The sequence below is a fragment of the Carassius carassius genome, chromosome 8 (genome assembly GCF_963082965.1).
Source record: "Carassius carassius chromosome 8, fCarCar2.1, whole genome shotgun sequence".
NCBI lineage: Eukaryota > Metazoa > Chordata > Actinopteri > Cypriniformes > Cyprinidae > Carassius > Carassius carassius.
Genome location: NC_081762.1, coordinates 2871702 through 2943790, shown reverse-complemented (window position 1 = coordinate 2943790; position 72089 = coordinate 2871702). Strand labels below are relative to the sequence as shown.

The 72089-nt window shown below is 35.1% G+C and overlaps 2 protein-coding genes across 2 annotated transcripts; one reads left to right on the top strand and one right to left on the bottom strand.

Annotated features, from left to right (window-relative positions):
* Positions 1-16605: 16605 nt before the first annotated feature.
* Positions 16606-46406, top strand: LOC132144978 (integrin beta-8-like). The gene is made up of 15 exons (XM_059555611.1): positions 16606-16747; positions 17884-17969; positions 19301-19466; positions 19565-19811; positions 22365-22530; positions 25128-25286; positions 25602-25697; positions 27524-27613; positions 27940-28083; positions 36657-37014; positions 37244-37466; positions 39442-39545; positions 39618-39728; positions 43804-43964; positions 44762-46406. The coding sequence occupies exons 1-15, from the start codon at positions 16648-16650 to the stop codon at positions 44882-44884; spliced, it is 2334 nt and encodes a 777-aa protein (XP_059411594.1). The 5' UTR covers positions 16606-16647; the 3' UTR covers positions 44885-46406.
* A 2633-nt stretch (positions 46407-49039) lies between these two features.
* On the bottom strand, positions 49040-51299 carry LOC132144981 (transcription factor Sp8-like). The gene is made up of 2 exons (XM_059555620.1): positions 51159-51299; positions 49040-50334 (listed from the first exon to the last, which is right to left on the bottom strand). Exons 1-2 carry the CDS (start codon positions 51177-51179, stop codon positions 49174-49176), a joined length of 1182 nt encoding a protein of 393 aa, XP_059411603.1. The 5' UTR covers positions 51180-51299; the 3' UTR covers positions 49040-49173.
* Positions 51300-72089: the final 20790 nt, after the last annotated feature.

The window sequence follows — 72089 nt, the reverse complement described above, 5'->3', positions numbered from 1 at the left end:
GAAGAGTAAGAGAGCTGGTTTTAGAGGAAACTTTTTTTTTCAAAGATTACATACATAACATACATATGCATTTATTTATGTAAATAAATGAAAGTGCAAAAACAAATGCATAAATCGATAAATAAATGTGTAAGTGCAAAAATAAGTGTACAAATAAATGCATGAAATCAATAAATCAACTATTAAAAAAATGCATAATTGTGAAAGTATATGCATAAATTAAAAAATGAATAAACTAGTGCAAAGATAACTCAATAATTAAATGTATAAAGAAATGCACATGTGCTAAAATAAATGTATCAATCAATAAATGTAATAACAAATAAATACATGCATACAGTAAATAAATGCACAAGTGCAAAAATAAATTCATAAGTAAATACATAAGAGCACAAATAAATAAATAAATAAATATGTGCATAAATAAATATATACATAAGTGCTCAAATAAATGCATGAATCAATAAATGAATAAACAAATACATAAAATGTATAAATAAATGCACAAGTGAAAAAAATAAAAAGGTGCAAAAACAAATGCATAAATAAATGTATAATTAAATGCATAAGTGCAAAATTAGTGCAAAAATAAATCCATAAACCAATAAATAAATGCACAAATGCAAAAATGAATTTGTGCAAAAAATTAAATGCAGAAATAAATGTATAAATGATTATGTGCAAGGATAAATTCATCAATAATGAACTGCATACATAATTAGATAAATACTGAGTATATACAACTCAGAATGAACAAAAAATAAACTTTATTATAACTCCAATTTATAAACACACAGTAGTTTGTCTTCTGGATCCAGCAGCTGCAGAGGTTTAGGAGATTCAGTCAATGGCATCTGTTCTGATAGCTTCCTTATTGATTTCTGTGAATGTCGGTTGCCTTTTGGAGAAAATGATGTCCTAATTTGCTCACTGGAGTCTGGAGAGATGGAGGTTGTGACTTCAGCTGTCGGCTGTGGGTCGGCCGTCTGTGAGGCCCTTAGTGAATGTTTGATTCACTACGGCCCTTTACAAGACTGAGACTGTTCCCCGCATCCAAGATGAGATTTAGACCTGATTAGGTCTCTGGTGCCTATAAAAAGATTTTAGGTCATGGATGAGAGATGACAGTACGGGCTCTCACAAACATTTCAGATTAAACAATGAGACGCAACAAAGGTTTCCACTATAGTGGAACAATTTCAGTCAATTGTAATGTTAAATAATGCAATTTGAAAAAAAATTATAATAATAAAATGGTAGCAGCAGTTAAAATATTGGGTATCACTGCTGTGACTAAAAACTGATACATTAAAGAATTTGAGCTCAAATTAGATTCTCAGTCAGTTTGAGTTGTAATGAAACATATAAAATAAGATCAAATAAAATTCATAATAATAAATAAATTCCTATTATAAATAAAATGGCTAGTATTTATTTATTTTTATTTATTTAATAATTGACATGTTAAAAAATATAGACTAAATGTTGAAATTTCAGGATGTGTCTCTCCTGAGACTGTAAAAACTTAAATGAATTGAATGAAACTGAGCTCAAAAGTAGGAAGAGACAATTACTGTTCAAATATCCATTGAAAAATTCATTATGCACATCCATTCCTGTAAAAAAATGCATTTCATAGAAAACAAAGGAAAAGAAAAAAGGAAATAAACTCTGCAGAGTTACGAGTTACATGCCACCCATTTAAAAAGGGTTTCAAAAACAGTGAAGCTTTCCTTCTTGGACTGTATGAAAGCATTTTTAAGGTTAAGGTTAAAAACATCCAGCGATGAATAAAACTGATGTATGCACCGTAAATGCACGTCAGTGATCCTCTGAGCCGTTATGGGACTGCTGATGTATCATCTCTAAATGTTAGCACATTTGTTCCTCTCGCAGTCAGTATAATGCTGGCTTCACACTTTTCACACAGTCTGGATGCACAGAGCAAGCAAAGCGCGACTGTCCCGCTGTGACGAAGGTGAGGAAGGTGCAGAGGCTCGTCTCAGCAGGAGCTCCTCGTTTGCACGGCTCCTAATGAACTCTAATTGCAGGACTGAGATGAGGCCGATAGGCTCTACGGGACGTCTTCAGCCCACTGAGACTCACTGACAGATCTACAGCCGCCTGCCACGCTTCAAATGAGCCCTTTATAGCTGTAATTAATTAGCAGACAGGTAGTTAAATACATGGATTGAAGGTGATGAACGGCTAATGACTGCAGCGCTTCCTCACGCTGACCTCAGATCAGAATCAAATATTAACACGCTGCACACTACTAGTATTTCTGTAAAAAATGATAAACATTTCAAACAGCAGCTAGCATGATTGCTGCTCATTTTCAAAATTAATATTTTTTCCAGGGTTATTAACTAAAACTAAAACCACAAAAAAGTTAATAACTTGAAATATAATAAACACAGACTGAAATAAAATACCAAGAAAAACCATAAACTTACTTTATTTCAGGTATTGTTTATGCTAAATTTCAATTTTTTTTGATTAGCCGAAGCTATAAAAATAAACGAAACAAAAAATATTTAAAATATAAATGTATTATTGAAATATTTAAAATATGCTAGTAATAAAAAAACAAATATAATGACAAAACAAGATTACTTAAACTAAAACTAAATTTTACAAGAATAATAAAATAAATAAACTTTCTTTCCTCACACTTTTTCCCTAATCTTTGTTCTTTCCACTTTTTCAAATTTTGCGACACTTTATCCATTTTCTCCCAACTTTCATGATTCTAACTTTTCCCCAATCTATTTTAACTTTTCCTTCCCATATTTACATTATAAAATTAGAAAATATTTTCCCACTTTATTTCTTTAGTAATTTTATCAAATTAAAATGAAAACAAAGTATTTAAATAAATATAATTAGAAATAGTAACAAACTATATAATATATAAGTCATAACAAAAAAACACAATGCGAAAATTTTGAAATAACAGATTTTAAAAGACTTTTAATCAAATGTTTTGTAAAAATAATGATTTGGGCCTAGAACTGACTCATATATATTTCCCCAGGAAAATCTCTCCTTTCATCTTATTTTTATGCAGTATTATTTGATTACGAGTCCTGAGGTGAACAGATTTCACAGGTCGTCAACTGAAATAAACCCTGGAGACTCTAAGACAGTCAAATATGTGTGTGTGTTTTTGGAAGATTTAGAGTCAAAGAGCTAAACGCACTCAACTCCCAGAATAAAACTAAAATCTCCCACAAGAACAACAATAGAAGACTTTCCTGACTTTCTTTCTTTCCATGTTTTTCCTCCAGTCTATTTTCTCCCACTTTTATTCCCTAATCTACTTCTCCTCCTGTCTTCCGTCTTCCTCTCCACTAATCTATTGGACTTTCTTTCTTTCTGATGTTTTTTTTAATCTATTTTCTCCAAATTTCTTTCTTTCTGTCTTTTCTCCCATTGTATCCCTCTTTCTTTCACACTTTCCCCCAATTTTATTTCTCCCACTTTTTTCTTCCATCCCACTCTCTTCCTCCCATTTTCTTCATTTCTTTCCCCAATTCATTTTCTCCCAAATTGCATTTTTTCTATCTATTTTTCCTACTTTCCTTCCACTTTACCTCCTTTTCCCCAATTTCTTTCATTTCCCCAATTTATTCTATTTTCTTTCAGCCCAATTTCCCCAATTTTTATCTGTTTTCTACCACTTTTTCCCCATTTTCTCCTACTTTTTCAAATCACTTTTCTCCCAACTTGCATTTTTCTCACTTTCCCAAATAAATTTTTCCTACTTTCTTCCCACTTTTTTCCAATTTTTCTCCACTTTCTTTCTCCCCATGCACTTTTTTCCAATATATTTTCTCATTTTTCCCAAATCTATTGCCTCACCATTCTTTCTTCCCACTTCTTTTCCAAACGGTTTTCTCACAACTTTCTTTTTTCTTACTTTTTCACCCAATCCATTTGTTTTTTCATTTTCAAAACAACAACTTATTCAACAACTTCACTCAATCCTTTCATTCAACATGCCATTGTTTTGGATGCATGTTGGTAAAACTGCACCATTAGGCTGCTCGAATAATTATTAATGATTTATATTTCAATATGTATTTATTATGCAATTATTATTATTTAATTAATTCTAATCATCAACATCAACATTTCTCATGCATAAGAAATTTTGAAGCTGAAATGCCATGCTATTTCTGTTTTTTTCCAGTTTTAATGTGGACTTTATCACAAAAACGAGGTGATTCTACTTGTCTACTCTACACTAGTTTTCTGACTCAGGTGGTCTGTTTGTAATGCAAACACACGTCGCAGTCATAAACTTCAGTCTCTGACAGCAACACGCCACACAGAAATGACTGTCCTATCGATACTGCTCTCCTCAGATCGGTCTGAGCTATGAAAGCCTGCCACAACACGCTTTAACTCACTTTTATCACCAGCCGTCGCTATGTGTTTATCAATAGGACATTAGACACGATTAAGCTCTGCGGAGAGACTCGAGGCGCACTCACAGCTCTTTTCTGCTTACTTTAGCACTGCAACAGAACTGCTTGCTTTAGAAAGCACAATGTGCGATTATAAATAGCACTGACATTTTAATTATCTATTAAATAAGGTCACGTTGCCCGAATGAGGTAAAAGCAGGTGCTTTATTGAATTTAGGATGATAGCTTGAAGTCTAAAGAAGCCTGGAGGAAAAAATATAATTGCTTGAGACGTACACCCTAGAGTTTGTTCTGCATTTGTTATCTCCTGTGAAACTCATAAGATCTCAGGAGAAACATCTAAGAAGCAGGACGTTTCTGTCCTGATTTACTCTCAGTGGTTTCTAGGAGAAACTGTTGAGATATTGAGGAGATCGTGTTTGTCCTTGCACACTGGATTTGTTCTCAGCAGCATGACAGATTACAGTAGTGAATTTACACAGGCATTCACCCAGAGGCTGGACTTTCCCTGAAGGCAATCTGATGTGTTACTCAACTAAGCTTAAGCCCTCAGAGATTCAGCATCCATTAGTGATATTTCTGTGTTTGTGATGGGTTAATGATTTCAGCCAGAGCTGGATGTTTAATGAATGAAGCTGTCGTTAATAATTCAACGGCCGGGAATTGGCATCCAAACTCTTCCAGAGGGAGACGTGATGTGTTTCACTTTCCCTGACCTCAGGCAAACACGCTTACTGTGTGTGTGTGTGTGTGTGTGTGTGTGTGTGTGTGTGTGTGTGTGTGTGTGTGTGTGTACTTGTTTATGTCACACTGTGGGGACCAACAGTGACACTTTCTTTCGACATTTTTGACATTTTTGACATTGTGGGGTGCGGTCCCCACGAGGGAAAAATAATAACAAATGGTAAATTATGTTTATCTGAAAGTGTAACAATGCAAACAGAATTTCTTTAAGGGGTAGCTTTAGGGTTATGATTGGGTTAAGGGATAGAAAATCTATCTATCTATCTGTCCGTCCATCCGTTTATTTGTCTGTCTGTCTGTCAGGTATATAATAGCATTAGCTTAGTGTAAATCAGTGGAAGTCAATGGAAAGTGACCACTCTGACAGAAAAACAACCGTGTGTGTGTGTGTGTGTGTGTGTGTGTGTGTGTGTGTGTGGTCGGTTTGTCTCATCTCAGACTATCTCAGGTGACATCTGCTGTGTCAGTGTCCATTCGCCCCAGTAAACAAGGCCCTCATTAACTATTTATTCCCCCACACAAGAGAAGAGTGACCCACACGTCTCCGGAGACCGCAGGAAGTGTCCACTAAGGCGGTTTGGGTCAAATCGTGATCAACGGATCTGTGTAGCGTCTGAGGTTGTGGTTTATATTTCACTGAATGTAAGCGAGACGTTTGTGGCCTTTTAGCTCCACAGAAACACTGATGACAGAACTGGAACAAAATAGAGGTTAGTTAAAGAAAAGACATACTGAAGTGTGTCTGATTGTATTTAATAAATAGGCTGAAAGCTGTTACATCTATTTTGGTAATAAACCATATTATTTTCTTTACACACACACTCACTGGCCACTTTATTTGGTACACCTTGCTCTGTCGACTGCACATCCATGATGTGAATCTCTCGTTCTAACACATCCCAAAGATGCTCTATTGGGTTGAGATCTGGTGACTGACCTCTGACATCAACAAGGCATTTAACAAGGCCAATGTGTGTTTAACAAGGTGTGTGTGTGTGTGTGTGTTTATACTCATATAGCACAGTTTTGTGATGTTGCTCTTATGCAGAACAAGAAAACACAGTAAAACTGCTGTAGTGGTCAAGACTTGGTTTCTGTCTATACAAAAATGGCTTTTCAAATTAACCTACCTTGACAAATATTCACTAGAGTTAAAAGAGCCTCATTTGAACAGACAGATCGATAGATGGATGGATGGATGGATAGATAGAGAGAGAGAGACAAAAACAATGTTTTCACCACATGATGGCGCTCATAACACTCTTAACTACAGTTTTTCAACTGCTTACACACACAAAAACTTTACTTGTAAGACAGTTTCTGCAAGCTGACACCAAATCTGCAAAACCATACACTAATGTCTTGGCCTTTGACTCAGTTTTCAATCTCATAAAACACTTTCTGCAAAACACACAAAAATCTAACAGGATTTAATAATATGGCAAAGGTGTTTGCTTTTGAGATGTGTTTGTGATTTTTTTTTGAATGCAATGCTTCATTTTGCAAGAAATGGGAGGCTTTTTGCATTTTGTGCGTGCAATTCTTGGATTTGTGTGTAAAGTGTAAAAAAAAAAAAGAGGCAATGTGTTGAAAATGTGTGTAAGCAGTTGAAAAAAAACTGTAAATCAGTTATTTTTAGCTAAAAAATAAATATATAAATTAATAGAACTATACAGAGATCGGTCTAATGTTGGGAAAATTAGCTGGAAATTTTATCAGTTATTTAATGCAGAGTGGAATCTTACAGACCTTTGACTGTAATGTCATTTGCATTAAAGTATGAAATGTCCAGTCGTCTCCTTCCTGGGTGAAGCTGTGAATCCCCTTGCATGCATGTGTCATAGTGAAAGACCTCTAGTGGTCAGAGCTCTACACGCACCACTGTTCGCTCCTCAAACATGCACAGGTGTCCGGGAAATCAGGAATCATTCAAGGTGCTGTCAGGGATCGACTCCGAGGGAGGAAAGTCCCTCAGACTCCTGTGTGTGCCTGCTGGCACAATAATCACAGAAATCCCCAAAATAAATCACATGGAGATTAGAGAGCTTACACAGTAATGAAAAACCAAAACATTTGTTTCTTCCTCAGAACTTCAAGAAGATCAAAGAGGATCTGAAGAAAGACATTTCCAGAACCCCGCTAACAGGGAATGTTCACTGTAATGTTTTTTAAAAGTCTTATGATTGTACTAAACATTCGTACGGGACATTATTATAACTTTATTAATAGTGCATGTACTTTCTTAGAACAACATTCTCAGAATGTCCACATGATGGTATCTGTACTTGATGAACATTCTTCATAATGTTGCGAGAAATTGTTTCATAAGCGTTTAAATAATGTGTTAGTGCATATAGAGTTAGTAGAACATTTTAGGAACCTTTAAATAACATTCTAATCACAAGAAAACTGTACATTTTTTATGTTCTTGGAACACTATGAATAAATGTTAAAATAATGTAATGTTTTTGGAGAAAATTATGATATTAGAATGTGGTAAGAAACATTTTAGGAGCCTTTAAACATTGTTTGAATCGAGAGAAAAGTAGACATTTTAACGCTCTTAGGATATTAAAAATAAAATCAATACAAATCAAGTAAAAAAAAAAAATATATATATATATATATATATATGTTTGGTGAAAACAAAGTGAGAAGTATGTTTAAGAAACATTTTTGTACTGGACATTTGAACATTCTTAGAATATTACAAATAAATGTTTAAATAATGGTGAAAATAAATTTAGTAGAACCTTGTAAAAAAAAAATTATGTTTTAGGAACCTTTTAAATAATGCTCTAATCATAAAAACAAACATAAAAATAAACATTTAAAAAATGTATTTTGGTGGGAAAAAAAGTCAGTAGAATGTTGTAAAAAAAAAAAAAGTTCTAACATTCTAACATATCTGGACATCGGAATATTTTGTAAAGCTGAAGGTTTGTTTAGTAAGAAGCGATAGATAAGGTCTGCGGCAGCAGGAAGTTCTCAAGCTTATTTCAGTCGGTTTGAACTCTGGAATAGTAATGCCTTTACCTTGGGTGTGTTCCTCACACAAATCAATATTTAGATCTGTCTTGTGACCACAGGCTCTGTAATCCTACGCCAGCAGAACATCATCCGCCTCACTGTGGTGACTGTGAATTCCCAGTTTATGATTTAAAGCCACTGGTTTCCTGAGAAAAAGGTACCTTACATTCCAGCCGTCCCAGCTATAGGTCCACACATCTAGTTTTATGTCTTGAGGTCAACAGGGGAATATTTAGAAAATTCTCTACCTATAATACAATGTTACAGTGCATAATATACTGTATATGATTTCAGATAGCGTTTGCTTTTACTGTAAACAAAACTCATCACACAACTCATCCACTATATTTAAAAGTACAGTGTATCATTTCTGTATCATTACTGGGCACAGCAACTGGAATAACAAAATTACCTTAAATTCTGAAGAAAATGGAAGAGGTCCTCATCCGGTTAGAGTTTACTGCCATCAAGAAATTATATATTCTGCGATACTCTTTTGATCTTTTCTTCAAGTCTATGGGATGAGAGAGAATTCCCCAAATTTGGGGGATGGCAAGATTTTTTATGTTTTTTATGTTATTTTTTATGTTGCAATGCTTAATTTTTACTCATCATTTACGCATCATTACTCCTGTCTTCAGTGATCCTTCAGGAATCATTCTAATATGAAGATTTGCTTCTCAAGAAACATTTCTGATTATTATCAATGTTGAACACAGATGTGATGCTAAATATTTTTTAAGGAAACAAAGAATTAAATTAACCCCAACAGCCCAGTAACCGATGTGTTGATCTCATTATTTAACATCTACCCTACACATCTGTGCTCTAAAAATTATTTTGCAAAAACAAGCAATCCACAAATGAAAACAGTCATCATAAGTCATCGTACAATCGGATATAAACCATTGAAAGTCACACAGACTGGCCTTACATGGCTCTTATTGATAGACAGAAAATATCATGTGTATTGAACTCAAAGTCTCTCTTAGCGTGTGTTTTGTGCTCTCAGCCATTCTGGTAAGGAAAAAAACAAACCTAAATGTCATTGATTCTTCATTATAGCTCAGCATTATTTGCCTCAGACATCTGTTTAATTAGTTGAGGGGAATTTCTTTCAGTGAAAGCCTACGCGTCTGACTCAGTTCATCTTCTTGTTCACTTGCTGTTGTTCAGTCTGAGGTCCTGAGGACTCAACCTGCTCCTGAGCACCGTCACACCTCTCTGTGGTTACCAGATTATATGCCTTACAAGGTCACATCAGCAGAAAACCCATTATTTTTCACGTCACAGTGTGATGAAATCGCAGTGATTCCAGAAAGTGCAGCATGGTTGACCGCTCAGCCCACGCTGATGATGTGACGGTATGCAGTCGTGGAGACTTAAAGCATAAACCTCAATGGGAGCTGAAGGAATGGTTTTGTGTTATTCTCACAGTCGTGGTCGAGTCCGGCGTGTGGTTAAACCACTGTAAAACATGCTAAATCTCTGCCACAAAACACTTCTGCAGTGGATGCAGTGCAGGGACTTTTCTGTGACATTAGATTACAGCATGACATAGACACTGAAAATATGAAAAACAACCTACAGATGCGCTTTACTTTTTTTAAATATCTTAAAACATGTGACTCTGGAGCACAAAAGCAGTCTTAAGTGTCCGGGGTATATTTGTAGCAAAAAAAATGGACCCTTATGACTGGTTTTGTGGTCCAGGGACTCATGTCATCTTAACATAGTTCATGTGTTGTGATGGCTTCAGTAATTAAAAAAATAAAAAACAAATCTACTATTTTTTTCATATTATATTTGTCATGTCTGGGCCTTATTTCACCCCAAAATCAAATAATTTATATTAATATTGCATTATATTTAAGAATTTTTAAAGCCGGTTTATTTATTTTTCTAGTTATTTTGGCATTGTCACATTATTTTCTCACCAAAAATTCTTGCCATAGTGTAAAAAAAAATAAAAAATAAAAAATAGAATAACCATATTGCACAACATTGATGTATTGTTTGTATAGTATTTCACCGCAAAATCACATCAGAATTGATATTAATGTAATATTTGTTTTATTTATTTCTTTTGCATTGTGACATGATTTTCTCAATAATTCTTTAGAATAACACATTATTTGTGTGATATCCTTCTCATTACTGTATTTAAAAAAAACTATACTAATATATTGTTGGTATAGGATTTAAATTATTTTCTGTGCAGTGCAGTATAATATAATTGAAAAAGTCTGCATTGAGATTAAAAAAACAAGTAAAATCTTCAGATGCACACGGTAAGGAAAAAAGATATGTAGATAAATCCAAAATGTTTTGTCAGGACAGTACATTTGCATATTTTAACCCTAAAATAATTGCATAATTCAATTATATAAACACTAGGTTTTTACAGACATTGCATTTATAAGACATGCATGGGACATGGAACATGCATGTGCTTAATTGGCATGAAAATAATGTTATAGTTACAAAGGCTTTCTTTTCTCAATGCAGAATATAATTTCATTTGATTTTGTTGCTTTGAGACTATATTCATACTTGTTTAAACCATGTGACGATGCTTTAATCAATCACTAATGAAGAATCGCTGCGTGGGTGTTTCCATTTTCAGAACTATAAATACATTGGTGTTTAGATGGTTTCACAGCTTGATAAACACAGAAGCATCTTAGGGGAATTCAGTACATCTTCCCCTTTCTAAAGGTAAAGTGGAAAGGTTGTGATAACATTTAAAATGATGATGCAAACTTGATCTTAAGGCCACATGAAGGAAAGCAAAATGCCACAAAGGTTCCTCTAGATTTACTGATGCATGGCTAATTCATTTTCTTTGTGATGGGCTGCTAATCTACATGTGCATATTAATGCAACCAAGTGTATTTATATAAATATTAAGTTATTGGTAATTAATCAAATTTGCAATATTTTGAATTTGCTAATAAATGTTTGGTGCAATGTTTAATATGAAAATAAACACAATTTGTTTATATTTATAAAAAATATAAAAGACATTTATTACATTTATTACTCAGTTTATGAAAATACACATAATTTTGTTATATTAGATGTGTATTTTATCAGATTTCATAAATTTCATTATTCATTATTTCCATACGTTTATTTTCAGGGTTATTATAGTCAACTTAAAATAAAATAAAATAAAATAAAATATTCAGCAAGTTGCCAAGCCAACATTTCTCATTTTAATTTCATTTGATGTATTTAAAAAAAACTAAATTGAAACTGCAATTTAAAAAAAAAATTGTTACTTTAAATAAAATAAATGTTAACTGAAATAAAATATAAAAAGCAACATTTAGCTTAACTTGATATACTAAAACAATTAAAATGAAATAATTTATAAAAAATATATACACATATTTAAAGTGGAAAAAAATTTAAATAAGAACTGAAACTAATTTTTTATAAAAACTATAATAGTATCTCAGTTATACTACATAACACTTCAACAGACATTTATCCATCAGTTTAGCCATTTAAAATGGCAATTTTTACTAAATAAATTCATATCTTAATATTTACTTTACATTAACTTGATAGGAATGGAATTTTTTGAACTAAACATCCTAACAAATGTTTAGCAACATACTAAAAACCAGTAGAAAGTAACTTTTTGCTTAAAAAAGCTCTTAAGTGATGTGCAAAATTGTGAGAAGCCTCTAGAGATGGCTGGTGCTTTGTAGCAAGTGTTTATGCCGTTAACCTGCAGCAGTTTTCCTTTGACCCGTGAACCCTGATTGATGAGTCCAGGAGCCGCTTAATGAATCAGAGCCGTGACCTCTGACGCATCCACCATGTGAGGTATGGCAGCCCGAGTTAGAATGACCTTTGGCCTTTACGTAGAACATTCTTAAGTTTGTCTGTTCCAAAACTTAGTGTGTGAGTGTGACATGTTGATAATGCTCCAATAAGCATACACAAATATTAAGTAAAGTAGTCTATATTTTTTTATTAGATTGAACCATATTAGTGTAGTTTCCCAAGTAAATTAAGAAGTACATTTAAAATTGAGCATTTTAAATTCTGAATTTAAATTCTAAATGCTTAAATTCAATTGAGGTCAAATTGAGAGTTCTAAAAACTTAAATTGTAAATGCTTTTGCATTTTTAAATTGAGTCAGTTGAAGATAAAATTGAGAGTTCTAAATTTTAAATTTAAATTCTAAATCCTTTTGTGTTCTAAAAATCAAAAGCATTCGAAAATGCTTTAGAATTCCTAAACCTTGATGGTTGCTATGATGCCTTCAAATGGTAGGCAGCTCACTAGCTTTTGGAATGGAGCTTGTGCGCACTGATTTACTGAAATCATCATGCCAAAAAGTGTTTTCCAGCATGCAAAGCAAGTCAAATATTGAAGTTGTCACTGGCCTTTTAAGGCTTTATTCAAAACATGTCACGGCAGAGAAAATAACTGTGATGCTATCCAGAGAGAAGCGTTTGTTTGGGAGTTTGACAAAAAGCCCCGTTGGGTCAGCGGACAGCCCGAGCGGAGAGACCCACAGTCCAAGCAGGGGAACGTGATATATTGTGGCAGGAAGATTAAACCAGACCAGTGTGGCCTCAAGCCCAAGCGACCAGCAAGAAAAACAACGGTCAGAGAAGAACATACAATGGGGGAGGATGAGGAACATGCAGAAACCTTACAGTCACACTGAATACACGGCCTGCCAGTCTTCATTATTAATACAGACCACATTTTAGAGTAATAAAAGACACAAACACTAAAAAAGAACAAGTATTGAAAGTATGATTGTCAGGCATTGAAGTAGCTTTGTCAAAAAAGAGTCACCCAATAATGTATTTCCAGTTAGTTATTTACCTTTATGTTGTTTTTAACCCATATGAGAGTTATTCTTTAAGGAAATTTACAATTTTATTCAGCAAGTAAAAACATTTCCACTAAAATATTTAGCAGCACAACTGTTTTCAACATTGACAATAATCAGCAAATCAGCATATTAGAATGATTTTTGAAGAATCATGTGACACTGAAGACTGGAGCAATGGTGCTGAAAATACAGCTTTAAACATTAATGACATTTTAACAGATATTTACATAGAGAACGGTTACTTTAAATAATAATAATATTTCACAATACTACTGTTTTTACTGTACTTATGATCAAATAAATGCAACTTTGGTAAGCAGAAGAGAGTTCTTTCAAAAACATAAAAAAACACCTCGACCTTTTAATTCTATTATATAAATATAAAATTATAATATAGAAATCAGACTTTATTCAAAATACATAAGCTGCATTTTTTTGAGTAATAAAAATACATAAGTACAGTTAAAACAGGACTTTTTATATTTAAAAAAATCTTACAGACCCCAAAAATTTTATTCTACTATAGAAATATACAATTATATTAAAGAAATTATATTTTATTCAACAAATGTTTTTTTTTTGTAAGTAAATAATGACCAGATTCTTATTTTTCAGTGATATAACAATTATGAAAAACATACATGACTGTAACCGTATATATCTGCCATGCGCTGGAGAAAAGTGTAGCACAAAGCCTAATTATACTTGATGAAGTGTCACTTATTCACAAACAGATTGTTGTCTCATCATCAGTTTCATGGCCTACATTACAGCATAATGACAGTGATATCAGATCAGATTTACCATGCTCTCTCTTTCTCTCTTGCTCCTCTGTTCCTCACAGTTCGTCTTTGTGACAGCCGCGGCGTCCCTCCGCCGGGACACGTCCTAATCCTTCTACTGAGCTGTTATCTGGAGAATAGGAGACACCATTGTCCTTCTCCTCCACCCTTGGTGAAACACATATTTTGGCCTGGAGAGATGGGCTGTTATTTGTTGTTCTGGTTTTTCACAGTCGGTTATGTAGAAGTGAAATAAACAGTTGTGCCTGGGCTTAATAAATGTCTCACAATGACGTCTAATAATTTTGTTAAATGAAAACATACCTTTGACTGCATTCGTACTGACACATTTAATTGGAAAGGTATTGCATCTAATGCAATGCTACATGCTTCTGGAGAGACTTCAGTAATAGCCTTTTTCTTAAAGCTACAGTACACTAATGAAAACTTCTGTCATCATTTACCTGTATGCCATTCCGAAATAAACTACAATAGGGACAAAATGCACCACAAAAGTGATCCATACAACTTGTGCACATGCACTTGAACTTCATCAAAGAACTGCACAGCTGTTTTCAACACTGATAATAATCAAAAATGTTTCTTGAGCAGCAAATCAGTATATTAGAATGATTTCTGAAGATCATGTTTTCTTTATTTTTAAGCTCAGCAGCTCGAGTCCCCATTCACTTACACTGTATGACAAAGAGCATCATAAACTTTAGACTAAACATCTCATATTTGGTCAAACGGGTTTGGAATATCATGAGGGTGAGGAAATGACAGAAAGTTGATTTCTGAGTGAGCCATTCCTTTCCTTGAGGGAATTCTGTCATCTCAAAAACTGAACTCACAATTAAATTACATATTTCAAATCAGCAACACAATCTGAAATATACTGCCCCATAAATGTTGTTCCTGCTCACATAACATATTTTTAAAGGCAGAAACAGTCAAGCAATGACATTACTAATCAGTGATTGGCTGTTTTATTCAGAAGGCGGGACTATTCCGTTGCAGTTTCTCCCATTCATAAGTGAAAAGAGTGAGCCATTTTGCATACCTATAGTCTTTGGTCATTTATTTCACTACTTTCAAAACTGTTTTATGGGGTTTTGTTTTCTTTTGTCAGCTGAACAGTCTGTTTATTGTAAAACTACAGTACGAACACACTGTACTTCATTCACTCACTGTAGAGCCCTGCATGGGACTCTTTTTTAATACTGCTCCCGCAAACATTATAATATTGTATTATATAATTTCCATACATCAGGGAGTTGCTATCAATAAGCGAGGTGTTGAAATCCTGTTTGAATCTGCACTCACTGTTCGATTTTGCACTTACACACACTCTGTGTAAAGGGAACGCATTTTACGAAGAAATAAATTTGTCAATGAGCTCAGGATCTGTTGAGCACCACATAAAACTACGTAAAACCCTTGTCAGACCAACAAAATGACCCCAAAAGTTGTCCCAACTAGTCAAACAGAGTTGTCTGAGCAAAGAACTTCATATTGTTGACATGTTAAGGCTTTATGAGTTCCCAGCATGCATTGCATCATTAATAAATAATGCTGTTACAGTTACAGCATTATTGTTTTACTGTTTGCTGACTTCATAAATGTGTTGTTGTTGTTGTTTTAGCAATATTCTTAGTTATTTGTTGTACCGTGATGTAAAGAGCTCACGTTTTTAGCATTTGTTTCATTGCCACCATTCTTGAGGTTTGTGTGTCTAGCTTTGAAGCCAAGAGTACGTTCATTTCCTGGATATCTTAGACTTGTGAGTTATTTTACAAAACAAAAACAATGCTGTCTACATATTAAGACATTTATTAAGGTTTGAAATTTCTAAACAAACAAAAGAAATATATAATTTGGTGATTTTTTTAAACAGTCTTGATTTCTCTTATTAATCACCTCAAAGACTTTTGTTTAAATGTTGTTTCATTTGCTGTGACAAGAATCTTTCTATTAGCAAAATAAGACAATTTTCTAAATAATCAAAAACAAGTCTTAAGTCTTTTTTTTTTTTTTTTTTTTTGGAAATTGACAATGGCGTTACCTTCCTTGACTGCTGTGAATTAACTGCAAGCTTTTATCTCACAACTCTGACTTTTCTCGTAATTGCGAGAACATTTATGTCGTAATTATCGTAACTGCAAGGGGGGGGTCTTAATTGTGAGGTATGGACTCAGAAACACTAGGGAAAAAGCCAGAAAAGCCATGCACTCGTCATTGTTTAAATTCCACGCTGACGTAGACACGTTCAATACAACCCCTGTCAAGAGTTTTCCTCAACAATCTCTCATTCTCAAAAAGGGAAAAAGGGGGGAAGAGTGGAATTCCTGCTCCTCCTCTGTACAGTACCAGAACACTGCCTGAGTGACTCAGTTCACACAGAGGTGGGCGTTCATCAGCTCCACTTTCAAAATCACGGCAATGAACAGCAGTGAATGCAGTCTTTCACGTCGCCGAGCACCTTTCAGGGATGACGCGCGGACGGTGACCTTTCCGAGAGGATACGAGGAGAGCGCGCATGCCAAACGCGGCGCGTCACCTGCGCGTCCGATGCGTAAAAGCGCGCACACTGCGGTTCCGCCGCGCTTCTTCTGAATCTGGAAATTGGGATCAGGAGGTTATTGGGTGAAGCGAATCGCCCTCCTTTGTTCGCGCGGATGAGGGTCTGACGCGTTCCCGCGGGACTTTCAGTCGTGGTTCAAACGCTGGAGACACACACGCACACACACACACACACACACACACACACACACAGGCTATCTCTATGCTGCTATGACTCCCTGCATGCGTTTGTATTGTGATCTGGTTGCTCTTCGCATGCTGCTGCTGTTCTTCATCTCGGTGCTGCTCGTGTGTGTGAGGTCCGATTCGGGTGAGTTTGGCCGTCGATTGTAACCCGTCCACTGTGCGTTTCATCATGCTGTAGCCGGACGCATCTTGAGATCGCGAGCTCGTGGGAATGAATCGAAATGTCAGTCAGGGGTTTACACACGGGGCAAGTTGTCACGCGGCTCTCAGTTTCTTAAAAGCATTTAATAGCCTATAATACATTTTAAATACATATAGCTAGTATATGTGGCCCTGGACCAGGGACCAAGTCTTAAGTGTGTTAAGCTGAATGAATCATCATTCCATTGATGTATGTTTTTTTTATGATCAGACAATATTTGAATTAGATAAAGCTATTTGAAAATCCGCAATGTGAGTATGCAAAAAATCTAAATATTGAGAAGATAACCTTTAAAGTTGTCCAAATTAAGATTTTAGGAATTCATGTTACTAAACAAAAAATAAGTGTTGTTATATTTACGGTAGGAATAGAACATAATATCATAGAACACTTAATATCATAATAATTTTTTTGTATAACATTTTTTTTTGTATCATTTTGACCCATATTTTGTATTTTTGGCTATTGCTACAAATAAACCCCGGAAACTTAAGACTGCTTTTGTGCTCCAGGGTCACATATTGTTGATGCCATTATTTTTGTGTGATATAGTATTCAGTAGAATTCAAACAGGATTCGTATTATCTGTGTCAGTAACCCACAGGTTCCTATTGTGACAACTTACCCCATACTGTATAGAGGCACAAGAGGAGCTGGTTCATTAGCTGGTTTCCCAACTAAGACCAGACTGACCTGCTAAAGAAGGAGTCAAACCCCCTCTAAAGCCAGATTCCTAAACCAACTGGAACCAGACCAGCTAAAACCAGCCAAAAAAAAACCAGTACTTTATTTAAGTTTATTTATAAGTTTGTCTTAACCAAACCAATGGCATTAAATAGGCTATATGCATACATGTTCTGTTACATGTTAATATTCTAATTGAGGTTAATATTCAGTGCGGTGATTTGTTTTATTCGTTATTTGTGATGTTTCTGAGACTGTGTCTTTCCAAACAGAGCGCTGTTCTGTCCTGATAGGGTCTGTGTTGGACACAAAGGAGCGCTTAGGATCTGAACGCTCGCTCATTCATGTGTAAATGTCTCTGTCTCTGTGTTCAGCGGATAACCGATGCTTGTCATCCCTCATCTTCACATGTGAAGACTGTCTGAGACGCGGCCCTGAATGTGCATGGTGCTCTCAGGAGGTAATGTGTGTATGTGTGTGTGTGTGTCTGTGTGTGTGTGAGAGAGTGAGCTCAGCTGCTATTGTTGTATCTCGGCACACTGCTCGAGGTCTGAGTGTGTGAAGTGCTCTTGATTGGTGATAAAGCACCAGGGCCCTAATCCCCAGAATGCACCGGTGATCGTGGGAACCCATAAAACATCCTTTGTGCCCTATTTACCCCTAATACTAGTACTCTGAAAACACATATTAGTCACTGATGTGTACATGTAAGTGACAGGGTTGTACCTTTTTAGTGTAGTGAAGACAAGTTGCTAAATGTAAACATAAATATTGGACAGAAAATAATTTTTTTTTTGAAAAGTTGCATTGGCAACAAACGGAATTAAGTTTAAGTACTAAAATGATTCAAATAAAAATAGATTAGAGCTAATTAGAAGTGTAGCAAAAAAAAAAACTGGAAGCATATAACAAAATTACTAAAACTTAGAATATAGATATAAAAACTAATTCAAAATATTACAATAAATATTTCTTAATTATAAAAGTACATAACAAAATAATTAAACTTTTAAATATAGAAATATTTCAAAAATATTAATAAATAAAATAACAGTATTTAAAAAATACTAAAATGACACTGGTTTAACCAAAAATAAATATTTTAGTGATTATATTAAATATTTTCACTTTATAAATTAAAAGAATTAAAAGTCCTTCCAAAGATTAGTAAATTAAATACTGTAATGCTCGTTCATTAAAGTACAGTTGTGGATTAGTCAAGAAGTACTAGCATTATATAATTATGTATTAAATAAAATAAATGAAAGCGAAAAATATATATTTAACATAATCAATAAAACTTAAAATTAAAATGAAAACTGAAAAGATCAATTTTAAAGTTAAAAGCCAATTATAAATATTAACAAATACTATAATAATGATAATAATATTTTTTTTCACATTATTAATCAAAAGTTAGTCCTTCCAGAAAATAATAAATCAAATACCTAAACACTTGTCCATTAAAGTCCGGTCGTGGTTTGGTCAAGCATTAGTCAGTCAGTTTACAGAGTTTTAACTTTCTCCATCACTGACGTGTTTATTTTCTTGTGACGAACAATTGATTTAAATGTTCTCTTTGTATAAAAAGTCATGCAAATTCCCAGGATTGTGGTTAAGATCATTAAGTGTCTGCGGTGCTCGGGCACCAGTCAGACTAATCCCTGACCGACATCTCTGAGCTAAAGAGCTTTCAATAATGCCAACCTACACAACAGTCGCCTTGTTTCTTGAAGAAACAGGCATTAGCCGTGACCCTTGACCTGTCTGACGGCTTGTTTACACTGACAGAGGTTTCTGGACGGGGCTCATGTGAGTCAGCGATGCGGATCTGTGTCTGACCTGCGAGTCCGGGGCTGTGAAGAGGCTTTTATCCAGAACCCGAAAGTGAAAGTAAACGCCACTGTCGGCAGCTCACAGGTGTCACCGAGAGAGATCGACATCCACCTACGACCAGGTAACGTCTGACCATTACAGGCCAGGAGCACACTAGCAACCTATACCACCTTAGAGATAGTTCATGTAGCATTGTGATGATGTCACTTCCTGTGTCAGGCGGCGAGGCGTCGTTCTTGGTGGAGGTGCAGCAGCTGGAGCGCTATCCTGTGGATCTGTACTATCTAGTGGACGTCTCGGCCTCCATGCAGGATTATCTGGACCGGCTGAAGACGGCGGGTCTGGTTCTGTCTCATCTGATGAAGGAACACTCCAGCGATTTTAGAGTGGGCTTCGGCTCGTTCGTGGATAAACCGCTGTCTCCTTACATTGACGTCCATCCCTCCAAACTCCTGAACCCCTGCAGGTGAACACACCCGACCCAAAACTGCAGCACAACAAGCCAAAGAATAAATGATGACTTAATAGTAATAATTCAGATAAAACTATTCTCAAAATGAATTAAAATATTTTTTATATTTGTATATTTATATTTTGTAAATGTAATATTAGTATTTAACATGATTAAATAAGTTATTAAATAATAATGCATTGATAAAATTTATATTTTATGTAATTACATTTTTAATAATGAATAATAACAATTATATTTAAATAATTTAAAATACTAAAAATAGTCATTTCACCTCATAATAGTGTGTTTTAAATATGCAATTAAGTCAAATATTTATTTAAAGATTATCTAACCTTATGAGAAAATAAAAAAATAATAACAGTTGAACAATAATAATAATAATAATAGTAATAATAATAGCAGTTATTATTATTATTATTATTATTTAACTAATAAATATTAAGTTATCAAATAATAATGAATTAATCTATTTTTTATTTTTAAATAATAAAAAGAATAATAATTACTGTTATTAATAATAAAAAATAATCATTGTACTTAAATTAATAATTAGTCATTTAAAAATTATGATAATAATAATCATATTAATTATTATTATTTTTATTAATAATGATATATAATTAAATAAGTTATTTAATTATAATAGATTGATAAATTATTAATTTTATTACATTAATAGTTTACTTTTTTATTAACTTTAATATCGAATTATAATAATTCTATTTAAATAATTAAAGCGGAGTGATTTCAAATATGCAGAAAAAAAAAATTCTTAAAGGAACACTCCACTATTTTTGAAAATAGGCTAATTTTCCAACTCCCCTAGAGTTTAACTACTTGACTATTCTCTAGTTACATTGTGATGTGATGTTACAAAATCAAAGTTGCACAAACTAGCTATTTTCACTCAAAGATCCTTGATTATTACACCCGAATGAGAGTATAGCTTCATCTAGGCCATATCAGCCTAGAAAATGTGTCATTTTCCGTCGGCCTTAGTACATGATGTAACTACAGAAGAGTCCAGAATTAAATAGGAAAAATATCTAAACTCTTTGGTCATTTTTGAGGGAGATGCTAACGGTCTAATCAGATTCAATGATCTATGCTAAGCTAAGCTAAATGTGCTAGCGCCAGAACCGTAAAACTCAACTGTTTAACTCCAGGGTAGGGTTCCTTTAACAAATCATCCAAACAGTTACAGTATTTTACAGCTCTATTCTCTTCAGTTTTGACTCGTATGCATCTACTTTTTCTTTTGGAAAGGGATTTTGGGAGGAACATGCGAGCTGATACTTGAGTTCTTTTGTAAACAGTGTCACTGTGTACTTCATGTTTCTGAACTGAGATTGGCGCAGAATCACACAGCTCAGTTTTTTGGAGGAGAACAAGGTTGTTTTGTCCACATTGTCCAGATTGTATCTCTTGTGAAACCTCTTGTTGCCTTTTTATGAAGGACAACGGTTTTTGTTATTATTAGTTATTATTATTTCTTTGTTCCCTGGAAGCTCTTGACCTTAAAAACCATTCATTAAAGTGACACTGCAAACGAAAGATCCAAAATGTTTAAACAGTATATTTAATATTTATTTTCTTAATAAACTGGGCAAGATATGCATGCTTATGAGTATTTACATTATCGCAAATATTTCCCCTAAAACTCTTCAGAAAAATAAATAAAAGGACTAATTAAATTAAATTAATTTCAGTTTTAGTCATTTTAGTACTATAATAATTATACGAATGATGATGATGATGAAGTACTAAATGACTAAAACAACAATTGTATACATTTTTATTATTACATAATTATATTTACATAATGATTGTGATTTAATAATGATAACAATATTAAATTATAATTGCATAATTACATAATTATACAAAAACACATAATACAAAAAAAAATAATAATAATAATAGTGATAATATTCCTCAAGTATTTATTTATATTGTTATTTACTTATTTTTATTATTTCTATTTAAGTAATTTTAGTACTTTTAAATTTTGTTTGTGTTTTTGTCATTTTTTTATTCATTTTTGTCTTTAGTATTTTTTTATACAGCTTTTATTTATTTTATTTCATATATTTTAGTAGTTATTATTGTTATAAATTATTTGTTGCTTTAGTTTTTAGTTGTGCTTTTTTCATTTTGTATTTTCTTTCATATAATTTAATTTATTTTGATTTCAGTTTTACTTCTACTCATTTTAGTTATTATTATTATTATTAACAAAATTATAATTTGATGTTTAAATGGGGATTTCTTTGTGCTTTTTTGTTTAAATTTCTCTATTTAACATTTAGCTTTTTGCTTTATTTTTATTGCGGTTTTAGCTCGAGTCATTCTAGTACTTCAGCATACTTCATTTCAAGCGTTTTCCATCTAATTGTCATGTTTTATTTCAATGATCAAGGTTTTAGTTCACAGTAACCAGAACTGACTGAAGCTCTAGAGCAGACTGATGTGTTCAGAGACACAGATGAGACTCTGAAGTTGTCTATCTTCTGGGAAGCTGTGAGTTGTCTGTGTGTGTCTCAGTGGTTATGAGGTGAACTGCAGGCCGGCTCACGGCTTCATCCACGTCCTCCCCATCACACACAACATGACGGAGTTCACAAGGGTCATCCAGGAGCAGAGGATCTCTGGGAACATGGACACGCCGGAGGGAGGCTTCGACGCCATGCTGCAGGCCGCTGTCTGCCAGGTAAACACACTTGAGCCACACACCGCACACTGAGGAGGTTTGGGTGATTGCCAGGGTGTTGCTGTGTAGTTTCTGTGTGTTTTGTAGCATGTTGAGAATCGTGATCTCTGTTTGAGACAAAAAAAAAAATAAACTAAAACAAAACCGTGCTTCTCCATTTATCCAGAATAGTTGAGCTCTAGTTCTTCAAATCAAAGGAGTTCACTATTACATGTGATTATTTAAAATGTTTCATTGTTTATGTATTTATTTATTATTATTTATCTTTTTAATAATAATTACACTTTTTTGTTAGAGGTGATTGCTGGAACATTCCTTACTGGCTTGAGTCAAAAACGCTAGTATTCATTTTAGTAATATTATAGATTTATTTATTTTTAAATGAGCATTTATTCGTTGCATATACTTATCATTTCTTTTGTTGTGTATTTATTTATTTTTAGTATTTCTAGTAATTTATTATGTTTGTTTATTTGTTTTTTATTATGTATTTATTTATTATTATGTTTTTATTTTATTAATTCATCTATTTATTTATTTGTGTTTGTTTTGTAATGATATTTTCTTTCTTTTTTGTCATTAATGGTGATTGCTGGATCATATTCCAGTTTTATTTATTTTTATATTATTATTTATTTACTTATTTATTTTAGTATTATGACTTTATTTACTTTTTGGTATTTACTTATTCATTTTATTATAATTTTTTCTTTTAGTATTATAACCTTTAATTTTATTTTTCTATATATATATTTTTTTGTATTTTCTTGTAATTTTATGATGGATTTATTTATTTTTATTATATATTTTTATATTTGCTAGTGGTGATTGCAAGGTTGTCTTCATTTAATTCATTTTTGGTTCATTTATATATTTAATAGTGCTGTCAAGCAATTAATCACTATTAATCGCATGCAAAATAAACGTTTGTTTACATAAAATATGCGTGTGTTATGTGTATATTTATTATGTATATATAAATAAACACACAAAGTATATATTTTGACATAACATATCTTTCTGAAATATTCATGCATGTGTGTGTATCTACTGTATTTATACATAATAAATATGCACAGAACACATGCATATATTATGTTAAAAAAAATTATTAATCGTGATTAATCATTTGACAGCACTAAAATTATTGTTAATGGAGATTGCTAGTTGTGCTTATTATTTATTTATTTATTTTTTATTTTTTTTATTCTATATTCTTTTTATTGTTAATAGTGGTTGGTTGGATTTTTTTTTTACTGGCTTAAATCTCCCTCAAATATTTCATGAATGATATAATAATAATAATATGATTATGGTAGTATTATGGCTAATATTAATTAATTAATAGCTTCATAATTGTGTTTTTTATTGTATTTATTTATGCATGCATGCATGCATGTTTTTTTTTTTCAACCAAGCAAAATTATAAACCAGCAAAGTCAGATCTGAAGAATGATTAATGTCTGAGGCCCAAAAACACAGGGTGATTTACATGACACTCCCAAACCTGGGAGGATGTCCATCTCGTCTCGTCTCAGCTCAGAGCAGCTCTGAAGCATCAACAAAGCCTCTTTATGGGATCCGGCCGCTGGGATGTTTCCCGGGAATGATAAGCGAATGCTTTCTGAGCCGTGGGCTTGAAAGGTTTTGTGACCTTGACTGAGTTTCAGTCTTCGTAATGTGCCCTGGCGAGTCGGAGAGAGAAACGAAGCGTTCGCTCTCAGGTGAACTAGCGTTTGTCGTCATGCATGACTTACACAGATGCCTCGCTGCTGTAGCTTTAACAGATACTTCCTGTTGGCATCTTGTCAGGGTTTTCAGTGAAACATTACTCATTACTCCTGGCAGCTGAAAACACTCGACTCGTACGGTTTGTGTTTAATTAGTAACACAGGCTCAGGTCAGAAGAGTCCACTTACAGTCTCTTATGAGGGAAATTATGACATTTTATTTTTTGGATTAATTATTATTGTAACAACTGTTAGTGTTGTAAGTATTAATTAATTCATTCATTTATTTATTTATGTTTTATTATCTGTCAAGCAAAGGTCAGTTAAGCACTTTCTCCTTGTATTAGTAACTCTTATAGTTTGTTTATTTATTTATTTGATAGTATTTGTTTACATTCTTTTTATTTATTTTATTTTTATTTAATTCTACTAACAAATATATATATTCTATCTTGTTTAGTTACTTCATGTATTTATTTTTTTTATTTTTTGCATGTTATATTTTTGTGTTTTTTAATTATTATTTTTTTTATTCTTTCTTTGTTTCATTCCCAGTTTGTGTTTGTTTTTTCTTTTTATGTTCCTTTAAATTTTTTGCTTTTATTACAATTATTTCTTGATTTCTTTATTGTTTTTATTTTTGCATGCTTTATCATCTCTGTCGAGGAAAATGGTAATCCAGCGCTCTTTTTCTCAAAGCATGATTTAGGGGATGATCAATCAATCTGAACGCTGGAGCGGTGCAGTCTGTCTTGTATTAGTAACACATGTCAGATGAATGCTGTAGGACTCCTCTCTGACTGCTGAGTAAACTTTATGCTAAACACACTCTCCTGCAGGTTAGTAACGCTTGATTCATCTTTGCAGAAAGACGTCGGATGGCGTGCCGAAGCGAAGCACCTGCTGCTGGTTATGACAGACCAGCCGTCTCATCTGGCTCTGGACAGTAAACTGGCTGGGATCGTGGTTCCTCACGACGGCCGCTGCCATCTAGAGGATAACATCTACTCCCAATCCACCACTATGGTACCATTAACCAAACCATTCATTTTTAGTCTTTTTGTTTCTTAAACTTATTGAGACCGAAGTCTTGAAGTTAATTCAGCAGCTGCATTGTTTTCATTGTAATTTACCACAGTATGCACATGATTCTACAAGGTACTTCAGAGAATAGCATGATATTACTACAGCAGCATGTCCGGAAAACATGTTTTGTTTGTTGTTGTTGATATATACTATGATAATGAATAATCATTAAAAACATGCTAGTACCATGCAAAAGATCATATCTTATTATTTTGCACATGTTTGTACAAACGTGTTGTTGTTGTTGTTATTTAGGAGCACCCAACAATCGCTCAGCTGGCCGAGAAGCTTCTGGAGAACAGCGTTTACTCCATCTTTGCAGTGGACCAGGTGCAATATCGGTGGTATGAGGTAATGAGTTTGGGTGTATCTGACAGAAATCTGTCTGTTTTGCAACTGTGATTTCAAGAACGCTGGCAGTGATTTATGGGAACACACACAGCGACTTGTTCAATCAGTGATTATAGCACTGGTTTAACAAATATGTGCATGAAAGATGCTCGAGTTAACTAAATGCTCTGGATTAAATGCAACTTCTGTGGTTACAAGTAAAAATGCAAATAAATGTGCACATACCAAAATATTCAAAAAATGCTAAACTCCACCCAAAAGAATTACCAGAAGTTCATAAATAAATGGTTCCACCTCGCAATGATTATGAATGATGACTTGACAGCTCAGATTGACTTGATTTTACTCATATATTCATGTTTAAAAAAAATAAAAAATACAGTAGCTTCACATTTCTGCTGTTAAAGCCACGTGCATCTGCTTATTTTATTTCAACTTATTTTTTAGTATAATAATATCGTTTAACGCCTGAATTTATGTAAAAAATAAAATTAAATAAAAAAATACATTACCCATGATGCTGTGCAGAAAATTCTACCAATCAGAGGTCGGCGACAAAATTATGTAATTGTGTCAGTCTCGATAAGTTCTAAAAATTCTTATTAAAAAATATCTATTTTGCTATAAATATAAAATATATTGCTCAAAACCAAATGAATTTTTGTTTTTCTCTCATTTAAATAGAGATATTTTATACAATAAAAGTTCATGGTGACCAGTAGCTGACAAAAAAAAATGATTAATTAATTAAATAAATACTTTTAATCAGCAAGGATGCATTAACTTGATCAAAAGCGACAGTAAAGACATTCATAATGTTACAGAAGATTTCTATTTCAAATAAATGCTGCTCTTTTAAACCTTCTATTCATCTGTGAATCCTGAAAAATAAAATGTATCACAGTTTCCACAAAAATATGAGGCAAACACAACTGTTTTCAACATTGATAATAATCAGAAATGTTTCTTGAGCAGCAAATCAGTATATTAGAATGATAGTTGTCGAGACCAAAAAAGTAATATACAAATATAAGTAATATACAAATATATATATATATATTTTTTTTTTTTTTTTTGACAATGTAACTTCATGGTGACCAGTGGCTGTAACATAAAAGTATTATTTAAAAAAAAAATTTTTTTTGATTTTATTTGATTTTATTAGATTTTATTTATTTATTTATTAATTTAATTTAATTTAATTTAATTTAATTTAATTTAATTTAATTTAATTTAATTTAATTTAATTTAATTTAATTTAATTTAATTTAATTCTATTTTATTTTATTTTATTTTATTTTATTTTATTTTATTTTTATGATGCTGTACGAGAAAATTCCACCAATCAGAGCTCGGCAAGGAACGCTGCTAACGATGTAACTGAGTCTCAAAATGCTAAAAAGTATTTACTTACAACGTTAAATGAATAGTTTTATTTTTCAAAATCATGTCTAATTCAGTTATGCCGTTTGCAATGCTTAATGGGATTGTAGTTCTTTCCCTCATTAAAGCCGTCTTGTCCTTTTATTCTATTTTCAAATGCTTTTTTGCTTCATGACGTTCAAAGTTCATAATGCTATGATTCCCCTCAGAGCTGGTTGGTTCAGTTCATGACTCATAACGCTTTAACAAAGTATTTTTTTAAATGCATCTGTTGAAAAATTAATAGAAAAATACTTCCAGAATCAACGGCACTGAATAAGTGGGTGCGCACAGATGCACTCAATTACTGTAAGCACATTTGTTTTGACCAACAGAGGCATGACTCAGTATTCGTTTTCTGTCGAGTTGTATTTTAAACATGCTTCATCTTTTCCTCTGAACAGGATCTGCTGGACCTGATTCCTGGAAGTTACGTGGGCCCACTCTTTCCCAAAGCATCTAATCTAAAAGACTTAGTAGTGCATGCCTACAAGGTAAACAGCTCGACTTTCTCTTTTGCTCCGCTCTCTCTCTCTCTCTCTCTCTATCTCTGTCCACTCAAGGACAATTTGATTAGAAGTGCAAGAGGTCCCAAACATTTCAGAGCACTCGCTTTCGGTTTAACGGGAAAAGCATCAGCTGTAATGCCAGAATCTATTCCAACATGTGTTTAACAAGAGGAATAATCTTGTAGCAAGCACAACAATGCACTCTCCTTCCCAAAATCCTGTGATCCCAGCGAACAGAAGCCTGCATTATAAAGGGCCTCTTCCGGAGACAATGGGCTCTTTCTGAGCTGTTCTCCGCTCTTCTCTTGCAGAGACTGCTGTCGGATGTGGAGGTGCAGATCGGGCTGGAGGACGGCCAGGCTCAGCGCTTCCAGGTGAACGTCTCGGCTCTCTGTCCCGACGGATCCACTATCTCTGGAAACACAAAGTGCTCCGGCGTTCGCCCCACACAAACAGTACGTCTGTTTTCAGCACGGTGCACAGAGGTGCTGGCTTTGATATGAAAAGTGCTCAAATTATAAGACTTAGCTCGGCCAAAAATAATGTTTGCTCACCTGCATGTTGCTCAAAACCGTATGATTTTAATTTTCTCTCATTTTAAAAGGAAATGTTTTCATGCAATGAAAGTTCATGGTGGCTTTCAAGACCAAAAAAGTAACGGAAATATTTTATTTATTATTTTATTATTATACAATGTACATGGTGACCAGTGGCTGTAACATAAAAGTAAATATTTTATTTTATTTTTTTATTGCATTTAGTTTCATTTAATTTTAAACAATATAAGTTTATGGTGACCAGTGGCTGTAACATAAAATAGTGAATATTTAATTTAATTTAATTTAATTTAATTTAATTTAATTTAATTTAATTTAATTTAATTTAATTTAATTTAATTTAATTTAATTTAATTTAATTTAATTTAATTTAATTTAATTTAATTTAATTTAATTTATTATTATTATTTTTTTTTTTTTATAAAACTCCAGGGTGAAGAACAGCTATCAAAGCTAAAAAAGAAAAAAAGTACAAGCACTACTATATTTATTTAATTTAATGTTATTTTCTTTTAATAAACAAATACTTTTATACAGCAAGGGTGCATTAAATCGATCAAAAGCGACAGTAAAGACATTTATAATGTTACAAAAATATTTCTATTTAAAATATATGCTGTTATTTTGGTCTTTCTATTCATCTGTGAATCTGACAAATAAAATGTATCACAGTTTTAAAAAAAATAGTGACCTGCACAACTTTTTTCAACACAGATAATAATCAGAAATGTTTCTTGAGCAGTGAATCATCATATCAGAATGATTTCTGAAGATCATGTGACACTGAAGACTGGAGGAATGAGGCTGAAAATACAGCTGCGCATCACAGAAATAAATTACATTTTGCTATATGTTCACATAAAAAACTGCTATTTTAAATCATAATAATTTTCCTATTTTTATGTACTTTTTTGGAGCTTGACAGCCTATTTACATTTGTTGCATGGAGAAAAACAGCCTTCTTTATGCATCTCCATTTGTGTTTCAAAGGAAAACATCATGTTGTTTTTAGAGGATGATGATATAATTGATAGTATTAATAGTATTTTTGTTTGAACTGTCATTTTAAGGTTATTCATGCGTGGAGATTTTTAGTTTAAAGTAAAGGTTTACAGTATCTTCGGTTTATTTTGTCCCATGAGAAAATAGTACAAGCTAAGTAATTACTGTGTGCTGCACTGTTTATAATGCCACACATTTATAAACTGTTTTATATGATCATGTGACCTGTGTTGAAATCTCCAGCACATTAGGAACATAGCAGAGAGGCCACAAACCCAAATGTAATGCTGTTGCACCACAGATAGATTTTGAAATTTTCTGAAGAAAACACTCTTACATCTCGGTGGTGGGTTTTGCACGGAAAAACACAAATCACATTTTCTTTAAGAAACATTGAAAAATCTTGGTTTACATACAGTACTATTTAAAAGTTTGGGCTTTTATTAAAGAAATTAACACTTTTAATAAGCAAGCATTCATTCAAAACTTTTTTTAAATCCTTCTTTTGTGTTTACAGAAGAAAATAATACAGATCGGTGTTATTGTTAACTGAAACTTATGCTAAAACTATTAAAATGAATTTTGTCAAACGAATTAAAGGTGTAATAAAATACAAATAATGAAATAAAATCACGAATCATTAGAGTCAGTTTGGGGATCGCGAATCATTTGAATCAGTTCGGGAGTTCGGAGCGGGTTCGCGAATCATTTGAGTCACTTTGGGGATCGCAAATCATTTGAATCAGTTCGGGAGTTCGGAGCTGGTTCGCGAATCATTTGAGTCATTTTGGAAGTTTGGCGCAGGTTCATTAATAGGCATTTTTAACTCATTTTTAATTCATTAATGTTTTAATGATGTTCCTTTTAACAGTATCAAGTATATTCAAAAACTAAACAAATCGTGCCTAAAAAGTGCACGCATCTAGGCTAATGTAAAGTTACATGATGAAGTCATACTAGTGCGCGTGTGCATTTTGAGTGCGTTCTTTCACTGCATTATTCGGTGTATTCAAATGTGAATGATCACAAAATTCAAGATATGGGGGTTAGAAAATGTATATATTTATATCATTTTATGTAGTTAATCAATATCACACAAAGAGTCAGCATGATTAAAATGTGAAATTAAAGGGATAGTTCACCCAAAAATTAAATGTCATGTCGTTCCGAACCCGTAAGACCTCCATTCATCTTCAGAACACAGTTTAAGATATTTTAGATTTAGTCCGAGACCTCTCAGTCCCTCCATTGAAGCTGTGTGTACGGTCTACTGTCCATGTCCAGAAAGGTAAGAAAAACATCTTTAAAGTAGTCCATGTGACATCAGAGGGTCAGTTAGAATATTTTGAAGCATCGAAAATACATTTTGGTCCAAAAATAGCAAAAACTATGACTTTATTCAGCATTGTCTTCTCTTCTGTGTCTGTTGTGTGAGAGAGTTCAAAACAAAGCAGTTTGTCATATCCAGTTCGCGAACGAATCATTCGATATAACCGGATCTTTTTGAACCAGTTCACCAAATCGAACTGAATCGTTTTAAACAGTTTGCATCTCTAATACGCATTAATCCACAAATGACTTAAGCTGTTAACTTTTTTAATGTGGCTAAAACTCCCTCTGAGTTCAAACAAACCAATATCCCGGAGTAATTCATTTACTCAAACAGTACACTGACTGAACTGCTGTGAAGAGAGAACTGAAGATGAACACCGAGCCGAGCCAGATAATGAACAATAGACTGACTCGATCTCAAGTCAAGATCCGGTTGCATCGGTTGTCGGATCACCAGTAGTGATGGGAAGTTCGGTTATTTTCCATGAATCGGTTCTTTCGGACAGTTCGATTCATTAAACCGGTTGAAGAAAACGGTACACCGGTTCTTTTGCGCTCGACGTAATGCCGTCATTGGCGATGATTGCTCATAACACTAGCACAGAATCAGTTCAGAATCAATCACCAAAAGAATCAGTTCAGTTCAGATGCTCTGTGTGTCGTTCTGCTTCACGCTGAATCACACATGCGCAGTTTCATCAGCTCCTCGGTTCTCGAATCGGACGCGTCTGACAGAAGCGATTCTTGACTCGTGAAGGAGTCAGTCTATTGTTCGTTATCTGGCTCGGCTCGGTGTTCATCTTCAGTTTTCTCTTCACAGCAGTTCAGTCAGTGTACTGTTTGAGTAAATGAATTACTCCGGGATATTGGTTTGTTTGAACTCAGAGGAAATGCATCACAAAGTGCTTGAGAAAGCTGTAAACTAATTCCACATTGCACAAGCTGCAAACAACCTTACGCCTGTTTCACACATATTCCGTCTGCAGTGTGTATTTTTTTACGCACCCATGTTAACGGATTACAGTTGCGTTCAAGGAGCGTTGCGTCTGCAGCAGTGCAGCGATAGCTTTCTAGCACTGGCGAGTGTCTTATCATTACGGTTGGATACACACATAATATGTGGACTTTAATCTTGAAGAAAAGAAATACAGGGTAGAACAGGCTTCTTTAATATCTCATAAGCGCACATAAGGTTACACATTTCACTCTTGACATAACTTGATTAATAGTCAAACAAGAAATCATGTAATAATATAATTAATATCAGTATGAAGGATATGGCAACTCGGCATCCACTCCTTCAGTAATAAATGAGGTCAGGTGTAGTTGTGATGCATGCTAATAATGCAGGCTGTTGGTCAACTTAAGCAGGTGCATATACTTAACATCTCTGGTACTGTCTGACATTTCTAGTAATACACACATTATTTTGTACAAAATACTTCCCATATACATTCATCTACTTAGTTAATCCCACAATATCTGTACTTGCACTAGTCTTTCTTCACATAAAAAGTAATGACTTTTCCATTGAATCATTCTGTGTGTCCTTCTACCTGGAAAAGTGTCCTCCATCCATATATACTTTCATCAACATACCTTTGTAAATACCTCTCTTGCTACTACAGCTACTTCTCACTTACCCTCTAAAACAAAACATTTATCCAACAGCCTTAAGACTAAATTTGCATATTCATTAACCAGATTTAACAAATCATTAAAGAAAACCGCATACACAATAACCAATTCATTTTTATTTATTTTTTATGATGCTGCGTGGCTACAATTTTGCTGGCGGCAATCTTACCAACAGCACTTGACTTCTGCGTGATGAAACTGCAAAGTACATTCCAGAATTTCCATATACTGGTCCAATCCAATCAGGGTCATGAAAACTAAATTTAAGATCTTCCGGGGTTGTTCCTGATGCATCCCAGATCAATCAATACTTTCCCTTTGCATATATCCCTATATCTTTATAGGTGCACATGTGAATTATCACTATTTATTTATTTTTAAACACTAATTTTGGATACTCTGTTTCCTAACCACTGACCTGGCCTATTTCTAAGCTCGGGGCGCCCCCGTCTGTAATGGTGGGTGAGCGAGTTATGACTAGAACCTCCGTCTAGCGTCTTACATTCTTCTCGGGATTTCCCATACCCCTACTTTGGCTTACCCGGCCGTAAATGCACTGCCCTTTACGGCCTCTCGTGCTTTTCGGCTCTCTGTGCTTGACCCAGCACTGCCTATTTACGGCCCTACGTGTCCCTTGTCCCTCGGTGCTTGACCCAGCACTGCCCTTTACGGGTTCACATGCCTGTTAAGAATGAGTTTTTGTCCCTCCCTGGACTGTGCACACCTAGAAAAAATTCACGTCTCTCTCTAAGACCTATAGGTGTGCACTTGTACCCCCTGTAACTGTACACATCTTTAAATATATCTTATCCTAAGACCTACCGATGTGCACTTGTACCCCTTTTACTCACAAGGTTACTTCATTTACAGGTGTACCGTGACACCAATTTACCTACTCCACCCCGGAGCTGGCGTCTACCCCCTCACGTCTAAGTGAGTCTATCGTTCCTCCTTCTCTCGACCCCCTCCACTTACAGACAGTCCCTAACCAATAATATTAAATATAAAATCTTTCCTACCTTGGTTTGATGATTGATCAGGGATGTCACCAAAGAACGATTGCCCGCATCCTCCACCAATAACTGTAGGGGAATTTACAGTTAAAACCCAAGCACCAGATATGTCGCAATGAAGAACAGGAGTCAGCGATGAGTTCAATTAATAATAATAATTTTACTTGAAGAAAATAGTTTGCAATTTCATCAGCAGAAGTCAGCTTCAGTACTCTCGACGGAGTTCGTAGGCCGCCTCATACAACTCAAAATCAACCACAGTTATACCCTGACAGAGGATACTCATTGCGTCAATACATAAGTCAACAAAATTCTGATTGGTTCCAAAACCTAGATAAACTCTCCAAAGACGTATATCTGATACGCCGGACACTGGCAGTTGATCGTTTGTGCTGGGACTGTCTGAGCTTCTCCCTGTACAGACAGATACTAACACACATACACAGAGAACTTATCTAAAACTCAAGGCTTTCTAGCACTGGCGAGTGTCTTATCATTACGGTTGGATACACACATAATATGTGGACATTAATCTTGAGGAAAAGAAATACAGGGTAGAACAGGATTCTTTAATATCTCATAAGCGCACATAAGGTTACACATTTCACTCTTGCCATAACTTGATTAATAGTCAAACAAGAAATCATGTAATAATATAATTAATATCAGTATGAAGGATATGGCAACTCGGCATCCACTCGTCTACAAGGTACAGAAACCAAATAATTAAATGTAAAATAGCACTGGATAGTCTTCGATGTAAAAATGAAATATACAATCAAACCTACATTTATTTAGACACCTTCAACATTTCTCACAGTATTACAGTTTTGCTATATATATCAAAAATTATATCTGGTGTCTGAATAATTTTTGGTTTGACTGTTAAAACTATAAAGTAATTCAGTCAAGAGCGGTAAGTGATTTTCTTTTTCATTTTCTTGGATTAACATTACAGCAGCCAGTAGCTAAATTAGGCGCGGTCACTTTAAGAGACGATGAACGCATCCAATATAATACACATCTCATTCTTTTCCTCAACTGTTTACTTTCACTTAGGAAATAACTGACAGTTTTTTCGAGCATAATTTCCAAAAAAACGTCAAAAAAAAAAGGTGGATATTTTGACATATTTTGTATGTATTTGTCGGCACAAGAGCAAAAAGAAGCAAATTCGATGTTCAAGTGTTTTGAGACGCCTTTCTTCGCATGAGCCCTGAACACCAGAACAACGCGAGAACTAAATTGGGCTCTTTCACATCTTTTTGTTTGTTCAAACTGTGATTTGTATTTGTTCGTTCAGGTGCATGAGGGACTTCGAGGAGAACTTCGCAGAAGAGAGCTCGGTTCAGTGTCGCTGTCCGTGATACGCGGCTCTCTCTCTCGTGCGCACCGAACACAGCGCTCGAGTAACCAGCTCTGTTCAGCTTTTCTGCGTCTTGTGTTTGGATGCTTTAATGTTTAAATCGACAAGCGGTAAGGCTTAAAAACACATGAAAAAGTTAAGCTTTCGTGACGATGCGCAGCAGTGGCCCGTCAACTGTCCTGAGCATCTTTTTAGGCTGGCCTCAGACAGTCGGTTATATAAAATATCAAGGTGAAAGTCATCATAGCTTGCTTAGTATAGACCCAGCTCCCAACCCAACTTTGAGAATAGATTAACGGATGTAATTCACATAAAAAAGTCACCCATGAATACTGAAAAAAAGCACACCCAAAGTGCATATGATAACCAAGTATTATGATAACTGATTATACATTTTGAGCACTGGGACAGACAGTTATATATATATATATATATATATTTTTTTTTGGCTTCTGGAGAGTTTAAACAGGTATTGCTCAACAAAATTCATCATGTGAGTGATGTGCTTGAGGTATTCCACACTATGAAATAAGTAGCAAAGAGGCACTCCATTGCCTCCATCACATCCATTTCTGCGCTCACAATGTTGACACCCTCCATATTGATGCTGGCTCTTTTTGCATGGAGGGGGTTGTCATAATGTTCACCTTGGAGATTGAAAATATTGTAAATGTTTCTTTTTTGAGACCCCAGGAGCCCAGAACAATAAAACCCACTGAAGAGGTGGGAGTTCAAAGGAGGAATCTTTATATTACCAAACTGCAGGGAGAGGAAGAGTAGATATAAGTCATGATCTGCAAGATTAAGCACAATCTGATGTGATCCGACCACCTCAGAGAAAACCAGTGTTGAGCTGCTGCAAGAGCTTTTGAAGCACAGCAGCTGTGGTCAAAGAGTTCTCGTGTGTTCTGATTGGTGGATGATGATGATGAGTGGATAAAGACTAGAGCAATCAAATAGTGAGAGAGTGATCTGCTCAGCTGGTTATGTTCGTGGATGTTTCGACGTGGAAAGCAGTTCGGAATGGAAATATTGATATTTTATTTTTCAACAACATAATTTTTGTACCTTAATTACAGTAAATGTTATGAAATTAGAGTCAATAGTAGCGCTGGCTGTGTCATTTGATTTGGATGGGAACTTCAGATTGTGAATCATTTGAGTCAGTTCGGGAGTTCAGAGCGTGATTCATTTGAGTCCGTTTGGGAGTTCAAAGCAGGTTTGCAAATCATTTGAGTCATTTTGGGAGTTCGGAGTATGGAGCGTGAATCATTTGAACCAGTTTGGGAGTTCCGAGTGGGATCGCGAATCATCTGAGCCATTTCGGATCATTTGAGTCAGTTTTGGGATCGCAAATCATTTGAATCAGTTCGGGAATTCGGAGTGGCTTCGCGGATCATTTGAATCAGTTCGAGAGTTCGGAGCCGGTGCGCGAATCATTTGAGTCAGTTTGGGAGTTCAAAGTGGGTTCGCGAATCATTTGAGTCAGTTTGGGGATCGCGAATCATTTGAATCAGTTCGGAAATTCGTAGCGGTTTCGCGATCAGACGCGATCAGACGATGGATCAGACGCGTCCTCGCACGGGTCTAGAGACGCGATGCCCCGCGTTTGGTGTGTATGCCCCATAATACTAATCTTGTTGATCGTTATAATAGCATACGTTTTCTGTAAAGATACAAATCAAAACAACTCACATGTTGAGCAATACACAAGCGAAATCGGCATCTCTTTCTAGTTGAAGTTTGTCGCGAAGCTACTTCCGCATTTGTCCACAACACTGTCGTCATGTGGTTTCTATGTCCGATACAGTAGGTGGCGGTATGCACCTGATAAGTCATGGTTGCAATCTGCCATAAAACTAAGAAGAAGAATAACTAACGTCAGTGACAGGTGACTGCACTGCCCCGTGTCACTGTTTAAAATGGGAATTTTCTCATGATTTACAAGTAGTTGAAAACATTAGAGATATTGTTAGTAATCAGCTAACACTAGCCTAGTGGTTTTTGAATATTTTACTGCAAATATCTTACAAATTGCCCCATTATTTGTAAGAGTGTAGGTCAGAATGAGATCTGAACTGTGGTCAGTGGGGTTTGCTCTGTGTTTGTCTCGTCTCAAGGTTTTCTTCAAGGTGACTGTAGGAATGATCGGGTGTCCGGAGGACGGCGGCGATCAGGACGTTGTGATGTCCGTCAGGCCCGTGGGGTTTAACGAGTCGGTGAGCGTCCGGATCCGTCAGAGCTGTGTCTGCGGCTGTGCTCAGACGGGCCTCTGTCGTGATGACCCCTCGTCCTCGGACTGTCCCGCGGACACCAGCTCCTGTAGAGCGCACCGGGGGGCAGCCGTCTGCAGCGGACGAGGGCTCTGTAAGTGTGGGACGTGTGTGTGTGACTCCAGCAGACTGGGATACATCTACGGCAAGTTCTGTGAGATGGACGACTTCTCCTGTCCGTATGTGAAGGGCCGGGTGTGTGGAGGTGAGCGGTTTAAAGGGTTAGTTCACCCAAAAATGAATATTCGGTCATTACATTACAAACTTGTAAGAACTCTGTTCATCTTCAGAACACAAATCTTTTTGATGAAATCCGAGAGCTTTCTGACTCTACGTAGACAGCCTTACATTATCAAGGCTCAGAAACGTATCCATTATCCATACATTGCATACGTATATACGTCATATAAATAGTTTCCTTTTCGACGTTTCAGGACACGGCCGGTGTGTTTCGGGTGAATGTGTGTGTCTCTCTGACTGGACGGGCGAGTCCTGCGACTGTCCCGTCTCCACCGAGAGCTGCGTGTCGGACGACGGCTTGATTTGCAGCAGCTGGGGAAAGTGTGTGTGCGGCAAGTGTGTGTGTGACGACGCTCGGCGATCTGGAGCCTTCTGTGAGAAATGCCCCATCTGCTACAGCTCCTGTCAATCACACTGGTAACCGCTCGCACGGATTGGCTAATACAGCTGTCAATCACACAATTAAACACGCACTGAAGCTGCAAGAGAGTTTGCATACCTTTCTAAAGGGGCTTCACACTAGACTTTGCCCTCTATTCACTTTCACTCATGCGCATGTGAATGCAGGAATGCAAGAGAAAATGTTTTGTCTTCAGCTGCATACCAGAGTTAAACTCGGATCTGCGAATTTAGAAAGAAAAACACGTTTGACCAATAGAGGATGTAATCGTCCTAAAAATGGAGTAGATCAGAGATATTGGTTACACAATTAATGGTTACACTTTATTTAAAATTGTCCTTGTTACAGAGTAATTATTCATATATATAGGTAATAATTAACTACATTTGTAGGGTTACTTGCGATGCATATTTCATTGTTATTACACTGTATTCAATTAATAATAAAGAAATAAATAATTATAATTAATTATATCAATCATAATTACATTTGTTAAAGTTTTATTTTATTTTAAATTAATTTAATAATAATTTTTATATTTATTAAAAACAGACAGGGAATATGACATCATATCCTGTTGCCCATATTTTTGTATAAAATAATTTTTCATGCTGAATTTTGTTGGACTGGCACTTTAGGTTTTGTTCTTAATGGAAAACAAGTGTACTGCATACTGCACAGTACATGCTGTATGCTATTTTTAATGTGAAATAGTGTGCAGTGTTCAGCAGCAATGTTGCTCAAAAAACTAATCATTTTGCATGTGTAATTCCAGTTTCAAAATGATTTTGCATTTGGTGTACTTGAAGAATGCTAGTGTACTACAGTATGCACAGCATTTAATGTATACTACTTTTAAGAGTTGCAAGTAAAATAGTTTGCAGTATTCAACAATGAAGTAGTATGCTACACAACCTTATCACCTCGCATGTGTTATTTCAATTCTGAAATATTTTTGCATACTTAAAGTTTAGCATGATCACCCATTTAGAAAATCTTCTGAATAGAATACCAGCGTACTGCATACTGCACAGTAATACTGTATTAAAATCCAAGTATTCTTTATAATGCATGTTAAATGTCTCCACTGTTTGTACTGAAATGAAATAATGAGCCATTGATAATGTTCCCAGCTCGTTCATCCGACTGGAAATTGAAGGTCATATCGATCACACTGCATTGTGGGATGCTGTATTCAATGCATTGTGCTCTGGCTTTATGCCAAACATTGGCAAATGTCATAGAAATAGAATAAGCCGTTCTGAACATTGCCTAAATTCACAACATAATCTAAAGTGTCGGTCACGTGAAAATTGTTAGGGATGCATGATCGCTCACTTAGCACATGCATCATATGGATTAAGACTACATCATGAATAAAAAATGTAAATTATAATACACTATATTATTATAATATATTATAATAAAAAAATAATACACAATATTATAATAAAATTATAATACACTATAAACTATATATATATATATATATATATATATATATATATATATATATATATATATGCATAAACAAATAATTATGCATGTATGTCTGTATAGTTCTTATTAATTTTTAGCGCATCTTATTACATCTGGCTAGACTAAATTAAAATAAGAAATTTTGCTTCGGCAACTAGCTGAAATAAACATTTATTTATTTATTTATTTATTTATTTATTTCATTTTAGTCATCGTTTATTTTAATTCAAGGTAAAAATAAATGTTTTATTGGTTTAACTTTTTAGTTTTAGCAAATTACCCTGATTTATATAATTAATTATAATTCTTAATTTATTATTTATTAATTTAAGGTTATTCAAAAAATGCAAACAATATGTTAGAAATGTTAGAAAACTTTAAATATGAAATAATAATTTTATAAATGTATATGATCTACTCCACTTTTCTGCAACAACTTGCAGCTTGGCTAAGTGTTCAATCTGTGTTATTTGCATCCTAAAAGTGTTCTGTCCTAATAATGGTAATCCTCAGGAGCTGTGTGAGGTGTCACCTGTCTAAGGGCCTGGGATCAGACGCTCTGCAGCTCTGTAATCACAGCTGCGTTCCAGCGGTGCAGTATGTGGACGACGTCTCAGGTACTACAGCACAAACACAGAGAGAAACACAGGAGACTGCAGTGCGTCTGAATGAACTGTGCTGTTGTTCAGATCTGCTGCGGGGGAAACACTGCCTGTATCCCAGCAGTGAGAAGTGTCAGCACCGATTCCTCGTGGACTTGGCTTCGGATCGGCCTCAGCTGCACATCAGTCGACATCCTGGTGAGGAAATGAATCCTTCTCTGCATCTGCTCCTCCTCCGCTTTTCCCTTCTCTGTTCCACAGCGCTGACAAATTAGAAATCATGTTTCACTCGCAGTGAATGAAGCCTATTTTTATTTTCAGCACATTTTCCCAGCAAATTCTCATTGCTGTAATGTGTCGAGTCCTGATGTTTAAGTTAGGAGTTGATTTTCTCATTTGATCCTTATTCCCGTAATACATTTTTTTTTTTTTTGGTATTTACATTTTATTTAAATTCAATCAAATGCAGTTCAACAATGACTGCTATCCCATGACGTATACATACTTTACAGTTTTATGTTAATATATAAATATTTTACAGTCAGTCAACATTACATAATGTTAAAAGTGAATTTTTGCATTACAGTAGTGCAATTTATTTATTTTAATTTTTTTGGGGAATTTTTGAATTTTTTGCCTAATTGTAGTTAATTGATTATTTCATTGTTTTTAAGGTTTATTTTTATTTTATTTTATTTACATTTATTTTATTTTCATTTATATTTTATTTATTTTATTTTGTAGTAAATCAAAGTGAATTGTAGGCTATTTTGTAAATTAATGTAAATTATGAAAAATTTTTGTTTATTTGGTATTTTATATTGTATTTCTTTATATTTTTATGTTTTACTTATTTATTTTGTATTTTGATTTATTTATATTTAATTTATTAATGTATTGATTTATTTTATTTTATGATGAATAAAAGCTATTTACTTATTTTTCATTATTTATTTGTTTATGGTTTGTTTATTTAATTAGTATATTATCATTTATTAATTATTAAATTAGTTATTAGTTTTTTTGTGAATTTTCAAAAGTCAAAAGTAAATTTATTTTTATTTATTATTTTATATAACTATTTATTAATTTACCTTTATTTATTTAATCATTCATTTATTTAATTTGTGGTGAATTGTAAGCGGTTTTCCTTTGTTTATTTATTTATTTTTTTAAATTTGTATTAATTTTGTATTTTATGTATTAATTTTTATTTACATTTTTGTAGTGGCAACATTCAGGAGATTTACTCTTCTTCATGCTGATTTCTTGCCAAAAGGCGTCCTCATTGATGTCTAGAAAGAACTTCTGATATATTAAGCAGATGCATTTTTAATGCATTTAAAAAATGCATTTCTTTCAAAATCTTCACTGTGCTGGTCCAGTTGTGTCAGGCAGATACAGAGGTTCAGGGAAAGGGTTTCTTTAGGACAAAAGCATCCAATAATTAATTCTTAAGCTAAACAGCGGCCAGATGTTTCTGTTGTGTGCTGTTACGACATCAGCAGCAGCTGAACTACACACATCCAGTCCTCCTGTTCTCAGTGGCTCTGATCCAATCAGAGGACACAGAGCAGACATTTAGCAGGTTTCCATGGTGATCTGGAAGCAGCACACACACACACACACACACAGTGCTGTTTCAGTGCAGCACTGAGGGGGCGTGGGGTGTGTCCCAAACGCCATTCAGAAGAGTGGCTTTATAAGAGAGAATGTGCAGGAGACCAAAACAACACTATTGAGATCTCCACAGTATCTCTGTTGCTTTGATGCGACAGTAATGTGATGAAACGGAGAGTCTACTGCTTTATTAAGCCTCGTTCAAACCGGAGATGATCATTATAACTTCAGGTGCTGCTTGTGTGGCGGTCAAAAATAACCCATATTTACTTAAATGTACAATATTTTAGCTTAACTATGTTAGCCACTTTTTGAGCATAGTAAATTACATTTCTGACTTAAATCTTGAATGCACTGATTTAAGTTTGGTCTCTTTTTAAAGAAGGCACTTGGCTACTATTTTCAAGGTTTATATGAACTATATATTCTCCAAATCATGTTTTACTCTGAAACGGCATGAAAGTCAAACCCAATTTGAGGTTGAGGTTCAGTTTTCAGTAAGATTTTGTTTGGGTGCAGTACCAAATGCTTCCACTAGATTAAATTGGCTTCCTATTCATTTCCGATACGCTCATTTTTGTCACTAAAACTACAAGTATGACTGTTGTTGTTTTTTTTCAGGACCATTTAACCTTTTAGAAGCGTCCATGTATATACGTCCACGTCCAACTATAAACAATAACAATACAGAGGAATATCGTTATCGTTGGAATCTTTTCAGAGTGTTTCTTTTTCTTTTCGGCTGAAAGAGAATTAAAAACACTGAGAGCCAATAAGAATCCATCCTGCTTTAATGAGCTTTAATAGTATGGATTGTTTTGATGTGACAATTATATTTTTGTTAATATTTTAAATTAGATCATATTTTTACATTTCTCTTTTCATTTAAATTTTATTAATGTTTTAGGCATTTTGTCTGTATAGATATAAATATTTAGTTAGTATTTCGTTTTTGTCTTTTCTTATCATTTTCAATATTATTTTTTTATATTTCTATTTATCTGTAATTTAACTTTTTCAGTTTTAGTTTTATTTAATAATTTATTACTGTAAGTGAAACCTTTCTAATCTAAGATTTTATTCTATTTTATTTAGCTTTAATTGTTTTATTCATTTTAGTACTTCAGTATTGCCAGCAAAATATTTATAATTTTCAGTGAAGTTATATAAGTTCAAGATCTAACATTGCTATTCTAGTCTAGTCTATTCGGCTTTATAAATTGCTATTCTATTCTTTTCCATTCTATTCTATTTCCTTTTAATTTAGTTTTATAAATCTTTATACTTTAGCATGGCCAGCAATATTTATAATTTTTTGTGAAGTTCTGTAAGTTCAATATCTAACATTGCAATTCTATTCTATTCTATTTTAGTGTAGTCTAGTCTAGTCTATTCAGCTTTATTAATTGCTATTCTTATCCTATCCTTTTCTATTCAGCTTTAATTGAGTTTTGTTAATTTTAGTGCTTTAGTATTGCCAGCAAAATATTTATAATTTTCAGTGAAGTTGTATTTGAAGTTTGAGTTCATCTAACATTGCTATTCTGTTCTATTCTATTCTAGTCTAGTCTATTCAGCTTTATAAATTACTATTCTATTCTATTTCATTTTTATTTAGTTTTATAATTTTTTATACTTTGGTATTGCCAGCAATATTTATAATTTTTAATGAAGTTGTATAAGTTTAAGTTGATCTTACATTGCTATTCTATTCTATTCTATTCTATTCTATTCTATTCTGCTTTAACTTAGTTTTATTAATTTTAGTACTTCAGTACTCCCAACAAAATATGTATCATTTTCAGTGAGGTTTATCTAACATTCTATTCTATTCTGTTCTATTCTGTCCTATTCTATTATATTCAGCTTTAATTTAGTTTTGTTAATTTTAGTAGTTTAGTATTGCCAGTAAAATATTTATAATTTTCATTTAAGTTTTATAAGTTAAAGTTTATAACATTGCTATTCTACTCTATTCTAATCTATTCTATTCTGTCCTATCCTATTCTTTTCTATTCAACTTTAATATAGTTTTGTTATATTTTATTATATATTATTATATATTATTATATTATATTTTATTGCTTTAGTATTGCCAGCAAAATATTTATAATTTTCAGTGAAGTTGTATTTGAAGTTCGAGTTTATCTAACAATGCTATTCTATTCTATTCCATTCAGCTTTAATTTAGTTTTATTAACTTTAGTAGTTTAATTTTGCCAGCTAAATATTTATAGTTTTCAGTGAAGTTTTATGTTCGAGTTTATTTAACATTTCTATTCTATTCTATTCAGCATTAATTTAGTTTTATTAATTTTAGTACTTTAGTATTGCCAGCTAAATATTTCTAATTTTCATTCAAGTTTTACATTCAAGTTTATCTAACATTTCTAGTTCTGTTATATTCTATTATATTTCTATTCGGCAACTGAAGCATTTCTCATCAGATCTGCTCCACATTTATTTATCTTACTCTAACTGTATGTCTGCTGTTGACTAAACACTAAAATTTTACGAGAAATGATTCTTTGTTTGAAGGGCAACTTCTGAGCAGGATGTCCTCCTGTGGGATCAGAGATGAGCACAGTGCAGTCATGTGTGGACTTTGGCTGTTGTTGGTGTTGTTTATAATCTGGTCTCTTTTGTGTAACAGTGTGTGTTTGGAGTCGGCGGTACTTAAAGACGTTCCTCAGCACCTTCCTTCTGACCGTCACGCTGGGAATCGGCATGCTGGCCGTCGTCCGACAGCTGTTGAGAGCTGGAAACTGCTCGTGGCAGTCCAACCCTGAGCAACAGTTTGACCACAGCCGCAAGGTAATGTGAGTTCATGTGTGTGTGTTCAGTAAGAGACATCCACAGCAGAGTTCAATTTTAAAGAAACGTTCACCCGCCCCAAAAAAACGAATAATACTTATATTCATTTTTTTTAGTCATTGACCAAATCAATGTTATTTTAGTATATGTACAGTATAAAATATATTTTTTTCCAGTTGTATTCAAAATAATTTGAGTATTTTTATTTATTTTATTCCCTCTATTTCAAATTTTCAATTAATGTATTTTTTATTTCCATTTTATTCCATTTAGCGTTATATTTATTTCAGTTTTAGTTTTATTAAAATTGTTCATTTAGTGCTGCCCACAAAGCGTCCCTAATTTGTAAGTTGATGTTTTTTTTATGTAATATCTTTTTTCTGTTATATTTATTTCACTTGAATTTACATATTTAAATTTTACTTCTATTAAGTTTAGTTATATTGTACTGCCAGCTAAACATTTATATATATATATATATATATATAATATTATATCACAAAACTCCTTAAACTTTTGGTGTTAGTTTTAGTTTCTGTGGAGCACAAAAGCCTGCTCACCAAGACTGCATTTATTTGATTAAAAACACAGTAAAAATCTGTAAAATTTTGAGATATTATTACAATTTAAAATAACTGTTTTCTATGTGAATATATTTTAAAATGTAATTTATTTGTGTGATTTAAAATTTAATTTTCAGCATCATTAAATAGCATTTATATGTAATTAACACATTATTTTTCTCAATTTAATGCTTGCTTGATAAAAGATGCATTTCTCTTCCTGTCTGAATGCAGAACTCATACGTCCCCACAACCAACGAGAAGACGATCACGTACAGGCGGGACAGTCTGCCGAATCTCCCCGTGGAGATGCACTCACACATGCCCAAGAAGCCCCTGAGCGACGCCTGGCAGTGATGACGAGGGTCAAAGGTCATCTAGAACCAAAGCACTACCTGAATGAAAACAATCTTTCTCTTTAAGCACTTACTTCACGAGAGCAATATCCAGCGTGGGTTTTCTGACTGTGTTTTTCATTCAGTTTCTCATTTGTGATGTTGAATGGCATTAAATCTCTTGTCCTGAAGCCACACAGAAAAAGAGATGGTACGGTAAACCCTTAATGACGCGTTCACCTCAATAGGCCAGTTTTCTGCTGAGTTACTGTTCGCTTGTGTCTGTGAGCGGATGTGAAGGTGTGTTTGTGATATTTGTACTTGTTTTATTTTATTCGTCTATATGGTACAGACTCTGGCTGTGTTCAGATTAGCGTACTTGCATACCGCGCGTACTATTTCTGCAGGATGCATGCAGGAAATACACAGACCAATGCAACAGGCTTGACACTTCCAGAGTAATGATGCTTTGTTTGGACTTAATAACTATATTATCAATTAATCATGTAATCAATTAAATTAAATAATTTTTAGATTTATATCATTTTCATTTCAGTTTACAATTGAGTAATTTTACGTGCTTTTATTATGTTTGTATATGAATAGATGAACGCTAAATAGAAATATTAAATATAAATGTGATGTTTTAAATTTCTTTTTACATTTTTTATTTTTTTTATTTTAGTAGGCTACTTTAAATTCTGGAATGATAATTTGAGCAGATTATTATTATATTATTTTTTTTAATAGCAATGTTCACAGTATGCACCTTATTTTGCGACACGGAAATAAACTATTTTATGTGTGCAGTCCAGTAAAAGTAAAACTTTTAGCCTACAAAATAGTGTTTATGATTATGATAATACATTAAAATAATATGATAAGCAATAATACAGCTAAAATAACTGGACGCGACTAATACCGGAAGTCTCGCATATTCAAATTAAAAATGGCGCGCCGAGCAGATCCTGTATAGTATGCAGTACTCACTTCTGAACATAGTGTTTAGGAAACCCTGTAGTGCTGACTGGGATTAGTACGCCACCTAGTGTTCAACACACGCTTAACCATTTCTAACAACTTAAGCAGGGTTTTTTGTTCTGATTTATTTTATTTATTTATTCTGTAGTGAACATGGCATTGGGGTTTATTGAATGTGTTAATATTTAAGCAGAGATCTCAAAACTGTAGCCTAAGTTATTTTCCAGCACTTTTCTCAGCTCAATTTGTTTCCTTATACAACTGGAGTTTTGAGGAAGTTTCTTCCTACACTAGTTTACTGTATGTTCAAATCTGTGCTTAGCTGCTGGTCGGTATTTATATCTGTTGTCGTGTACTACTGAGGGCCCTTGTGTCCCGGACAGCGGCCCTGTAACGCAGTGATGGTACGAACCCTTGAGGTATCCATAGCATTCCTGTGGCTCTAATAAATCCTGTTTTAACACACTGTTTACATTGGGAGAACATATTTATTTTTAGTATTTGTTTTGCTCCCTCTTTTGTTAGAATTTTTGTTTTTGTATAGTGTGAACAGATCTGTGGTGCATTTCCCAAAAGCATATAAGTTAGCAACTTTGTTGGTTGCAATACAATTTCCCATTGCCAACCAATTAAGTTGCTAACAGGTAAGCAACTATGCTTTTGAGAAACGCACCCCTGGTTGCCTACAGAGCAATATTGTTAGCATGTGTACCCGCACATTTCTGACTGATATGTGAATGTACTCTTGTAAAGCAAACGTCACACCAGCCATTCTGATTATGCTTTGTAGCCTGTGTAATGAAATACCTAAATGAATAAATAGAAATCATAACACTGTTCTTCAGGTGCATGGTGTCATCATTCAGGTTCATTATCGTGAGTTTTTAAAAATAAAATAAAAAGTAGGATTGCATATCAAATTATTTAAAAGGTATGCTATTCAATTGATTTATCTTGACATATTGTACCTAGTCTAAAAATACTGACCTTTTTTAATTGTTTTTAAAATCAGCATGAAAGGTGAAAGATTAGCAAAACAGAGCTTGGATTTGAATGTGAAAATTTGATCATTAAATGTTTGTATAACTACTAATATTTACATTTAATTTTCAGCATACACGTATAAATATCGTTCCCACATTTAATTCGACATACTCTCGAGTTTTGCTACTCTTTTATACCACCTTTAAACGTAAGAGCGTGCGCGCCATATTTTTTTTTTTTCTTATATGTGCGCGGCACAACAGGTGTTTCTTGTAATTTTATTTTAATTTACTGTCGTAATCATGAACATATTGGTTTGTATGATAATTTTACAACACTTTGTTTGATATTTAGCCTATTTAGCATATGAATCGGAAGTCTCGCACATTCACAGAATATGCGTCCGCGTTGAAAAAAGCGGTGAACACGATAAATACTGTCTCCTAATATTATTCCTAACAGGTTTCATTTGTATTCTAGTAAAGCAGAGGATTAATAATAGACTAATTAAACTAGAGCTGCAATTCCGCCAGAGACCACGAAGAGGCGCCAAATACTAATAAAAGCGCTGCTGTATGAAATGAAATGTCAGAGATGAGAGATTTGAAACTGAAACTTTAATCTTATTTTAGGAATTTATTTTAAGTTAGTAATGACTACTGTAGTGTGAGTATGTTCTGAAGTAAAGTCACTTCCAAATGCACAGCCTCTTTTAGATCAAGATTATTTTTAAAGAAATAAAACTTTGGTAGAAGTGGATCATAATTGTAAATAAATAATTTTATTATATTATATATAATGATATTTATTTATTTTAAAACATTTATTTACTTAATTATGTTAAAAAGAAAACAGCTCAGTCGCTTACATGAATGTCTAAGTTCATTTCTAATTATTTCTGTTTGTTTTCAATTATTAAATAATTTAAAACAATCAACATCCTTGCTTTGCTTCTTCACAGCATGTGACGTACGTTTTTAATTATCTCATACAGGCTTTCATAACCTTGCGTATTGTATAATATGTGCACGTCAACAGCGTTAAAACACACAATTTTTGTTGTAAACCATCATTATTTTTACACATACTTCCCCCAAAAACAGTCCAAATAGCCAAGTCATGTTTGACTTTATTACCTTAAAGTAAACGGTCAGTAAATACAAACACACATGCTCAATTAAATAATAATAAAAAAAAGATAAACCAATACCTGATCGACTCGACTCGATCCTGAAATTATAAATATAGCGACTATAGACTTCAAAGCACAAATAAAACTCGATGATAAATAGAGTTTCATGACAATCCTATGTACAATTTCACTTTGCATTGAGAAGAGTTCAGATTCACGGTCATAGACATCAACTGCACGACTAATGTACAAAAACACACTTTTCATCTCCAAAATAGACTCTCCGTTTCCAAATCAAGGAGCACAAATTAAACCAGTTCAGTTGACAAGTACAGAATAATAAGACATGTGTGCAGCTGTTGAATAATAAAACCCTTGATTTTCTTAATTAGTTAATAAAGTGCCTCGATAGACATGTGTGAATGGAGAATCTGTAGATGCAGCGCGAGTATCGAAGTTCTGCAGTTTGTGTCATCTCATCACTGCATCCAGAAAGGACTATTTCAAATATCCAAGAACACCTGAGAGAGACCTTCTGCTGATTTCAAATCAGTCTAGAATTCAGTCTAAATATTCAAATCAGTAGTCAAATATAATCAAAACTGGCGTCTGATAAACTGAGGCTCCTTCGCGTGATTTGACTGCGCACCGAGATCAGTGTTCACACGTGCACACTCTTAAAAACAAAGCTTCTTTAATGAACATCCATGGTTCTTTGAAGACAAGAAACACTTTTTTGTAGGGTATAGTTCAGTTCTTGAGTTGCCACACTCTTGAAAATAAAAGTTCTTTACTGGCATCAGTGGTTCCAAAACGAACCTTTACCATCCGTTACGCAAAATGTTGTTTGTTATGGGAAAAAATAGGCTACTTTTAGATTTTCCAAACGTTCTTTACGTTAAGAAAAAAATGCTTTTTAGAACTTTTCACTGAAATGTTTTTTGAAGAACCAAAAATGCTGGTTATCGCATCGCAGCGAAAAACACCATTTGGAACGTTTCATTTTATTAAGTGTGTTTATGCACTCTAAAAAAATGGTGGGTCGTATTTTTTTTTATTTAATTATTATTATTTTTATAGTGGAGGCATGTTTTATAAGTTTTCAGATCAGTGTTATGGGTTCTTTAAAATACCAGTTTTCGAAGGAATTTGAGAATAAAAATCTATTTAGGGGAACCTTTATCTTTAACAACACGTGTTATCTATATCTCTTCTCAGAGGCGGTTCTGGACGGGTGACTGGCAGGCCGGGCTGCCCGGTACACTCTGTTCGCTGTCGGTGTCGCTGCCCTTCTTGACCCCGCTGGAGCCGGGCTCTCCGGCGCTGTGCGTCTTCACGTGTTTACTGAGATGGTCGCTGCGCATGAAGCGCTTGTTGCACACCGGACAGGCGAATCTCTTTTCCCCGGTGTGTGTGCGTAAATGCCGCTGGAGCTCGTCGGACCTGGTGAAGCGCTTCCCGCAGAACAGCCAGTTACAGACGAACGGCCTCTCGCCGGTGTGCCAACGCAAATGCGCTTTGAGGTGCGATGTCTTTCCGTATACTTTTCCGCAGCCCGGGATGTGGCAGCTGTGGAGGCCCTTTCTGCGCAAACTGGCCCCCGAGGGCCCCAGGCGCTCCGCCTCATGGCAGTTCGGACAGTCGCAGGTTGCTCTGCCGGAGTACCGCCGGCTTGATGAGCGCGGAGACCCAGCTAGCACTGCGCCGTTAGGACCTGGGCTGGTTTCTGGGTACGTGGCGGATAAAACCGGTTTGAATCCGTCCATCAGGTGCTGGCCTCCTGTGAGGAGATGCGGAGACGGACTGGCGCTGAACGCGGTGTGAGTGAGGGAGGAATACTCGGAGTTGTATCCACCCAAGGGTGAATGCAAAGAGCTCTGGAGCGCGGCGCCGTTCGCGCTTTGAACGTCAATCCAACCGGTGCCCATATCCCACCAGGAGGAGCCGCCACCGGCACTCACGTCCCCGGCGGAGATGCCAGCGTGCGCGGATTTGAACCACGTCTCATACGGGTGCGCGACGCTCATCCTCGGGTAAATCCCCTGCAGAGTGTCCACTTTGGAGATGAACACCGACTGCGCGCTCGCGTCCGGAGAACTGTTGGCCACTGAAGTTTGAAACACGGGATAGTCGTTTCCAAACGGGCTGGTGGAGGCGTTGTTGCCCGTTAAGGAGAACGAGCTGTTGGCGCTGAACGAGTCGTTGCGCTGCGCGCCGAACGGAGAGAGAGAACAGCTGCTGGGCGCTGCGCGTCTCCACGGATGAAAACCTCCTTTTCCAAACGAGCCGCTGTCCGAGGAGGGACTCGAGCTCCCGATTTTGTTACAGGTCGCTGCTAACATGGCCAATGGAGTGGATCCAACCCTCGGTTCCTCCTGTGACCATAAAAACATTCACATTTTCACTCAAGGCGCTTTTATTTATAGCGATATTTAAAAGAAGTTTAAAAAATGTCATAATTAATCCCAAACACATTGTTTATAAAGCTGATAGGAGATCAAGGACTTTTCCCTTTGCCGCATGCATATCTAAATATGGTCAATTTTACACGTGAAATAAAGAGTTGCAATACTTTAAACGCAGGCCGTTTGGCAAATTTTCCTTAACCTTTTCCTAGACAATTGATTTGTTCACGGAAACAATGCAATCGAAGTAATATAATCATAAAGAACTGATATATTACCTTTTGCATTAAATTGATTTGCTTTGCGACAATTTAAGCGTTCTTCTACAAAGCAAAGAGTTGAACTTGTTTAAACTCAATCCGTTGTACTAATATTCTTGCAAACTGTTCAGAATCTGTATTGCCATTAGCAGTCCTTTTAATAAAAATAAAGTTTCCACATAGAACCAAAACTAGTTTCGCCGTTTTATTGAAGAAGCTAATGAATGCCATTTCATTTAATTAAACCTCATGTTTTTGGTGTTTTTAAAGAACCCAGGAACCAAAACACCGATCTGATCTCAATAACCTAATGAAACATCAGTAATTATTATTTTATAATTACAGGATTCTTTGTAGAATCATATATTTTCAAAGAACACTTATTTTTAAGATTGTAGCCTACTATTTGCTCCTCGAGCGCATTTCAGCATTACGCATGATTACGCACAAACACGCTTGAAGCCTAAAGAAAATATAAAGTAAATAAAGTTTAAGCAATATTAGATTGTTCTAAAGAGCTGTATCTATACTCACCCCAAGAAGTGAAGTTGCCATCACCTGTGAAAGGTCTTTGCATTTATAAGTCCCTCGCCAGTTTTGGAGCCTTTCACCGCCCACCGCTGCACAAATGCGCTTGGGTCGGGCTTTGAAGAGCCGGCGGAGCCCGCGCGACCAATCAGATCTGCGTTCTCTTGTGACGTCTTCGGCGGAGCTCTCGGTGACGTGTTGCTGCGTGGGTAAAATATGTTTACAAGTGGGAGGAGCGGGAGGGCCAGTGAACCTTTCCAGGACCCTTTTCTTAATTGTTGGGGAAACCCATGTAAGGTTAACTAATATTTTAACCACTTTTAATTTAAACATCTGAATATGATATCTGAATAAAATATTGAACAGTGCATGATTCATTTTTTTTATTCTTCAGGGTCTGTGTTTTTATGCGTCAGGACTCTGTTTAATTTTGGGTCGGTGGGCGTGGCGGGAAACTCGAGGGGGTGGAGGTGGGTGTTGCACGTGGTGGAGCAGCAGCTTCACAAACAAGACGAGATGAACTTCATCCACGAGCTCTTTCCTCTTTCATCTCATTCACAGCAGAGAGTCATGTGTGCGTAATCCACAGGCAGGTTCTGATCTGATTTACTCCTGTTTGTGTGGATCATTAGACCCGGTTAAATCATCTACACTTCTGTCACTGTTGTGCAGATTTCCAGATAAATATAATTGCAAGCGTTGCGAAGTAGTGGGATGCAAAAAGTCTGAGATTTCCATCAATGCTTTCATTATGTAGCCTATTATTTTTTCATTCTAATGCATTCACTACAGATTATAATTTTAGGTTAAGAAGATATGAATTTGAGATTCACTGCATGATTTGAGAAGGTCACAAAGAGCAATTTGGCCTTTAATGCAAGCAAGAAAATCTCACACATGTAGCCTAGGCTATACTTATTTGGTGGTTCAGAAATAGCCTAAAGCCTATATTTTTTCTGCATGTTTAAATATTTATTTTTAACTTTTGCAAAGCGTTCAGTTCGTTTTTTCTAGGCTACCTAAAACTTTCTATTTATTTCCAGGTGACATGTCTATTTTTAGAGTTTGATTCAGATAATCGGTGTAAACAGATTTTGTGTTTTTTGGACAGGATATTAAATGCATGCCTATGCAGTTTCACACGAGCGTGCATCAGCATTCAGTGTACGTGAATATCGTGCGTTTAATTTGACTTTCAAAGTTAAAAAACAGGTGAGCTTTAATTACATGCGATTTTATTTGTTTAATTTAACGTTCGCGGGATCAATGCAGTTTTCCGTTCATCACAATTAGGCTATAGATTATTATCCAGAATATGAGACTCTTTTGGTATTACATAGCCTAATGAAATCACAGTATAGTTTTGTAGGCTAAGTGTATTTCTCTCATTTTGGTGAGCACTGTTCGTATTAATTTCGCTTTAATTTTCTTTAAATCTTTTAATTTTAGGAAATGCGAAATGATATGACTTATGGTAGCTAGCCTAAAATATCATAACATATTTCTTGGAAACACTGGATAAACAGCCCTCTCAAATAAATAAATAAATAAAGCATTTTTCACATGGAACTTTTTTTCCTCCTTATACTAAATACAGAAAAATCCTTCAAAAACATATAGGCTATCAACTTAGCGCATTTTTAAAAAATAAAATAAATAAATAAATAAAAATAAAGTGCGATATGGTCGTAGCTAGTCGATCAGTGGTAAAGTTAACCAGAGTTCAGAGGTCATGATACCTGCACATATGTGTGTGTAGAACAGATGTCTCTCTCTCTCTCTCTCTCTCTCTCTCTCTCCCTCTCTCTCTCTCTCTCTCTCTCTCTCTCTCTCTCTCTCTCTCTCTCTCTCTCTCTTCTTTCCCACACGCATATGTGCAGAAATCCCGCGAGGAAGCTGTTCTCATAATAAGCGCGTTAACACGGTCCACCGAGCAGCGACAAAACGAACCGACCGAGAGAGAGAGAGAGAGGGAGAGGGAGAGAGGGGGGGGGGGGGGAGAGGGAGAGGGGGACTTGAACTGTTTGCTTGTTGGTTTTTGAAGGAACTTAAGATACCTCTCCAGAAACACACAGAGAACCCGTTTAATATCCTGCAATTAAAGCCAATTGAAGATAAACCAAATAAGAAAAAATCTATGTCCGTATTGTGCGGTTTGTGATCAGTAGTAGTCTACTTGATTTAAGACCAAAATTCAACCGAGATTCAATAATAACAATTAAATAAAAAATGTGAAAACAAAATTAAATATGAAACATTTTATATCAGGTTTTATAGTGTAGCGCCATATGTGTGTTTATTGGACTTTAGTGTAGTTAGTGTTAACAGTCCCGATGGCTCAGCTGACTAAAGTAGGCCTAGACAAAAACTCCACAAAGTTGGGAATTCTGAAAATAACACGATCCAGGTCATTCCACTGTAAACACTGCACATTTATCCCTCAGCATCGTTTTCATCCGCGTTAAACACGGCGTATCCCGATTAAGGTCTTCTTCAGATTCTGGACGTTGCTTTGAGTAGGCTATATTTTATTTTTAAGCTGTATTTGTCTTATTAATTCGATATATTTCTAGTCAATTTAAATCAGATGTCAGATGCATTTTGGACACACTTTTATGAAACTTTGCCTGAATCAGTGTGTGTGTGTGTGTGTGTGTGTGTGTGTGTGTGTGTGTGGATTGTTAAACAGGTTTGACAGGTGTGTGATTTTGTGCATGCATTCACACACGCATAAGATTGAACACTGCAGCTATACACATGTTAACTCCAGAAGTGAGCCAAATATTAAATCTATCTTTGAGTGTGATAATGTCCTCATTTGGACAAAAGGAGAAATAAATACTTGTAAATATTTTTTTTCTTTAACATTTGTTGAGTTTTATTTTAATAAAGTATTTTTTGAGGGGTGGGGCTCGAGTGTTTTTAATTCATGAAAACAGTTGCATGTTTTCTCATTAAGAAGCTGATTAAATGTGTGTGTGTGTGTGTGTGTGTGTGTGTGTGTGTGTGTGTGTGTGTGTGTGTGTGTGTGTGTGTGTGTGTGTGTGTGTGTGTGTGCAGTATCTGAGCAGGATTGACAGCTCTTCTCTTATTATCCTCTTGTCTCATCCTAAGGACATGCTGGTGGAAGTTATTCTGTCTGTCATCATGAGAGATGTGTGAAGTTTGTGAAATGACAGAAAGGTGTTACAGTAACAACAACCGATTGCATTCATAATGTAAAAATAACATGACTTTAAGTGTCAGAAAGGTGAATAATTATTTCCGCTGCTCATTTCGATATGATAAATATACAAGGCACATGAAGATTTCTTAGATTATAATGTCTCAAATTTAGTCTGTTCCACACACAAAGCCATTGTATTACTTTAGGAGTGTTTTATGATAGGTTTATGGTGCTTTTGAAGCTTAATAGCATCTGTCATCATTCAAAAATTAAGTTTTGATATATCTCCAGGAATATATTTACAAAATATCTTCATGGAACATGATCTTTACTTAATTTCCTAATGATTTTTGGCATAAAAGAAAAATCTATCATTTTGACCCATACAGTGTTTTGTTGGCTATTGTTACAAATATACCCCAGAGACTTTTAAGACTGCTCTTGTGCTCCAGGGTCACATTTTATATCAGTTTTAGTTAAACTAAATGAAAATGAGAAATGCTGCAACTTGACGTTTAATTTCTTAAGTGTGCATTCAAATGAATTTCACTTAAAAAAACAAATGAATATTTCTAGTTTTAGTTAACTACATTAACCCTGTGACAGTCTGTTAGTTAAGATGAAAACGGCTGCTTGTTTTCCTGCTGTCTGTCTGACTCTGAACATCCACCAGAGAGCCACACACGCTTCATTAGCGCTCAGACCTGCAGATTTCCCACAGGAATCCGGCTCTCTCTCTATTAGGTTGATTTGTCGTACGCTAAACACACTCTGCATTGTTTTTAATCAACCTGTTGTCCATCAGCAGACGTGATAATTTATTCCGATCGACAGAAAAGACGGAGACGGATTTCACAAGCATTCTTGAGTCTTCGAGGTCAGAGGTCAGGCGTCATCATCGTGTGTCTTCCTGAGTGAATGTAATTAGTGTGCCTGAGAGGTCTAGACTCTAATTGCTTAAGTTTATGTACATTTAAGCTTGTGTACACTTACACATTGAGATTGCATGATTATGGATAGTTTTGAAAGTCAAAGGGGTCCAGTGTTGTGTGCACTGTACATATATGACGCATAAGTCTCAAATAGTGCTCTGTTGTAAGGCCTGTTGAATCCTGAGTGAATCTAAGAGAGAGAAAGATGGATCTCCAGGGAATCGTAGAGACGACAGGTTGAATTATGGGTCAGCGTGCACAATCACATCCCCCTTCATAACATGATCATCTAAATCAGGAGCCCTGATACCAATTCGAGTCAATGACTGCCTGCGTCCTTCCACGACGCTAAAGTATGTGTGTAGCCTGTGGAAGTTTATTATTATAGGTTTGAGTGTGATTTGAGGCTCTAGCGTATCAAACTGTGTGTGTGTGTGTGTGTGTGTTGCACTGGTTTAATCAAAGCTCTCTTATTGACAGTCATTCTGTGGATGTTGTAAGCAGTTGCTGTCCAAGGTTAAATTAAATTGCAGTAGGTCAGATTTTCTTTGTGAACCAGGCAAAAGAGAAAGATGGATAGATGTGTAGAGAGAGAGAGAGAGAGAGAGAGAGGGAGGTAAATGTGATAGAGACAGAGAAAGTGAATCTTCCTGTAGCCTGTGATGAATGTGAACACTGATCAACACAAGTGCACCATTAAATCGTTCATCACTGGCATAATTTAAGCGCTCATCACATCTGCAGTGCACACGTGTGTTTGGTGGTGTGTGTGTTAAGGAAGAGTCAATAACAGTTCAGATTCGATGTGTCAGTAGGCCTAGACAGTGTTATGTAACAAGAGTAGTATGCAAAAGCATAATTAAATTGCTGGCTGCTTTGGAAAACAGTCTGTAATAGATCTGCATTAAAAGGCTTGAGTGAATGAGTGAGTCTAGTGGTTTATTAAATGATGTAATAAGATTAAAGGAGTCATGACCCACAATTTGCACTTTTCCACGAGAATCAATGTATGTTATGATTGCCTAACGAATATACACTGGCCGGGAAGCCGATATTTAAAAGTGAAGCGTTTGTTTACCTCAGGGTTTGTAAAATAGCCCACGTGCACGCGCACTCAAATACGAGATTTTGATTTCTTCCTCGTCTTGACGTCAAGACGCGGCAGGATATACCACATGGGCGAGGCTAGCCCCTTTTTAGGGGTGCTGAAGCACCCCTAAAAAGGAGCTCAGCACCCCTAAAACTTGGAGTAATGTTAATGTAGAGTATGTTGTTATTCTAAAATTTGTGTTCGTCTTTTACACAGTTAAATAATGTCCAAAACATACTCCGTAGTTTGTGGTTTAAAATGTATGTGTTAAGGAGGAAAATGAAAACATCCCCGCATAGCAAATGGGGTCATCCTCTTCTCTTCTGTACCTGCGCGAAACACACGCAGAGTGAGAACCCGTGATGTAGTGTTGTGATCGGTTGTGATGCACCTAAGTTCCGAAACCATATCGGTGAATACTGGAGTCAGTATCCTGAATCACCATGGTGGTACATCTATAATAAGTGTTTATTTTAGGACTATTTTAGTCCGGCGGGTCGCCGCCGCTGTGGAGTAGCACAGGACCTGGGTGACTCGTCCATAGTCATAAACGGAGAGAAGTAACGGCGGTTACAATGTTCTTCCGCAAGACGCATGCAGTTCTGTTTATTAACTGCTAGAGCGTGAAACAAAAACAGAAGCGCGACAAATAAACTGCGTACCTGTGTAGTGCTTACCAGTGTCTCTGTTGTTAAAGTTTATCGTTAATTTAATACTCGGGAGTCATGTAAACATGACGTCACGTGCGTCTTTTCTCGTCAGTCGTCATGGAAACATGAAGCCCTGGCGTTTTGAGTGAAAACAAACGACGTATCACTGAAAACAATCCGTGTATCATTCGTTCTTTCGTTTTTCTAATTGAAACCAAAAATGGAAAAATAAAAAAACGACTTGTTTTTTAAAAATCTGTTTCCAAAACGAAAATGAAAAAACGGATAAAGATTCGTTTTCCGATTTTCAAATTTGTGCTAATATCAAAAATAAAAAAAAACGGATAACAAGCGTGTGTGTTTCACTTTGGCGTTTTCGCCTGATGCTAGTTAGTGACGGTCGTTCTTGAACGATTCGGTCATTTTAAACGAATCTTTAATGTGACTCGGGAAGAACGAGTCGTCTCTGGGAGTGATTCGTTCAGTCGCATATGGTTCTAGTTCACCTTTATCAGTCAATGCAGTGGGAGCCGGAAAGAGAATTGATTAGTTCTTTTTTTATTTGATTAATGCCAATGTACCAAAGATAAAAGTACAGATAGGTAATGTCAATATTGCATACAAAGAAGTGGCATTATATGCAAAGCACCATTTACAGACGTATGTAAACATAAAAATAAATAATATTAATCGAAAACTTTAACAAAATAAATTAAAAAGATTAAATAGCATTGAAAAGATTAAACATTTTTGACAGCCTTAAGATATTTGGAAGATTAAATAGTTTGGATATACTGTTGAACCTCTTTAAAAAATAAATATATATATATATATATATATATATATAATGGATTTTGATGAGTGAATTTACTGCGGTGAATATGACATTTTGCAAGAAGTCATAATTTGTTAATAATGAAATATACATTAATTTTGTCTTTTTGAATATTAAAGAAGCCAAACAGTACATCCTTAAAAAGCAGAGAGAAACTCTGTAGCACACTGCGATAGATAACATTAGAGAATTCATTCCAAAATAGCTGTCTGTGAGGACAATCCCAAACGATATGTATATCAGTTTCATTAGGGTCTCCACAAAAACAACAGCTTGTATCTATGTCTGATTTAAACCTTTTCAAAAACACTTTAGCTGGGTAAAATCTGTGTAACAATTTTAATGAGATTTCTCTAACCTTGTTAGCTATTATATATTCCAAAGACAGAGTCCATACTTTTTTCTCATCAATATGATCAACCACATTCCTCCAATAAGACACCACATATGGAGTCGTTACACGCTCCTTTTGAAAAAGCGATCTAATCTTATAGTTACGTGATGAAGGATACTGGACAAAGTCGTGGCCTAGTTGTTAGAGAATTTGACTCCTAACCCTATTGTTGTGGGTTCGAGTCTTGGTCTGGCTATACCACAACTGAGGTGCCCTTGAGCAAGGCACTGAACCCCAACTGCTCGCCGGGTGCCGCAGCATAAATGATGAACACTGCTCCGGGTGTGTGTTCACAGTGTGTGTGTGTGTTCACTGCTGTGTGTGTGCACTTTGGATGGGTTAAATGCAGAGCACAAATTCTGAGTATTGGTCACCATATTGGCTGAATGTCACATCACTTTTTCACTTTCATGTAACAAAAAGCATAGTTTTCCTACTGGGATTTCAAATGGGTGTAAAGATAAAGATAAAGTGCTGGATGATCTAATGAGTCCCTTGAAAGCGTAACAACTCCTTTAGGAATAGTGTCCATGATGATGGAGAATTCTTTGGGAGTTACTGGAAAATTACATTTACATAAGAATTTTTTGTGACTTAAAATAAGACCTTCCAAGTTAAAGAACTAGGAAACAACCAAAACAAATTTCCAAATGAAGTACGGCTGAGAGGTGCTTAAAAATGAATGACCATGCAAGTAATGCCTGATTATGAAATTTGGTTAAATTGTAAGGGATTCTAGCAATATTATATAAATACAGATCAATAGGAAAGGGAGACCACCTAATTTGGAAAAGTAGTCATTGGGGATAAAAATCCATATTGAGTTTGGATTACACAAACACTGTCTAATCCAATTAATTTTGAAAGTGTTGTTCAAAGAAGAGAAATCAAGGAAATTAAACCCACCATAATCATATGTGTTTATTAATAAGTACTCTTTATTACCTTTGTTACAACATTCAGTGTATAGAAAACAACCATTATGACAGAAATTTGTACATTTATAAACTGTAAGAAGTAAAAAGCTCAGAAATGCAGTAACTGTAAGAGTAAATAATAATTATAATAATGATGATGATAATAATAATGATTAGGCACCTGTTTGTAAGGAAGCATGTAAATTCATCTATCCAATGCTGTCACGTCACGTGACAAAAGAACGAATGATAGGATAAAGCCTTTTATACAGTCTTTATTATTATTATTATTATTATAATTATTAAACAATACAAACATTAAAACATTAAGGCAATACACTTAAAATCAAAAAGACAAATAATAATAATAATATACACAGAGATTTGTTGCCAGGGTAACTCCAGTCTATGGTCAAAGCTTATGGGTCTGTCACGTGAGGAGCGATTCGAAAACCCGAAAGACTCAAGAGATGAACTAATCAATTCTCTAACACCGGCACCCACTGCATTGACTGAAACAGGTGAACTTTGCGCATGCGCGATTGAACGAATCACTCCCAGAGACGACTCGTTCTTCCCGAGTCACATTAAAGATTCGTTTAAAATGATCGAATCGTTCAAGAATGACCGTCACTAACTAGCATCAGACGAAAACACCAACGTGAAACACACACGCTTGATATCCGTTTTTTTAATTCTTGATATTAGCATAAATGTGAAAATCGGAAAACGAAGCTTTATCTGTTTTTTCATTTTGGTTTTGGAAACAGATAAAAAAAAACAAGTCGTTTTTTTATTTTTCCATTTTTGGTTTCAATTAGAAAAACGAAAGAACGAATGATACACGGATTGAAAACACTCACTGTGGCTTTTTAAAAGAATTGTTATTAATTTCTAGATTTATATCTGTTATTTTTCAGTTGTGGCTGACTATCAAACTAGACAATAAAAGAAAGTTTCATGTTTTTCTTTTGCTGTATTTATTCATTCATCACACACAGGATTTAACCTGAACCAGGCTTAACTCCTGAACTCCTAGCATTACTCTCTCTCTCTCTCTCTGTGTGTGTGTGTGGCAGTGAGCAATGGACATATGACAATTCTTTAAAAGAAAAAAGACAGATTCAGGTGAGAGACTAGGGACAGTCCATAATGACATTTTTTTTCTTCTGCTGAAAAGTGTTAAGTTAAAGTAACAGATAATGCTAACCCGCTGCTGTTGTATCAAATTACTTATCTAGGCAATGGTCCCCTGCTTTTATTTTTTATTTATTTATTTCAAACTCACAAGCTTCTCTTGTGAAAGGAATTTGTCATTTAAAAAAGTTTCTAAGCCCAATAATAATAATAATAAAGACATCTAAAATGACTCTTGATATGAAGCTTGTTTTATTATTATTTATTGATGACATATTGGTTTATGAAAGTTCAGACAGGCGTGCATCCAGATATGTTAGAGATGGCCATTTGTAAATAATTTACAGAAGATGAATTACATTTTGTTGTCCAAGTACCTGTTACTTTGTTCAATGACAATAAAGTTGAATCTAATGTAACCAATCTGATGACTGTTGATACAAAAGGAGGCACATGGAGTTAACGGTCAGGAAAACCAGCTGAGTGAAGAAGGTTTTGTGTTTGTTACAGGGGGCTGTCTGTGTGAACTCTCATAATTAAGCTGTTGTTTTGAAAAGGTCTCAAAAAAAAAAGAAAAAAAAAATCAGGATTTTAGAGTTAGTTGAATCAATGTTAAAATTATAAAGTTATTTTTCAATAGACATATTTTTTGTTTTCGTGTGAAAAGAGGCATTGGGGCTCCTTGGGTGCTCAGCACCCCTAAAGCTCTGACCCTAGAATCGCCCCTGATATACCATATATGGACACCGCAGCAGGAAGCTCGCCCTTCCCCTCTCCCCCTCATATTCAGTCGAGAAAGAGTTGCTCTGTGGTTGACTGCCAGAATCAACATGTAAATGTGTTTTCTCTACCAAGAACGGACCTATCAGAGACCAGTGGATCCCACTGAACGAAGTTAAACTGAGAGAGCGTGGCGTTCACAGACACCAGAATGAACGACTTCACAGTAACGTTCATCAGGCAGTAATGCGGTACGTCCAGTTCATGTTCGCCCAAAATATGAACGAGTTCATGAACTATCGTTCAATGAACGCGTTCAGGGCACAACACTGGCAGGAGTATTAGCTTCGAGGTATGGGGAATGGCTGCTAACATACTTTGCACAAAACAAATGACTGAGATCATCATAAATTCGGTTATTGTTTATTTATTGCCTAACGCTTATGAGGCGCCGTCTAGTTTGTGTGTGTGCTGTGCTCGTCTTATATTTGTGTGTGTGTGCTGTGCTCACGTCTCATATGAGTAACTTTATGTGCGTGGATAGTTCATATACATGTATGTGTGACTAGTACTTAGTATATATGCAAGCGTGTTTCATATGTGTGCGTGAATGAAGTTTGATTTAAGCCCTAAACGGCGCCTCATACTTATACACTGGCCGGGAAGCCGGTCGCGTTCATTCACAACTTGCGCCATGATGACAGTTTGTGATGATATGCTAAAGCGTTACCTGCGTTGTCAACCCCCCCCCCCCCCTTCCTGCAACCAATCAACGCGCCCCTCATTTGCATTATTATAATGACCGTCCACGACAGCCAAAATGTCGCATCAGATCTCGCGAGACAATAATGCCTTCAGAAATAAGGGTCTGAGGAGCTCTGTGTTTATTTTTTTTCCACTTTTCTTTTTTAGAAGGGCCTGAAAGACTATAATACAGCAGTAGGTATCCAAGGTAATACGAGGGTATGACTCCTTTAAGGATATTAAGCGCCCAAGTTTGCAGGTTTAATGTAGCCTAAGATTTCCCTCAAAATTTGCGTCACTGACCAACAGAAAGCTGCTTTCTTATGACTCTGTGTGAGATGCTTCTTTCACTGGTTTTTACTGCAAACAGTTTTACCATTTACTGCACTTTGTTATTCTTCTCGTTATTTCCCTAATGAACCGGAAGTATCGCACATTGACAGAAAACGGCTTTCTTATGCATTGCAAAATAAGGTGGAATAAGATAAAAAATAAATAAGGTGGACACTTGAGATCACGTAAACTTTTTGAAGTAACTAGTTGCTTTTTCAAATAAATAAAGCTAGGTACATTGTTTTGCCATTTATTGACTGACAGACGGCTCTCTTGTGTACATGTTGAGAGAAATCGGGAGTAAGTGCAGAGGCGTTGAGTGCACTGTGTGAACATGATGCTTTCTGTAATTCTAGACTAAATGTCAACATGCATTTACTCATCTCACCTGCACAAAAACAGATCAGGTTTTCCTCGAAATGAATAAAAACAATGAAATGCAAACTCAGAATCCAGATCCAGTTCAACCATAATAATAAGCAATGACTTTATCATGACTTTCATTTTTTTAATTGCTGAAAAGTGTTGATTTTTCTTCTCTAGATTCTATATTCTGTTTGCACAGATGTGATTGTACAATTCCTTCTGCCTGAGGCTTATTCCCAGATTTCAAAAGTAAGTAACAATGCATTTATTTTAATAAAAAGTAACTAAGTAATGTAATCCGTTGATCTTAGAACAGTTAGGGGGGAATTCAGGTGGATTGGGCCATTTTTTTGCCATTGAAATGACTGGGAAAAAGTGTCCCAATCAACCTGAATTTACAATTTATGTATGAACGTAATGGTGACACATCAAAATATCACGGCTGTCTGTGTCAAACAGATCCCAGCTTCTGTGTTGTCAGTGTTGTTTGCATCATAAACCCTCATCTCACTGACACCTCAAAAACACTTTCAGATTCACGGTGAAGGCTTTTTTGTTTTCTCACACTCTTAATTAAAAGTTATTGAGAGGATGAGTTGAATTGAATCTTATTGGTTTGATTCAAGGTTTCTTCAGTGTCTCGCTATGACACTAGCACTTTATTTATTCTCATTCGGACGGATGAATTTACGGTCTGTCTGATCGATAGAGGGATGGATTAATAGGTTGATTGAAACAGTTCTTCCCGTCACATTTATCACCTCGTTTTACAGTAACATCAATGCTGGGCGGTTCATGCACAGCTAGACACGTCTACAGTCCTGCTGTCACGCTCCTCAAACAATAAACTCCACCTGAGGTCAGCAGACGGGTCGCTTAACCACGTCTAAATTAGCCGGAGCCTTTTATGTGTCTTTATTTGTCCTCAGGGATGTACGGTCTGGTTAGGACGGTGTTTAGGACAGTAGTGGACAGTAAGTAGACGATGGTCCCTTTGGGATCCTTTCAGCCATTAATACAGCCTCTCCTCTCCTCCTCTGCCCCAGTGACCTCTGGGTAATAAAACAATATTATCTGTCAGCTAAAATAAAGGAGGGGGGCAATTAGCGGCTTTTCTCCCAGCGGCGTGTTTAGAGGCGAACCCCGAGAGGTTAAAGTCTCTGATTAAAGACCCAAATGAAGAAGATAACCGCTGCCTGGCGGTCACACACAGGTTTTAGCGTCTGTCCGCTGGCGGGTGTTTATCCCACCCGGTTGTGTTTATCAAAAGGGGTTAAATGACATAAGTGGGTTAATCCGTGAAAAGCTGTGGTTTTTCACATGTGCTCTTTGTCGGCGTGGCTTGTGAAGGGCTCGGTGTTAGCCTCATTCAGCTCAGGCCCGTGAAAGGAAATGCTTATGAATAGATGCGATTCTCACACTGAAGACGAGAATGCGTCATCTGAAACCCTGATATTAGCTGCTTTTGTGGTTAATCCTCTCTAACTGTGTGTGAGAGGAACGGACAAGCTTCTCAGGTGAATGTTCTGGCACTGGTTGACATCATTGTTTCTCAATGCATTTCTTCTGAATTCATTTTGTTGGTTCGTCGATGCATGCCAATTATTATTATTTTTTTTTCTTTTTCAATCCATCTACTCTTCCCATTTTTGCCCTGTTGCAACAAGCACGTACAACTTTTGAGCTTTTATTGTTTTTAGAACTTTTAAGGTGCTGTTATTTTTAGAGTGGCTATGTCTGAATAGAACATTAGTGTAATGCATACTGCAAACTATGTACTGTATGATGCATGCCTGAATTTTTAACAATAGAATTTGAGTCCGTGTGTAGTATGCACCAATAGATATTTCCAACAGTGTTATATCACTAGGGTTGTGCACCAAACTAGGTGCAGATTAATTTAAATTAATTTTAATTTTAAAAAGAATACTGTCATTTGTATGATGTAACTAAAACAAAGCTGTGTGAATGACTCAACCTTGAGTCTAATAGATTCATCTTGGCATTTGATCAGGAAATCCTGAAATGTGTCCTTTAGCTCTGAGACGTGATCTAAACTAATCTGGTTTTACAGCTTCACCTGACCACAATATTTGCATGCAAGACAAAAAGATCATTCAGGAACAGACCTCTGCTGCTTTATTTCCCTGAATACTGGATGTGTTGTGTGATGAGTTTTTCTATCTATCTATCTATCTGTCGTTCTATCTATCTTTCTATCTGAAGATAAGATCTGTTTCGCCGTTAGCTTGCACTGAATGGTAATTTATTGTTTGTTTGGCACTTTTACTACAGATAATTGAGATTTCTATAGTTACTTGGAAGTAACACTCAAGTGTGTGTGTGTGTGTGTGTGTGTGTGTGTGTGTGTGTGTTTGAACTGCTTTTTCCAGGCGTTTGCATTTGTCTGTCTCCCAGGTTGATGGAAGAAAACCCGAGATGAGATACAGAGATGAGAGATAAAGTGCAAGCACTGAGTGTGTGGACTGAGGAGGATTAGATATCGAGTGTGAATGTAAATCTGCTCGGTCAGGAGTTGTTCTAGAAGTGATTGTGTGAGTATGATAGAAACTCTCTCCGCTCACCAATGCCTTTCATAAATGAAGAAGTGGACAGCAGCGCTTTTGTTAACATTTACTCTCGCTGTGCGGCATTGGTGCCCTTGACTTCCACTTCAGAAAATTGTTGCCTCATCAGAGAGCAGCCGGAGAAAGCTGACAGGTAATGGTTAAAGGTGATAACTGCTCCGATTTCATCAACTGTCTGCTCCATCTCTGTCACTCCGTCTTATTGTGGGTGTGCTGTTTGGAGGGAAACTCTCCGAAAGATTAGAAATCAGATGAATACTGCGCTCACTTCTCTGATGGAGGAGAAAAAGAGCGATATTTAGACATCAGCCATCACAGAGCGGGAGACGAAACGATGCCGTCCAATCATACTCTCCGAGACACTCTCATATTTTTAGTAGTGTAGTAAAATAGATGGCATTGCACCACAGTATTTAAACGTGATTTACGGTGCTGTTGGGAATCTGTGTGCATGTCAAGTGTCCCTGTTTGAGTGACAGCTGCCTCATCGCCATGGCAGCCGAATCTCGCGGTGCTGATGCTGAGCTGCGCTGTTGTCATGGCACCTGGAGGAACACTCAACTTTTCAAGCAGGAATGCTAAAATTGAAAGGTGTCTAAACTGTTATTATGTGCTATTTGGTGGTTGAATGTGTGCATCAAAGCGTGAAGAGAAAAACACTGGGAGAGAAAGCAGGATCACACTTAAGCCTTTCAGCCATGCTAAAACCATTGCACCGTTTGCTATAATGATATTAAAATGATATGATGATTGTTGAGATCTTTTAGAAAGATGCCTTACCAAACCTATCGTCAGTTCAGTTTTTATCGTTTACAACACAAAAATCATATTTTGCCTTCCTTTTGAATATAATCAAGTCCTATAATTTTAGTATCACTAATGCAGTCAATTAAATTTTTTGTTACATTTTAGTTCAAGTTTGTTGAAGTTTTTTAAATCAAGTAAAACTGATTTTTGGTATCTGATTACATAATCCAGATTAAATGTAATCAGTTAATACCCAGCACTGTGTGTGTGTGTGTGTGTGTGTGTGTGTGTGTGTGTGTGTGTGCGTGTGTGTGTGTGTGAGAAAAATACACACACATAGTATTTTCACCAACTAAAAATGGTTTTAAGTCAGTTATTTCTCTTTTGCAGTAGTCTGTCAGTAGGAAAATGTTGATTTAATTTAGTTAATAGAAGTTAATTGATTAAGAAAATCTATTTATAGCATTTAACATTTATAACATTTTTACACAAGTGCCTAAAACGTTGCACAGTACTGTAGCTTTGCAGGTATACTTTCTTGAAGCATCTCCACAGTTCTTCTGGATTGAGTCTGCCTCAGTTTGTTCTGTTTCTTCGTGTCACTCCAGACAGATCTCACTGGATTATTACAATTAATGGCTAAATTAATGTTTGGAAATCTATCCATCTCAGTTTTTTTTTTTTTTTTGTTCTTTCAGAATTTCAGTTTGATATCCTTTACATATAAGTTTTTTATTCAATACTGTGTTGAATGGTGAACAATTATTGACGCTTAAAGACATTTGTGCTGATTTTCAGCAGAAGTGCAGTGATGAACAGCAGAAGAAGCACTTTGAATTCCTCTCCGGGAGAAAAGCCCTTTGGCAGATTCATGACAGATTCCACACAGTGATTATTGCATTAGAAACACTCTGATAGAATCACATAAAACATGTCACTTAAGAACATGCAGAAAAATGTCAAGAGGGTAAAAGAGACGCTGAATGACTGTGTGTGTGTGTGTGTGTGTGTGTGTGTGTTTTCAGGAAAAACAGCTGTGGGAACCTTATAACGTGTTAAGTATTCCAGCGCTTTCAGATGGTGAAATTGGGCGTATAATCTCTCTGGCACACTTTTTATTTTAACGGCATGTGGATTGGACTCACAAAAACATCTGGTCCGGCTTGATTCACACTCACTCGCTTTATTTACTCAAAATTTAAATCCCATGTTAAAGCTACTTTTAACCCTGGGACAAGCCATGTTTTGCAAATTTGCCATAAAGTAACATATGAACAATGAGCAGAACAAATATACCCAATATTACCTTTAAAAATGAAGTGTGAAAAGTGCATTGCTTATTATAGGCCCCCATTGCTTTCGAATCTCATTTGCATATTTAAAGCACCGCATCTGACTTTTTACATTTGAATATGCAAATATATGCAGATGAGTTTTGAGACCTACGGCAAAGGGAAAGAAAGTCAGTGTCAAACTTAAAGGGATAGTTCACCCAAAATGTAAACTTTGCTAATTTACTCACCCTCAGGCCATCCTAAACATTTTTAGCTGAAACCGGGATCCCATTGACTTCCACAGTAGGAAAAGAAATACTATGGAAGTCAATGGGAACCACCAACGGTTTGAATATGTTCAACATAAGAAAACATCTCATACCGGTTTGGAACGACGTGAGAATTAAATGATGACAGACGTTTCATTTCAGGGTGAACTTTTGCTTTAAATTTAAATCAGAAACCTTAAATTAAACTTTCGATCTATTTAAAAATGGAAATTTTAATATTAAAAACCACTTCGTTTAATATCTTATTTTTATTGCAATGCACAATTTGAACATGTATACTGCTTAAAGCAGAAGAAGGCGAGAAAAAGTTGAGCATCAAGAGTCACAGAGAAACTTCTGATCATGGTCATTTCGCTTTTTTGAGTGTCGTCAAAACTGCAAACTGGAAAATGTCAGAGCAATTGCCATACATTCAGTCCCCGAGGTATTCTGGGTAATTTCAGCGCTCCATATCCATACATACATCCATTTGCACAGATCCAGAGGCCTTCTCTGTCTCTCTCACTGTCTGTCTCTGTTGACTTTCTCCCTGTGACATTTGAGGGCCGTGTGTGTCTAGCACGGACTGATATTTTCAACTCTGTGTCATTTGGTCTGCGCTGAAGTCAGCTCCACGTGGGTCTAAAAGCAGACAAATTGTGTCAGATTGCCAACATGTTGAAAAGGTAAATTGCTTGCAAATCTATTAAGAGCAGCTTCAGGAACGGTGTAATTGGTCAGCGGCTGGCTCTCCGTTGTACAGCCGTAACGAGAGCAAGAGAGCACTTACTGGACCGGCTGTGCCTTTGTCCAGTCGCTTTAGTCAGCTATTTCTGTATCGTCATCAAGCGCACAGTGAGAGCTGCTTTTCATGTAGTGCAACCATTTACCTTAAATCTGACTGGAAAGAAGTCTCTTCTGTTCACTGAAGCTGCATTTATTTGATTTAAAACTCAGTAAAAATGTAAAAATATTATTAAAAGGTAAAATAAGTGTTTTTCTATGTGAATATATTGTAGTGTATTTTATTTCTGTGATGCTCCGCTGTATTTTCAGCATCATTCCTCCAGTCTTCAGTGTCACATGATCTTCAGAAATCAGTCTAATATACTGATTTACTGCTCAAGAAACATTTCTGATTATTATCAATGTTGAACACAGATGTGCTGCTTCATATTATTTGTGGAAACCGTGATACACTGTATTTTTCAGGACTCAAGTCATTTTCAAGCAACTTAATGCATCCTTGCTGAATAAAAGTGAACTGAACATGAATTTAACTTAATTTTAACTTCACAAACGTACATTTTAATTTACAATTTGTTTTATTATTTTTTATATAGTTTGGATACGTTTATGGTTTTTAATAATATTTTAAATCAGTTTTTTTTTTTTTTTTACAATTTCATTTTCATTTTAAAGTTTAGTATTTGTATTTTTGTCAGTCGTTCCTTTATATGTATGTCTACGTAGTTTTTAATATTTGTTATTTAAGTGTTAGTTAGTTAATCAAGTTAACACACACACATATATATATACAGTACAGACCAAAAGTTTGGAAACATTACTATTTTAAATGTTTTTGAAAGAAGTTTCTTCTGCTCATCAAGCCTGCATTTATTTGATCAAAAATACAGAAAAAATAGTAATATTGTGAAATATTATTACAACTTAAAATAATAGTTTTCTATTTGAATATACTTTAAAAAAATAATTTATTCCTGTGATGCAAAGCTGAATTTTCAGCATCATTCCTCCAGCCTTCTGTGTCACATGTAACATCAGTCGATCACATGATCCTTTAGAAATCATTCTAATATTCTGATTTATTATGAGTGTTGGAAACAGTTCTGCTGTCTAATATATTTGATGAATAAAAGGTTAAAAAGAACTGCATTTATTAAAAAAAAAAAAATCTAATAATATATATTCTAATAATATATTCTTTATTCTTTACCATCACTTTTTATCAATTTAACACATCCTTGCTGAATAAAAGTATTGATTTTATTAAAAAAAAGAAAGAAAAAAATACTGACCCCAAATTACTGACCAGTAGTGTATATTATTACAAAATATTTATATTTTGAAAACATAGCTTCTTTTTACTTTTTATTGATCAAAGTATCCTAAAAAAGTTTCACATGTTCTGAAAAAATATTAAGCAGCAGAACTGTTTCCAACTTTGATAATGAATCGTCATATTAGAATGATGTCTAAAGGATCATGTGATAATGATCCTAAAAATTCAGCTTTGCATCACAGAAATAAATGATCATTTAAAGTATAATACATTTAAAAACAATTATTTTAAATTGTAATAATATATCACAATATTACAGTTTTTTCTGTATTTTTGATCAAATAAATGCAGACTTGATGAGCAGAAGAAACTTCTTTCAAAAACATTAAAAATAGTAATGTTATATATATATATAATATTACATAAAATATATATAATTTTATTTAATGTAATGTTTATTTCATGTCAGTTAACAGAAATAATTTTTATATGGTTTTGGTTTCAGTTATAGTTAACTATAATAATCCTGTTTGCTATAATAACTATAATGTTTTCGACTGATGTTTAAAAATTAAACTGGATTTTAAAAGGTATCTCAAAGTAATTCTGAATGGTGCACAGTCCTCCAAACTATCACATTTTACTTTTTAACAAAGTTATTATTATTTTTATTATTTTCATATTACTTCTCTGTGTAAAGCGAGCTTAAATTTTCTGATCACTCATCAAACATTCAATGATATAATTATATTCTGCTTCTGTGTTCAAAAAGACATCCATATAGAGATCATTTCAAAGTTGTTAACTCAAATGTGTAATCTACAGTGTTGGAGAAATGTAGTTTTAAAATATAAATAAATATTGTGTTGCTCAATAAAAAAGCAACTGATTGCGTTATTTAGTTGCTTACTTTTAATGCATTACATTACATTAGTCACCTGGACTTGCTTATTTATTTTTAATTTAAAAAAGTTAGATATTCAGGTTATATATAACCCAAAGCTATATTTTTAGCAACTGTAAAGTACCTTTCATACCAAAAATAAACGACTTACTTTCTAATCTGATTATGTAACTCATGTCATGCTTTACCACCAACAATGGTAGCCTTTCTTCTCCTATGCACTCATTTCCAGAAGCTCAGATCCCATCTGATCTGGTTTGTGTGTGTGTGTGTGTGTGTGTGTGTGTTTATGTTGTTGAAGCTGAATTGATGGTTTAAAGCAGCTCAGAGTAATCAAACCTCAGAAACACTCGTTTTTATCTGTCTGTCAACATGTGATTTCATCACAGCACACCGACTGTGTGCATCAGTGCATGTGTGTGTGTGTGTGTGTGTGTGTGTTCATCTCATTTAATGCCATTCATCTCTGCCATACTTGAGTTCACTGCTGGAGGTTGCACAACTCTGAGGTTGTTCTGCATCATTAGTGAGACATGCTCATCCCTCGAGAAGCGGATCGACCCTGCACTGATGACATTATCTATACAGGTCAAGAGGTCACAATATAAAATCTGTTACTTGAGCATGTGTGTGTGTAGAGGGCAATGCAATTTATTCAGTTCAAAGCTGCACGTTTGATGCAGAATGCAATGGAAAGGAAAGCTGAACTTGCCTCGTCTTCCCAGTTTGTGCTCAGTAGTTCGGTTCCTAATGGGATGAAGACAAGAGGTCCAGTTAAAAGCCACTTGAAGGACTGAATCAAATCAAAGACGAGAGATATTGCTGGTGAATTGGCTCCTGGTCCCGATCTGTGCGTCTCTCTCTGGGAGGCGTGCCGGCAGGTGGCTGTCATGTCTCTAATTGGCCTCTGTGGTGTGAAATTGTGTTCATTATGTGCCGGAGGAAAGCACAAGAACCCCTGCGAGCTCCCAGAGAAAGACAGAGAGAGAGCATTCATGAGAAAGTGTGTTTGACGAACTGGTTCAAAGCACGTGATAAACCGAATATGAGAAACTTTTTAGCTCACCATTGCACTGCAGATATTTTTATTGGTTTAATCTTAAACTCTGTTGATAAATATTTCAGCGATCAATACTTGATATCTAAATTTTTCTTCCCAAGTAAATGTATCTTGAATTAAGCGTTTAAACAAGACATAAATATAATGCAATTTTTTTTGTTCCTTATTTTCTTTCTTTTGAAAAATAAAATCTGGAAGTGTTGTTGAAAAATTAATTAAGTTTATTTATTTTTTACTCAATTGACAGATTGTTTTCTTGTTTTAAGCAATTAATTAATTAATTAATAAAAAAATACACTTAATTTTTTTTTCAGAAATCATAATGTAATACTAATGTTATATCAAGACTTAATAAAACTGTATCTTGATTTAAGAGTTTTTAGATATTTGAACTGGAAAATGAGACAAAAACATAAACAACACAAAAAAAATAATAATAATAATAATAATAATAATAAAATGGCAATGGGGGTCACAACAATTTTCTTGGTTTCACTTAAAATTTCATTATATTTTAATGCACTACCAGAGTTTTCATTTTATTTTATTATTTTTCATTTTAAGCTTAAACGTTAAGTTAAAATTTTGATTGATTTTTTAGATAACAAAACTTGTATTTTTATTCTAAGTTTACTTCATTTTTCGCAGTGTGAGAATTATTTTTACATTATTTTTTTATGTAAAGAAATTATTATGAAAGAACTGAACTTTTAGCTCACCACTGAATTTTTTTTAACGTTAACTGTTAAACATAAATTTTCAATAAAGTCAATAAGTTCTTCATTATT

Excerpts from the sequence above, each read along its gene's own strand:
- LOC132144978 (XM_059555611.1), top strand. The coding sequence starts at position 16,648 with ATGACTCCCTGCATGCGTTTGTATTGTGATCTGGTTGCTCTTCGCATG. Across the intron at positions 16,748-17,883 it reads GTGTGTGAGGTCCGATTCGG|CGGATAACCGATGCTTGTCA; the intron begins GTGAGTTTGGCC and ends CTCTGTGTTCAG. Across the intron at positions 39,546-39,617 it reads GTATGTGGACGACGTCTCAG|ATCTGCTGCGGGGGAAACAC; the intron begins GTACTACAGCAC and ends GCTGTTGTTCAG.
- LOC132144981 (XM_059555620.1), bottom strand. The coding sequence starts at position 51,179 with ATGGCAACTTCACTTCTTGGG. Across the intron at positions 50,335-51,158 it reads TGGCAACTTCACTTCTTGGG|GAGGAACCGAGGGTTGGATC; the intron begins GTGAGTATAGAT and ends TTATGGTCACAG.